This window comes from Cetorhinus maximus, chromosome 7 (genome assembly GCF_964194155.1).
Source record: "Cetorhinus maximus chromosome 7, sCetMax3.hap1.1, whole genome shotgun sequence".
In the NCBI taxonomy this organism is placed as follows: Eukaryota; Metazoa; Chordata; class Chondrichthyes; order Lamniformes; family Cetorhinidae; genus Cetorhinus; species Cetorhinus maximus.
Genome location: NC_135885.1, coordinates 131,982,561 through 132,054,649, shown reverse-complemented (window position 1 = coordinate 132,054,649; position 72,089 = coordinate 131,982,561). Strand labels below are relative to the sequence as shown.

Below are 72,089 nucleotides of genomic sequence, written 5' to 3'. Positions count from 1 at the left end.
GATATCCAGGTTACCATGCAAGGGAGGGGTTTGTGGAGTTAATGACTGCCTCCTGGGGAGTGAACGTGTGAATGGTTGGAGAGAGTGGTGAATGTGAGAAGGGGCAGAGGGAACCGGTAGGGTGGGAGGGTGAGGGTATTTTGGTAACGGTAGAAGGGGCAGCAAAGTGGTTGGTGGGGATTTGGAGGCAGAAACAGACCCTGAGGGTGGGAAGGAGGAGATCGGGGAGATCAACGTGGATCAGGATGGGATTTTCAGGAAGGTAGGGAACCTGCACGTTCACCTGGACATGTTGGAATGACAAAGGCTCAGGTTGGTCGGTGATGGTGGGGAGGTGGAAGGTGATGCTGGGGGTGGGTCCAGAGTGATGGGGTAAGGGACATGGGTGACTGGGGGTTGGGAAAGGATGTGGGAGCTAATCAAAAACTTTACCGTGGCCGTGTTTGTCAAATCGAAAATGGGTGGAGCCTTGTGTTGGACAGGCACAGGTGCTGCATGGAAGCGCAGTCAGTGGATGGGCGGAGATAGGGCTCAGCTCAGATGGACAACTGAAAGAGAACCCCAGCAGGCAGCATTGAAAATGTTTGGGATAGTGAGATGAGTGTGACAGATGAAGGCTCTGCAAGCATGGGAGATGGCTTGCACAAGGCTCTGCAAGGCCCTGCCACAGACACTTCTCCTTCTAGAATCACTCATTGTCCAACTGCATGCAGCTGAACTGCTAGTGGTGGGAGGGGTGGGGGGGAGGTCACGGAGGATGCAGGAGGAGGACTCGCAAAGCCTGTAAATGAAGCTGAAAAACAACTACACATTATTCAGTGAAAGTGAATATATTTTGATATTATAAAGTGACAAAATGTGTTCACATGTGCAACCACTTGTGATCAGAAATTCTTAACTTTTTGAGGCCTACCACTTCTTCTAGGTGCTGCCCTGACATCCGCAGCGGAGACAGCTGTGCAATAGTTGGCCCTGTTGCCTCTGATGACTTTGGCATGTGTTCTGGGAAGCTCATCTGAAGCTGCCTCCTCCTGCTGAGGACTTGTGTCCATGCAGTGACCACCAGATTGTGAACTCGAGCCTGCTCTAGATCTAGGTCCCACCGAGGTGTGTGTCTCTGAGCTGGTGGAGGGTGTGGGTAAGCGCTGTGACGGGTCTTCCAGGCTGCTTATTTCCAGCTCTTCAATGGAGGAGGTGTCCCCTTGGCTGGAGGTGAGGACGTGAATGGAGCTGAGGGACTGGCTGGCTGAGGGCATTGGTCACTTGGCAGAGCTCCCTGTGAACCAAAGTAGAGATAATAATGCATGGCAGCAGAGTCAAAAGCAGGAGAGAGAGCACTCACAGTTGCGTTGAGAAATGGATGATGTGGTGCAGGATCCTCATGTGGGTGTTTGCCACCGACCTCACCGTCACCGCAGGCACGGTTCCCATCCTCACTAGTCAGCGCGATGGTGCGCTCCCCAAAGTGAGTGAGGGGCCTAATGTCAGTCACTCCAGCCCTGGTCTGGGACATCTCCCTGCTGTTGTGAGCCAGCTTCTCCTGCATGAAAACAGATGGAGAGAATGTGTGTCGGATACATGGCACTGCGTGGAATGCTAGTGTGTTGAGTGGAGCCACGGACGGGATGACGACACGAGCTGGAGAGGATATGAGCCTGATGGAGATGTGGGGGTGTGTGTGAGAGTCAGTGGTGTTGTCCCTTGAGGTGTGAGATCGCTGTGGATGTGTGATGGGTTTGGGACTGTGTGAGTTGCGAATGACGAGGTGGTTGACTTACCCTGGTGGAACAGATGAAAGCATTCATCCCCTTTGCACTGGATGGCTGACCTCATCTGTGTTCCAATGGCACTGACGGCTGCTGCCACCGCCTCCCAGGCTGGTTTGGTGACACTGGTGGACCTCCTGCGGCCAGAGCGGGGATAGAGGACATCTCAGTGGCCTTCCACTGCGTCCAGTTGGTGACCCAGAGAGGCATTACTAAATTTGGGGGCTGCCATCACCTTTGCTTTTGGGCCTCATCTGTTGCCTGGAGCAGTCCTGGCCTGTAGACGTGAAGTAGGCTGCACTCTGGCATGCTTTAAATATGGCGGCCCGAGCGAGGGAGCGCTCAGGTCACAGTGTGGTGGGGAAATCCAAGCCCACCCACCAGCGATCCGGGGTGTTTCCCATCAGTGCATTATTAATGAGGCTGGCAAGGGGACAATATGGCGCTAAAATCCGCCATTGTATCCAATGGATAAAACGTCTTTTTTCATGGTACCACGCTTAGTAAAAATCTGGGATGATTCCGCCCAGTGTTTTTTAATTGCTGTTTTGGAACATAAGAGCATAAGAAATATGGTCAGGAGTAGACGTTTCAGCCCTTCGAATCCACCCTGCCATTCAATGGGATCATGGATGATCTTCTATGTCAACACCATTTTCCTGCACTTACCCCATGTCCCTTCATGTTTTGAATGTGTAGAAATCTATTGATCTCCGTCTTGTGTCTTTAACACCATAATCAATGGTGGGAGAGAAAAGGTACACGAAAGAAGCCATTAAAAGGTTTTGAATTGTAAAGCAATCAATTATTACAGAAAAGTCGGCAAAAATAGAGTGGTATCATAGCGGAATGGTGTAACAGATCATCTCAGCCAAGAAATGGATAAAAGCATTAAAGCATTGAAGAAACAAAGTGTGTGTAAACAGTATAAGGCAGTGATGGACGATACTTTGCAGAGGTGGAGAAATTGTGGCAAAAGTATAAAATTGAAATAATTTGAAAATGAGAATGTCACTGAATTTTAAGATTGCTGGTTGGAAAAGAGTTGTTGCAAGATGCTTAGCAGCAAGAAGAGATACAGGTGAAAGAGTTGGATAAAGTCCCATAGAGTCTAATTGTTCTGTGTTTAATTACGTGAAACTGTTTACTATTGATGCTTACTGTGTTTGATTGGTTAAGCCTGGATGTATACTCAGAGAAAAGAAAGCAAAGCTGGAGGAAGAACTGGAAGCTAGAGCTAAAAGAATGGCATAGACATTTTAAAGCACGTATAAAACTCTACTAAATAACATTCCTGCAAACATGAAACTAGTGTCATGTCTGCATAGATCTGAGATATAAAATGTACAACAAGCCAGAAGGGAAAGGATCAAAATATGTGATTAACTCTTGCTTGTTCATTGCAATTCAGACAGCACAAAAACATTTTGTTAAATTAAGTGATAATAGCGTGTACTCAGTGCTAAACACACTGCTGACACCTCAGTAAGGGGCTGAAGTTCATGTGAGGTAAGCACCACTTAAAGTGAGCCAGCACTATTGAAGTTAGCATGCACCTCTTAAAGGAGAAGTGCAAGCTTTTTGTTTAATTCTTTCATGGGTGTGGGTGTCACTGGCTAGACCAGCATTTATTATCCATCCCTAATCCCTAAGGTGGTGGTGAGCAGCCTGCTGCCTTCTTGAAGCTGGCTGTAAGTAGCCGGAAAGACTGTCAGACCTGCAAGAAGAATGACATTGGTGATAAAGGCAAATGGCAGGCTCCAAGCTTCTTTGATGCAGCACTGGAGGCTTTTTCCCTGGAGGTGGATAGGAGTACAGTCAGAAGTTACAAAGGAAGTTGAAGGAGATAGTCATTGTAGTGATTTCCAGCAATGTAGCCTCCAGTACCTGAACGCAGTGCCAAAAGAAGTTTAATGACCTCACACGAGTTATCAAGGTCAATGAATACATTTTCAAGTGCCATACCCTTACAAATGTGCTAGTGGTCTCAACTGTTCCGCTCTCCGGCTTACTTCACTCTCCTACCAGCATTACCTATCAATCAGGAATCATACCTAATAATCATAGACCAGCTCACCACCACATATTTAATACTGCTGTAAGCTTCATACCCACACACTCTTCCTATTATCCAACAGTGAGAGACAGAGTACTCAAACACATTGTAACACATTCACTGACAGACTTCCCTCTCTCTTGCAGGACAAGGTGACACATGACAGAAGGCAGCAGCATCTAATCAATGGGACAAGCATGGCTGCATGCCATCACCCACAAAGAGGAGGCGGTAATGGCAATCATGGTGTGACCATTACTAAGGCCATGACATGTAGCATAGCGGAAACCATATGAGACGATAGGTATATTCCTACCTAATCCCCCTTCTTACATCCCACTTGTCCCTCATTCCACAGTGCCTTTTGATATATAAGATACAGGTGATGTAAGCAAGTGCATCTTTTTTTCACACCCCAGTTCCCTCACCTAAACCCTACCCTTGTGCCTTTCTCTGCCCAAGAACTGTTAACTGGTCTAGCACCAGTGCAAGAGCATGAAGTGCAGGAGGAACAGGAGACTGATGTTGAGGGAATACTGTCGCTCAATCTCACACTCGCAACCACCAGTTCAAATGCTGACACTGTGTGTAAATGAGAGGATAGCATAGAGGTCGGATCTGCATGTGACGAGTTACCAGGGCACAAGTAGCCTGCAACCAAGGCAGGAGGAAAAGGTAGTGTAAGTGCCATCTGCCCAGAAGGTGAGGTCTCCTATCACTTCTGCTGCAGGGGACTCAGATGGGAACATCAATAGGTAGCGTACAGAAAAAGGCTGATGGGTCTGCACAATGAAACAAATCCTGCATTGGCAAGCCTGTCAGAAAGCCTGATGCCACCATCAAGGAGAAAGGAGAAGTCAATACATCAACATGGCTGAGGGCTTTGCACTTGGAGCCCTGAATGGAATAAGTGGCCAACTCCATGAGAGCACTTGCAGACCCGATCATGACACAGTGGCTAATGGCCATGTCACAGCTTCCATTGTTGCTCAGACAAGAAGCCACCAAACATCTGAGTACTGCAGTGGAAGCTCAAACTGAGGTAATCACATCTCAACTTGTTGCTTTGCAGGCTCGGAATGATGCCAATCCTCCTCCTACCATTGCCAGACTGCCAGAGCCCTTGTTGCTGCCTGTCAGCCAGCCAGTCCTGACTGCTATCAGCCATACTGAGGTGGTGGAGTCCTGGAGCTGGGACTTCTAGGCCCAGAGCTGCTCAAGGACAATCTGCAGTCTCTCCCATTGCATGGATGGATCCACAATCTGTAACCTCATGACCTGGCATATCCCCCATCCTACCATTGCCATCAAGCCAGGGGATCAGCCCTGATTCAATGAAGAGTGAAGGAGGACATACCAGGAACAGTACCAAGCATACCTAAAAATAAGGTGTCAACCTGGCGAAGCTACAACTCAGGGCTACTTTTGTGCCTAACAGTGTAAGCAGCATGAAAGACACAGAGCTAAGCGATCCTACAGCCAACGGATCAGATCTAAGCTCTGAAGTCCTGCCACATCCAGTTGTGAATGGTGGTGGACAATTAAACAACTGACTGGAGGGGGAAGCTCCAAAAATATCCCCATCCTCAATGATGGGGAAGCCCAGCACATCAGTGCAAAAGATAAGGCTGAAGCATTAGCAACAATCTTCAACCAGAAGTGCCAAGTGGATGATCCATCTCGGCCTCCTCCTCCAGAGGTCACCAGCATCACAGTTGCCAGTTGTCAGCCAATTTGATTCACTCCATCTGATATCAAGAAATGGCCAAAGGCACTGGATACTGCAAAGGCTATGGGCCCTGACAATATTCCGGCAATAGTACTGAAGACTTGTGCTCCAGAACTTGCCACACCCTTAGCCAAGCTGTTCTAGTACAGCTACAACACTGGCCTCTAACTGGCAATGTGAGAAATTGCCCAGGCATATCCCATCCACAAAAACCAGGACAAATCAAACCCGGCCAATTACCCATCGGTCTACTCTCAATCATCAGTAAAATGATGGAAGGGGTCATCAATAGTGCTATCAAGCAGCACTTGCATAGCAATAGCCTGCTCACTGACACTGAGTTTGGGTTCCGCCAGGGTCACTAAGCTCCTAACCTCATTCCAGCCTTGGTTCAAAGCTGGACAAAAGAGCTGAACACTGGAGGTGAGGTGAGAGTGACTGCCCTTGACATCAAGGCAGCATTTGACCGAGTGTGGCATCAAGGAGCCCTAGCAAAACTGGAGTCAATGGGAATTAGGGCGAAAACTCTCTACCGGTCGGAGTCATACCTAGCACAAAGGAAGATGGTTGTGGTTGTTGGAGGTCAATCATTTTAGTTCCAGGACATCACTGCAAGAGTTCCTCAGGTCAGTGTCCTCGGCCCAACCATCTTCAGCTACTTCATCAATTACTTTCCTTCCATCATAAGGCCAGAAGTGGGGATGTTCGCTGATGAGTACAGAATGTTCAGCACCATTTGTGACTCCTCGGGTACAGAAGCAGTCCATGTCAGAATGCAGCAAAACCTGGACAATATCCAGGCTTGGACTGACAAGTGGTAAGTAACATTCATGCCACACAAGTGCCAGGACATGACAATCTCCAACAAGAGAGAATCTAACCATCACCATTTGACATTCAATGGCATCACCATTGCTGAACCACCCACTATCTACCATTGACCAGAAACTGAACTGGACTAGCCATATAAATACTGTAGCTACAAGAGCAGGTCAGAGGCTAGGAATCCTGTGATAAGTAACTCACCTCCTGACTCCCCAAAACCTGTCCACAATCTACAAGGCACAAGTCAGGAGTGTGATGGAATACGCTCCGCTTGCCTGGATGAGTGCAGCTCCAACAACACTCAAGAAGCTCAACGCCATCCAGGACAAAGCAGCCCTCTTGATTTGAACCCCACCTACAAATATTCACTCCCTCCAGCACTGAAGCACAGTGATAGCAGTGTGTACCGACAAGATGCACTGCAGGAACTCACCAAGGCACCCTAGGCAGCACCTTCCAAACCGACGACCGTTACCATCTAGAAGGACAAGGGCAGCAGATGCATGGGAACACCACCACCTGCATGTTCCCCTCCAAGCCACTCATCATCCTGACTTGGAAATATATCACTATTCCTTCACTGTCGCTGCGCCAACATCCTGGCACTCCCTCCCTAACGGCACTGTGGATGCACCTGCACCACAGGGACTGCAGCGGTTCAAGAAGGCAGCTCACCACTTGTCAAGGGCAATTAGGGATGGGCAATAAATGCTGGCCCAGCAAGTGATGCCCATGAATGAATGAAAAGAATGCTTTGTTGGATAACGTTGATTTGGAATGGCTGTTTTGTGGTGGCCTTTTCTTTTACCATTGTGGTCAAGATATGGTCAGTGACAGAGGGAGATGACAACTGCTGCAGCATGGAGGGACTCGGGTACAAGGAAATTCAGGGCCACATTATCTTCACAGCCGCTTGCAGCACCATCTTTACCCTGCTCTGAGACTACAGGTCTGCCTGCAATAGATGGTAGATTGCCATCATAAAACAGAGACAGTGCACCAACTGCCCCTGGCCTAGGCTGTGGTAGGAGAAGTGTTCTTGGAATACACTGAGTGAATAAGGCCTCCTGCTGAAAAGCCTCCCCCCACCACCCCCCACCCCCCTCCTACCTCTGCAAGCAACTTGTCCTTTCCCGTGCCGCCTCTACGCCATCGTCTTCTATTGCTGCAGCCCCAGGGGGCAATTGCATCTATAATATTTCTGACTGAAAACAATCAGAACCCTTGAAGTCAAAGCCAAGGCCTTCTCCACGTCGAGGGATGAAAGCCATGGAGAGATTTGAAAACAAGCATGAGCATTTTTAAAACATCGGAGAATTGCCGCACTAGGAGACAATGTGGGTCAGTGATCGCAGGGGTGATGGGTGACTGGGACTTGGGTTAAGGATGCAGGCAGCAGAGTTTTGAATGGTCACACCTTTTTCCGGAGTGGAAACCTAACCATAAACCAAACTATCAAACACTTAAACTGCTCAGAGTGAGTTTAAGTCAATCCCAGCCCCTTCGAGTACCCCATTCTCACCCAACCACTTTCAGAAGAGATTTGAAACCATTAAACAATGAAGATGAACAGTGTTGCCTGGTATACATCCCTAGTCAAGGAAATAGCCCTTTCCATTTCTGTGAAACAGAGATGATATCCAGCAATTCCTGTTTGTTAAATGATTGTTTTCAAAAGCTTTACCGTGCAATGTTAAGGCTGCATTGCCTCACAGATGTGTTTCATGCTTTTCTCATGAGTGCGCGACTCGCCAAGAACTTTTCAAAAAAAACGCAGTGCAATCCATTTTGGAGAGCTTTGTATTTTTCACATGTGGCAGATTGAAATCTTGAGAGTTGCGTTTTGTTTTGAATTGGTGCCGGCATTTGCCCCACTTCACAGTCGATGGTGCTGGTATCAAGACGTTGCGCTCTAAAAAATCGCTGAAGTAAGTCATGTTTCAAAAACAATTTTTGGTACACAACCAGCTTTTGCGATAAACTTTAAAAATCATAACATTTATTTCCAGCTTTTAGAACAATGTAGGTCTGTTTGTACCATTAGGTTTCAAAATGGGACATATCAGCCTTGTATTTATTTCTAGACGTGGCGACTTCAGACATGTTACTGAAGGGCTCACAAGGATAATAGTCCTTTATATCTACAGAGATTTTCATGCTGTTATGCGTATGCTGAGGCACTAAGGCTTCTTTCTTTGGAATTATTCTTTTTTTTGCTGGCATTAACTCTGGAGAACAAATTTTATCCTTTTTTAATCACAGTCACAGTGATGCGCCTGATGCAGTGAAGCATCTTACTGACGCCTACTTGACCTTGTTTAGTCTGCTGCAAGAGGCAGGGTTGGATGGTACTGGCTTGAGTGTACACAAATGCACAGGAAATAACTGAACAGTACAACTTCTGTATACAGTGAGAGCTATTTTACATACCATTTGTCAGGATAGACAAAGTACTGTTTATTGTCAAATTTGCATAGATCATGAAATGACTCTACAAATACTGCAAATACTTGTCAGAAAGACATTCTGACTTTACTCTTGTTCATCAGGAATATGTGCATCTAGCTGTGCTTTTAAAAAATTGTCAGGAAATTTGTTTTCTTTCCATTCCATGTATGCATGTTTAACTTAACTCTTAACTGAAATGTTCTTAATTTGTTCATATTCCTCCTATTCTATTTCTGTCGTGTTCTGATAGAGTTCAAATTTCTATCCTTGGGTCTCTCCTATTTCTCATCTACACGTTGTCCTTCAGTAACATCATGCGAAAACATTTGCACAGATACATTGATGTTACCCAGCTCTGCCACACCACCAGCTCTCTCTATGGCCCCAAATTTTCAGGCTCCTTGTCCAACATCCGGTACTGGATGAGTAGAAATTTCCTCCAACAAAATGTTGAGAGCACTAAAGCCGTTGTCTTTGTGCCCCCACTACAAAGTTCGTTCCCCCACCACTGACTTCAACCCTCTCAGCGGCAACTGTCTGAAGCTGAACAAGACTGCTTGCAACTTTGGCAGCATATTTGAACCAAGGTGAGCTTCCGAACACACTTTCTATAGCATCGCTTATTTCCAGCTCTGTAACATAGTCAATTCTGCCCCCCATTCCAACTCTTCTGCTGCTGAAAATCTCATACGTATGCAGCCCAGTCCTGTCCAGCCTTCCATGTTCTACCCTCTTAAGGTAAACTTAAGGTCATCCAAAACTCTGCTGCCTGTGTCCGAACACACACCAAGTCCCATCCACCCATCGCCCCTCTGCTAACTGACCTCTGACCTATATTGACTCTGGGTTAAGCAATGGCTTGATTTTAAAATTACCACCCTTGTTTTCAAATCCCTCCATGGCCTCACCCCTCCAAATCTCTGTAATGTCCTCCAGCCCCTCAACCCTCCCTGATAACTGCATTCCTCTAATTCTGGCCTCTTGAAAATCCCTGATTTTGTATGCCCCACTGTTGGTATCTGTGCCTTCAGCAGGCCAAACCCTAAGCTCTGGAATTCCCTCCCTAAACTTCCCCATCTTTCTACCTCGCTTTCCTCCTTTAAGTCTACCTTTTTAGCCAAGCTTTTGGTCATCTGCCCTAACATCTCCTTCTGTGGCTCAGTGTCAGATTTTGTTTTGCAATGCCTTGTGAAGCACCTTGGAGCCTTTTATCAATTTAAAGGTGCTACAAAAATGCAAGTTTTTGTTGGTTTGAAGACAACACATTTTCCTACCTTAAGCCTGTTCTACTTATTATAAGCATTTTTAACATTTAACCCCATCTCTATGTTTTGTTGCCTACCACAGGTGTTCACCTTAGCTATGGTATTATGACACACACAACCAATGATAAAGGCTGAGTTGTTCAAATCCCAGAGGGAAAATTGAAACAACTGTCATAAACCATTTTTGCAATTTGTATGTTTCAAGATGCAGGCTTTGAATTCAGTGGTAATAAGACCACTGAGTCTCAAGAGGTTTTCTAAAACTAAATTAAACATTTATTAATACAAGAAAGATTGTAAACACATGCATACATCGACAAAATTACTACTATAATAGCTACAAAAATCCCCTAATTAATCTGATTCTCAGTTACACCCCTTTTAAGGCAACAATAGAACCCATAGCTTTAACAGACCTCTGGCAAAGCACACCCTGGCAGCCACATTCAAAATGAGTTTCTTTCAGTTCTGGGTGCTTGCAGTCAGACTTGAGGCATACAGGCTGGAGGCTTCTCACACTTGTTGGATCTTAAAATGCCTGTACCTTACAGACAATCTCCTTTCTCCTTTATACATATCTTTCTCTTTGAATGTAAATTTTCCATCGTATCACTCGGCTTTTAACTTTACCTCTTCTAACAATAACATCCTTTCATCTCACCAATTATTTTGCTGAAAAAAATGCATTGCCTGGTGTCTTCTAGCTAGGTGTAAGATTTCACCCACAATCTTGCATGGTTTCTTTTAACAAATGCAAATTTACACTTTACCTTCTACCCTCCTTACATTTATCTAATTAACATCTCAAAACTACTATACACCAAAGCACCCAGACTAGCTGGCTTTAATCCAATCAAGACACACACAAGCATACACATAAGCACAGACCCCACTAGAATTCTATTTTAAAATAATTTCCAATTAACATTATTATATCTTCTTGACAATGGAGCAAATAAATTATGAACCAAATCTTTATATTATTAAAAAAAGTACTGGCTGGGAACCAAATTTAAAGGGCTGTCTTCCATTCAAATGCAATTTCATATTCTGAGTAGGTACATGGTCACATCTATCAACGATTGATGAACTAACTGCATGTAAATGAGGATCTGCTGCTGACAAATAACAAACTGAGCAACAGTCGCTGTAGTCCAACAACATCCTATTATATGTAAATTAATTTGCTGCATTCAAAGCATTAGTAATGTGCTGCTTTGCTTTGAAGTTTTGCATTTTCTTCAGTGTGCTGGTATGTGATGTGGCATGGTAGACTGAAAGCTCTCATCAAAGCAGGGACAGTTTGAAATTAATTGTTAACAGTTGCTTTACTCTAATATCTTAGTACCACCCAATCATATAGCTACAATTAATTGGTTGCAAATCAAATTAAAGTTTATTCAGAAAGCACCATTATACTGTACAAAACATTACATATTCCATTTATGAAAGAGAACAGGTTTAGCCCTTGAGTGATGTGATTATTGGTCACATAACACAGTGAAATGTATGAAAGTCAGTTGAAAAGCACCGATCAGCACCTGCAGATTGGGACAATTGCTAGCAGCCTCAAGTCTCAATCAAAACCTTGGGGCTCCAAGCCCCACAGCTAGAGTTGGGTTGTGTGGGACACATTGCTCTCTGAAAGAGATGTAGAAACATAGAAAATAGGAGCAGGGGTAGGTGATTCGACACTTCGAGCCTGCTCCACCATTCAATATTATCATGGCTGATCCTTTATCTCAATGACCTATTCCTGCTCTCTCCCCATATCCCTTGATGCCTTTAGAGTCTGGAAATCTATCTATTTCCTTCTTAAATATATTCAGTGACTTGGCCTCCACAGCCTTCTGTGGTAGAGAATTCCATAGGTTCACCACCCTCTGAGTGAAGATCCCCTCTCATTCTTCTAAACCCCAGTGAATACAGGCCTAGTTGACCCAATCTCTCCTCACGTGACAATCCTGCCATCCCAGGAATCAGTCTGGTGAACCTTCGCTGCACTCCTTCTATGGCAAGTATCTCCTTTCTTAGGTAAGGAGACCAAAACTGTACACAATACTCCAGGTGTGGCATCACCAAGGCTCTGTACAGTTGCAGTAAGACATCCTTGCACCTGTAATCAAATCCTCTTGTAATGAAGACCAACATACACCTGCCTTCTTAACTGCTTGCTGCACCTGCATGTTTGCTTTCAGTGATTGGTGTACAAGAACACCCAGGCCCCTTTATACATCAACATTTCACAATCTATCATAATTTAAATAATACTCTGCCATTCTGTTTTTCCTACTGAAGTGGATAACTCCACACTCATCTATATTATACTGCATCTACCATGTATTTGCCCACTCACTCAACTTGTCCAAATTGCCTTGAAGCCTCTCATCAGTGACTTGGCCTCCACAGCCTTCTGTGGTAGAGAATTCTTCATCGCTCACATTCCCACCTAGTTTTCAATCATCAGCAAACTTGGAAATATTACATTTGGTTCTCTCATCCAAATCATTGATATATATTGTGAATATTTGGGGCCCGCGCACTGATCCCTGCAGTACTCCACTAGTCACCGCCTGCCACTCCAAAAAAAGACCCCTTTATTCCTGCTCTCTGTTTCCTGTCTGCTAACCAATTCCCAATCCATGTCAATATATTACCCCCAATCCCATGTGCTTTAATTTTACACACTAACCTCTTATGAGGGACTTTATCAAAAGCTTTCTGAAAATCTAAATACACCACACCCACTGGTTCTCCCTTACCTATTCTGCTAGTTACACCCTCAAAATACGACAGCAGGTTTGTCAAACATGATTTTCCTTTCACAAATCAATGTTGAATTTGTCTAATCCCATCAATATTTTCTATATTTCCTGTCATCACATCCTATATAATAGACTCTAGCATTTTCCCTACTATTGATGTTAGGCTAACAGGTCTGTAATTCTGTTTTCTCCCTCCCTCCTTTTTTAAGTAGTGGAGTTACATTTGCCACCCACCAATCTACCGGGACTGTTCCAGACTCTATAGAATTTTGGTGACAACCCATCCGCTATTTCCATGGCCACCCCCTTTAGTACCCTGGGATGTAGATTATCAAGCCCTGGGGATTTATCAGCTTTCAGTCTCATTAATTTTTCCAGCACTATTTTTTTAGTAATACTAATTTCCTTGAGTTCCTCCTTCTCATTAGACCCTTGGTTCTCTAGCATTTCTGGGAAGTTATTTGTGTCTTCCTCTGTGAAGACAGAACCAAAGAAGCTGTTTAATTGCTCTGCCATTTCCTTGTTCTCTATTATAAATTCTCCCATTTCAGTATATAAGATGCTAAATTAAGAAAATAATTTAAATTTACACAGTGCCTTTATCATCTTTTGGATGTTCCAAAGTGCTTCACAGCCAACATAATCTGAGCATTATATATTACTGAAATCATTTTTAATATTTTCTTTAATTGCCTAGTATAAGCCTGCATCCCAAGAAAAAAAATGGGTTATTTATTTTCAAATAAGAAAATGAACTATTCTTCCCGATCTTTCTTGACCTGTTTGTGGCCTTTGACACGGTTTACCACATCATCCCCTTCCAATGCTTCACCATTTCTTCCAGATAAGTGGGGCTACTCACATCTGGGGCTGGATTTTACAGCCCCCCACAGCAGTGGATTTGCAGGTGGGGTTGTAAAATACCGTGTGTGTCCTGCCCACCCCTGCACCTGCCGCAATTTTACCAGTCAAGTATTTTGCAATTCACGCGCTTGTTTTCAAAGCCCCCTATAGCCTCGCTGCTCCCTTTCTCCGTAATCTCCATCAGCCTCACAACCCTCCGAGATACCTCCTCTCATCAAATTCTGGCCTCTTGTTCTACTATTGGTGGCCTTACCTTCAGTTACCTGGGCTCTAAGCTCTGGGATTCCCTCCCCACACCTCTCCCCCTCTCTAACTCACTTTCCTCCTTCAAAGCACTCTTAAAACCAATGACTTTGACCAAGCTTTTGGTCATCTGCCCTAATACCTCCTCCTGTGGCTCAGTATCATATTTTATTTTATAATGAAGCACCTTAGGATATTTTATTATGATGAAGGTGCTGTATAAATCCAAATATAAGTTGTTGTTGTTAGAACTTCTACCCTATTGTTCGAAAGTACTTCCAAGCATTGTGATTCCAATTGTTGCTGGTGTCATTTAGTAATCAAAAGTGTTTACGGTTACAAAACTGAAACCATACTGACACTTTTTAAAAACTTTATTACTTTGAAAAGTGACTTCTTTCAATACAATTTTTTTCTAGTAACTGAATATTCCCTGAAGATTTATTTTTGATATTGCAAATGCACTCTACGTCTCAAGAGCAAAACTGCTTCACTCTGTGGAGCTTTGGTTTAGAGAAAAAGCAATTTCAATGGCCTGAATCTTCCCAGCAGCGGCAATGGCGAGCGGGTGGCGCTGCATTCAAAAATTCCCCCAATTTGATGCTGCTGCGCATTTCGTCCTGGGTCTTCCAGTCCCAGCTTCCACAGAAATGTTCCCTGGGGAACTCAATCAGAGCGGAGTAGAGTCAGAGGAAGACAGAATATGGCACCTCGCTGTCATATGGTAAGATTAAAGGCCAAACCTTTGAATGTTAGTGAATGGGTGAGTAAATGGGTGAGTGGGTGAAGAGGTGAGTGAGTGAATGGGTAGGTGGGAGGTGAGTGAGTGGTTGATGGTTACGTATGCAAGCGGGTAGGTTTGGAAGGTGGGTGGGTGGGTGAGTGGGTAGGTTGTGTAGGTGGGCAGTGGGGGTAAAGTGGGTAGGGGGGTAAGTGAGTAGGTGGGGATGTTCTTAGGGTAGGTAGGTGGGTAGTAGGAATGTGGTAGGGTGGGTTGGTGGATGAGGTGGGTAGGTGGGTAAGTAGATAGTTGGGTCAAGTAGGGCTGGTGGTTTCGGGGTAGGGTCGGGAGGGTAATTGGTTGGTTGAAGGGGATATTCGGGTCTGGGCGGGAGGGTAGTCAGTTGGTCGGGAGTGTAGTCATTTGATTGGGAGCGGTAGTCAGCTCGGGGGTGTAGTTGAGTGGTTGAGGGGTAGACAGGTGGTCGGGGGTAATCAGGGTGGCTTGGGTCAAGTTGGTGAAGTAGTTGGTTTGGATTGTGGGGGGTATCTGGGTGGTCAGGGTTAGTGGGTGGCTGGGAGGTAGTTGGTTGGGCGGGGGAGTGGTCAGGGGGTTAAGGGGTAGTGGGGTTGGGTTGGGGGATAGTTGGATGATAGTCGGGTTGGGTTGGGTGGGGTGTTGTCAGGTATTCAGAGAGGGGGGGATCAGGGGGCATTTGAAATGTCAGGGGTTGTGACTGGGGAGTTGGTTATGGAGTTACGGAAGTGGTAGACCAGGTTTTAATCTGTCTAACATACCCTGGGTAATTACCCAGGTATGTTCCACAAAACTGTCCGAAGTCTCTGACTCTAGCTCAGAGTCAGGCACATTTGTGCAGGCTACTGGGCAGCAAGGAATTGCCCATCGGAGGTTTAAACTTCCCGGGAAATTCATTCAAGCAATTTCAATGGGCCAACTTACTGTTTTATTTCTTACATTTAACGGTTAAAGTAATTTTCGTGGAACCTTTTTTACAGAAGAATAAACCTTGAAATAAAGATTAACCTGCAGTGTGATTGGTCAGCATGTAAGAACATAAAAATGTAACAAATGAAAGATATACCTGAAGTACATGTTGCTCTGTGTTTTTCTTCTCTAGTTTTGTTTCCTCAACTACAAACAAACATATCTAAATGTCTCCACTGGCACCGGCGTCGTTCCCTCTTGCAAGTTATTTCCTTTGGCAACCCTTTCAATGTCCGTCACATAGCCACTCGCTCAACCTAGCGTGAAATGTCAGCCTGTAATCCATTTGGACCATTGTAAGAGAATCTCAGCCTGAAGCGTGTGGAAAGATCTAAAATAAAGCTGAGAGGTGATGATTTAAAATGCTGACTGGTGTCTTTCTTTACAGATAAGGGGACCACATTACCTAGAAAAGGAAGGCCTTGTGTAAATGAGACCCTTGACGCATTACTTTGAGGTCTAGAAATTCCTCTTAAAATAGGATTTCAGTCTTGGCCTTTTTATAACGAATCTGCAAGAAAGACCAATCTTGTACCTGTGATTTTTGGAACATTACATTAATTTGCACTCACTCCACCAAATGGTCTGAACGTGCCAACGAGAATTCTGTTGAAGCACCATTTGATGGGATAAAGACAAAACTATTAACTGTGGATCCAACCGTAAAGAAAGGAAATTCCTACAGAATAGGGGAGGGAGGATTTGGATGCAAAGCTTGCCTTGCACAGGAAGCCCTGCAGGCTTTTTTTTAATGGCGTGAGGAAGCACTAAATTGGACTTAATGAAATTGAAGGGAAGCACACCAATAATCAAATAGTATGCCTACCGTGGAAAGAAGCCGCAGAGATTATAAATACACTCTCACCTGCCAGCTGCAATCAGAAATAAGGGAGGAAGGAGCTGTATGAACTTAAATAAAGTGTAAAAGTACTTGATGAATACTGGTGTGAATGTCCTAAGCAGCCCGCATAGAGCCGTCAGGGAACTTTGCCGTTCCACTCTGCTACTGTGCAGGAGCAACATGAGTGGAATGTTCCAATAACAGGATGTTGCAAGCCAAATAGATGTTCTGTCTATCACACAAATGGTATATGAATTTCAGTGCCCAAACAATGCCAGGTACATAGGTTGTACATCCCAATGACTGCTGGATCGTATCAAACAGCACGATCCTTCAGCTGTTCGCAACAGGAGTACTGACCGTACTCAATCAGCCTGTGCTCGTAAACCTCAGAACATAATGCCTAACATTAGATGTGATTCTGTGATTTGACAGCACTTGCTGAACAAACCTAAATGCACTAAGAATTACACCAACAACCAAATTAAGATTATCGACCGGGCTCGCAATGTGGCTCACTTATGCTTGCTAGAAGCTACATATATTTATTTGCAGGGACCTGTCTTTCTAAGACCGAGATAGATAAGTTCTTGATTGGTAAGGGGATCAAAGGTTAAGCGAAAGTGTGGGGGATAATAGTTCCCCGGCGCACTCTCCATGGCAATACCTTGACCAATCAGAGTCGACTTGCCAACCAATCAGCACCCTTTTCTCATGCTGTATAAATTGCTGCTCCTTTCGAAAGTTGGCGTTCTTGCATCTGTCCTGTTGAGTGCAAGGCAAAAAGCTTCAACAGTGTGTCGCTTTTTTCAACAATTCTCAAGTTCTGTACTACCAAGTGGCTAAATGTTTTTTATTTCTGCTGTTGTTGTTCTTTTTATTTGTCATGTGATGTATTATCTTGCTGCTAAAGTGGAGCTGTGTTTAATTTGTGATGTTCCTTATCACAGAGACTAATTGTTGTAAATAGCCCAATAAAAGATTGGTGAGATGCTAATCGCTATTGATGATGTACATTTGTGGGTTGGTAGGTACTTATAAATGTAAGCTCCAGGTTAAAGAAACCAGTCTGAAATAGCTGCCTAATTCTTTTTACTCTACCGACAACAATTTCACATGTGGCATATGAATTGTGTTTTTTTATGATTTATAAACCTGCCTCTTTCACTGAAGTCAGTTTTCTTTTGTTTTAATTTAGATTGATTTCAGTCAACAGCTGACTCATTGATAAATGCAGGTGTTTTCTCTAGTGTGGTTAAGAAGTCAAGTCATACGAAGTTAAACTTTTAAAAATACATAAGGTGTGTAAGCACCGCCTGGCGCCATGAATTGCTGTACTTTTAACACTGTGATTTGAAGTTTGAATGCAGCCCCGCTAATCAGATGAAAATTTCTTTTCTGAAGTGTCTCTGAAGGGTGCACACAATAGGTTTGAGCATTTTGAATTAAATGGCCATATATCCACTGAACAATATTGCTCAGAGCCTGGCACAAATCGGCACAAAATGGAAAAGTCACATTGGCTACATAGGGGTCATGGGCAGGATTATCCTTGGAGCGTCTGGACACGGATGTCGGGACCGTTTCTGGGCCCCGATCCCCATCCGAACTGTGCCCCACCCCACTCGCACTGCCCCCCGCCCACTCACACACAAACAAACACCCTGGGAAAGAAGAGCCACAGCCCCTGAATTTCATGGAAGTGGACTGCTAATCGGCTGGGGGGGGCAGGTAGGGTGGCAAATGAGCAGGTGGGGGGTTGGGAGCGGAGGGGGGACTGAAAGGGGGCTGACCCAATTAAAAAACCCCACAGCAGCCATCACATGGCTGACATTTCAATGCATTACCTGCTGGTGGAAAGGTGTTTTTGTGGGTATATTGCATTTGCTAACTTCTCTATTGGGGAGGTGTAAATATAGTTGAATAATGGCTGTCTGCTGCGAACCCACATGTTAATCTTTTCTCGGTGCAATACACAGCAGCCTGAGGAGAGGTAGAACCAGGAACACGGGACACTAGGATTTGGAGGTCGATGAAGGACTGAGGGAAAGGAGGGAGTTCATCTTCGCAGAGGATGGCAGGAGAGGGACAACCACCCAAACCAAGTATACCTGGATGGAGGCCGCAGAGACAGTGAGAAGACAGAGTGTGGTGCGTAGAAACTGGGCTCATTGTGGGAGGGGGTTAAATGACCATATTTTCTCTGGTAAGGTGAGTGCAGCAGCAAAATCTCAGGACAGGCCCCTGAGTGTTCACCCTCCATCAGTTACTCCAACTGAGGGCAAATGTTGCTCCTGAATGTGGGAGGAGTGTGTGCCCTGGGCACTTACTGATCCCACAGAAGGATTCAGAGCCATGGTGCTGCTGAGGACCTGCCAGCACTGAGGCATGCAGCTTCTAATGAATAGGAGCAGCTGACACTGGCCATAGCAGTGCCTTATCGCTCTCTCTCTCTCTCCTTTGTCATCGCAGGGGAAACAGTTTCATAACGTCCTAGGGTCCAGATAGGAGGAGGGGTTCCATAGCTATGTGTCATGGCTGCCGTGGAGGAGGGAGTCACGGACATCACCAGGGTCGCTGACCACGTGGATGTTGAACAAGGCATGATGGGCATTTGTTGGAGATGGTGATTAGAGAGTGCCATGTGTTCATTAAGGGGGTGCATTGCACTCCACCCCATTTAACAGCATGCTGAAGGCTGAGCTGCATTGCAAATCGTCAGCGCTGCAGAGGGCCTTGGCTTTCCAAGGCTGGCTCTCATAATCTCTTCTTGTGTCTTCCCCAGGTGCAGGCGTCGAGACAATAACACCGACTCCCTCACCATCACTGGGCCAAGCTCAGCCAAAGCAGTGCTCACACTAAACGCCATCGTATCTTACAAACACAGCCTGCAGCCAGTGCAGATACAATCACCTCGGTGGGCATTTGTGCGCGATTCGATAGGGCGACACTGGGGGGGGGTGGTGAGCAAGTCATGAGTGAGCAGGAAGAGGTGACAGAAGCAGAGGGAGCTGTGAGCAGTCCCCCTCGGAAGATCAAGGACAGACACAGCCCTTCTCAGCTGGGCACAGGTGCAGGGCCTCAGGAGTCCCAGGAAATGAGGCTGTACATACAGCAGCAACAGATCTGCTCCCACATGTCAGAGCTCCCTGAGGCAGTGCTGGGTCATGGGCAGAGAATGGAGGAGTCCATCCAGTTCATGACTGCCACCATGGCTCAGGTACACCAACCTTATGGAAAGCCATATAAGGGCGCACTCGGAGTACATGCAGGAACTGCACACTGACTTTCACAGAATGCAGTCCACACTATGTAGCCTGGGTTGGTCAGTGGCATTATATGATGCAGGGATATTTGGAGGGTGTTCCAATTTTGCCCCAGCTGGTACTTCCCTCCAGCTATCTGAAACACCAATCTAAGGCTGAGGCAGTTACCAAGGAGGGTGCCAACTCTCATGGGCACCATCGTCACCATCTTCAACCTCTTTGGCCTCCCTGACTGAAGAAGCATCTGTGCATCAGGGCCCAGGGATGGAGTCTGCCCCTGCAATGATGCCAGTACAGCAGCCTCTGAAGGCATCCACATCAGCACCTCCATGATGAGGATGACCACCATGTGCATTTTAGCTGCAAGCAGGCTACCTCCACCTTCTACCAGGCCAAAAGGGGAGCACCACATAGAAGTGGCTGAGATCAGAGGCTACCGTGTTGGGCTGAGCACTGAGTGGGTCTCTGGGATATCTAAAACGTGTAGATGTGCACTTTATGTCTTTTGGAGTACTGTGCAAACCTTGATATCTGAAACCAGGCATGTGAGCCTCCTTTAGTTAATGGTTGCACAAGTGAAGTGGTAAAGGGAAGCAAGGGTCTATGAATGGTGCCTGTGAAACTTCTAGACAGATATGCATCGTACATTGGTGAGATGAATGGATCCATTCCAGGCTATGTCTTCAATGGAAGTGTTCTCACAAGTAGCTGAAAGTGAGTTGCAGAGCATGCTGTTCCTCCTGGGTTAGAGGGGTTCAGTTGAACCCAGCCTGAATCAGGTATTGCCTCACGGTAATTGTATTCTGACGACAACCATGAGTTCCACGCCAGCCCCCGACACTTCCCTATACAGCTGGGGAACATCTGTGTTCTCTATCTTCTCTCTCCTCTTCCATGTCCTGCATGCACCTCCTCTTCCTCTGCTGAGCTGTATTCATTCAGCACTTCACCGTGTTCAAGGTCCTCAGCTCTCTGAAGAGCCACGTTATGGAGAATGTAACAGACCATTGGCATGTGAGAGACCTTTGCAAGAATACACTGCAGGGCATCACCTGTTTGGCTAAGGCACTGGAACCACATCTTCAGAAGCCCGATGGCCTGCTCAATGATTGCCCTGGCGAGCAGAGAATGTGGTTGCGGTGCATCTGTACCTCTGTCTTGGGGTCATGTAAAAGTGTGAATAGCCATCTCTTCGAGGCATATCTCTGGTCCCCTAGAACCTAGCCATGGGGCAGAATTTTCAGGTCGGCAGGCAGACGTGATTGGTGGGTCCAGGAACGGCCGGGGAACAGATCGCCGACCGTGATTGGCCCCCGACCATGATTTCACGCTGGTTGGCCAATTAACAGCCAGCCAGCGTGATGCATGCACTTAAATGCTCAGCGCTGCAGGGGTGGGGATGGGAGGATGGCGGCGCTGACATAAGCGCAGGCACGGGCGAGCGCAGAATGTACAGAGCTGCCTTAGGGATCTGAAGACTTCAAGAGTATTAAATAAATTTTAAAATCAGAACAAAAATGTCCAAGCATCACAAACAGTCACCTGAACACATACATTATAAAAATTCTGTCCATAGATTATTGTTTCTTTTTAATTTAATGATGGAATCCTCATCCCGCCCTTGGATGAGGTTTCATGAAAAATGCAAAGGCTGCCTGGCCGATTCACCCGTCTGCCAACCTTGAGGTTGGACAGACCACGAAAATCTGGGGACAATTACAACTTTAATGGGCTTAATTGGCCCCTTAATTGTCGGCAGGCGAGCTACCAACTTTTATGTGTGCCCGCCAGCCGAAATATCACGTGAGCGGGGGATGACGTCGGGACGCTCACCGATGTCATCGCGCGTTATTTTATACTCAAGTGGGTTGGGAGCGCAGCGGCACACCAACCTGATAATTCTGCCCATATCGTTTGGGCTGAGTGTGGAATGGAGAACCACAGAATCCTGGACAGGTGGAGGACGAAGGAATCACGGCAGCTCCGGGAAAGTGAATGCACATACTCAGAAAGGCCCTGTTGTGGTTGCAGGCCAGTTGAAACTTGAGGGACTGTTATGACACAGCAGTTGGTAAAGGCTGAGCTATTTAAAATCCCAGAGGGGAACTTTAAACAACTGTCATAACCTCTATTTTCAATTGGTATGTTTGAGATGCAACTCTGAGTTCAGAAATGAAACCACCAAGCCTCCAGAGGTATTTTTTTTTACATAAATTAAATTAAAAATTTATTCATTTAATGAGGAATTAAATACATACACATGACTACAAATTACTACCATAATAACTTTTAAACAAATCCCCAAATTAATCACTCCTAGGTACATCTTCACCAACGCAACAATATCCCACAACAGACTTAAACAGACAGCAGGCAAAGCACAGTTTATCTTACAAATTCAAAAATAGGTCCCTTTCAATTTGGTTCCTCCACACAATTGTAGGCTTACAGGTGGCATTCCTCTATACACATAAAACTCTTTTCTGTACATACCTAGCTTTCCCTTTGAATGTAAATTCTCAATGTATCACCAGGCCCTTTGACATAGCATCAATTTTATTAGTAATGTAAACATATTGCTTGGTGTCTCCTAGCTAGGCGCAAGATTTCACCCCCAGTTTTTGAATGGTTTATTCAACAAAATGCGAATGTACCCTCTACCTTACTGTTCAACATCTCAAAACTATTATACAGCAAAGCACCCAGACTAGCTGGCTTTAATCCAATTAAGACACACACACTCACACCCACAGACACAGACACTACTACATGTCCAATTTAAAATAATTTCCAAAGCATTATATACATTAATATCTTCATGACAGGTAGAAGCCCTTTCTGTTGATGGATCTCACTGGCTGGTCACTGGGTGCCTTGATGGCTTCATGGGTACAACTGGTGCCCTGCACCTGGGGGAATCCAGCAATAGAGGTGAAACTAATTGCTCTCTGTGCCTGTAAGGCCCCATCTGTCAGGATTTGCATGTACAGCTCAGCTTTCATAAAGAGAATATCAGTAACCTGTGATACGCATTGGTGTACAGTCACTTGTGAGATGCCACCAAGGTCCACAGCTGATCCTTGGAAGGAGGCAGAGGGAAAGAAGTTCACATGAATGACAATGAAGTCACAATCACTTGGCTTGCTACTGGCAGGGCTTTGCGTTGTGATGTCTTCTGCTACAAGGGCACAAATTTCTATGGCAATCTGCTTGGATAGATGTAGTCTCCTGTGGCACTGTTTCTTGGTGAGCTCAAGGTAGCTCTATCTTTGGATGTAGATTTAATGCTGAGGGTGTGGCTTCCATTTCCTCCCTAACCCCTCGATCCCCTCCTCTGCCCCCCTGATGCCTGGGGCTCTTCCCCTCCAGCTAAGGATGTTGCACCTCAGCATCACTGGACCTGCAATCTGAGAGTCACACTCCCATTGCCAGGAACTGCCTTACTTATGCTTGAATGAAGTCCTAATTGTGCCTGGAAGCCTTGCCACCTTCTCTTATGTCCCCTGGTGCCAGGAGGCTAACAACCCACTGCGCATGTACTTACTGACCACTCTCCCTGAAACCTGTGCTGATCCAAAGGCATCTGTGTGCCAGTGGCTGAATCACCCTCTGTGGCATTATCCCTTTCATGGGGACCACCTTATTTCCTCGGGCAGCCATGACTGACTCTCCACTCTGTTGCTGTCTCCATGTACCTGATCTGCACTAGACAGCACATGCTGCCTGTACACTCCTGCCAAATTCTGAACATGGCCCTGAATGAGCTCGCAATGAACTCTTTGGGTGGAATTTTACAGCCCTTCCTGTCGGTGGGATTTTCCGGTCCCACAGAAGTCAATGGACTTTTGAATGGCTTGCTGCATTTTACTGCCTCACCCCTGCCACAATGTTCCCATAAAATGATTCCCTTTAAGTACTTTAGTTGGCATCGTTGCCAGAATGGGCAGGTTGCCAGAACCACCCTCCCCCTGCCATGGTGAATGGCACCAGAGCCGGGGATGGCAATGGGAAACCGGCATGCCAGTTGCCATTGATATTTTCATCCCCTGCCTGGCTCCATTCACACCCCTGGCAGGACCTCAAAATTCAGCCCTATTTTTCTGAAGCTGTGGTTAAGGCCAGAATTTTCCCATCGGTGAGTTGGGGGCAGGGCCCACTCGGGAAAATGACGTGGGATGACGTTGGGAGGAACCCCCGACGTCATCCTGCCCCATTTAAATATTCAGGAAGGCGGGCGGACAGCGCAATCAGCTGAGCTGTCAATGGCCAGTTGAGGCCATTGACAGGATAATTAACCCAATTAAAGGCTCCAGATTATTCATGAAACTTCATCCATTGGCGGGATGAGGTTTCATGTCTGTTTTGAAAATCTTTAATAAACTTTATGTCATATTTATTAACATGTCCCATCTTGTCTGACATTGTCACATGAAGGGGAGACATTAATAATTTTTTTATTTTTCTATTTTTGAGGTTTTTTAAACTGTCAACAATCTCCCTGAGACAGCACTTAGTCTCAGGGAGCAATGCGCACTTTGACAGTTGGGGAATCCCTTCCCCCACCGCACAGGAAGCTCATAGCGCTTCCCGTCGGGCAGCCCGCCCACTCAAAATGGCGGCGGGGACCGTTTCGGCGGCAGAGTTCGGCTGCCCGCTCACTCCCGAGCCGGTGGGGCCAGCCGCATCTGCCCATTGAGGGCTAAATTCTGCCCTAAGATTGGGGTTAAGTTGGATGGAGGAAACTTTAATATTACATAAAGTCAAATTTTCCAATTGGACAATTCTCTCCAGAACATAACGGAGCTGTGTAATGGGGAGAGGGGGACCAAAACAATGAATAAAAACTGCAGAAAATGTCTGAAAACACTTAGAAAGGTATCACTGAACCCTTTAATTAACTTTTGCACCCTCGCAATGCCTTGGAAACTGTTGACTCCCAATATACGTAAGTACAAATATTATTGAGCATCCTGAATGCAAGCACGATGAGAAATTACATGTAGAGCACTTATAGTTCAACTTACATATGCTAATGAAGCTCCTGCACGTCCTTACCTCCGTTGTAATATGCCTTTAAGGCATTGCAGCATGACATCACTAGAAAGGAAGTGTGTCATGCAATCTAGTTTAGTTTTGCTTTTCAGCAGAGCACACACACATAGCTCTGCAAATCTGATGTCTTCAAGCTTTATACCTCCGCATAAATGTTCTCATGTGCCTACTCTCAGTAAGTGAACCCAAGACATGTTTGCACAATCCCTTGTGATTGATTGGTACCTTTATATCATGTAACAAAGCATGACACTCCCCATCTCAAAGGTAGAAATACATGTAATGCAAAAAAGGGGAATGTGATTTAGAGTGACCAGTCTCTGATTACTCCTGTGCTCTGGTTCACACAATTTAAACAAGAGTGGAAAATTTCCCCTTCATTTGCTACTCAGGGCTGACACTAAAATTCAGTATTAAGGTCACAAAAAGTGGCAGAATCCCCATCCCACCATCCTCCTGCCTGATTAAATGGCACCCCCACCACCAAACTTGCCATGACGCAGGGCACTCTGCCCCAGGAAATCTCCAGTTTGGCTCGTGGTCTTTACTGAGTTAGCTGATCCAACCAAGGCAGCAAAAGGAAGCAGTGCAATGAGCTTCATGCCTATCGGTTAGGGAAGGGAAAAATAGACAGGGCTCCTGATTGCTATTCAGCAAGGCCCCGCAGGTTTGTGCGAGCAGGGTGCTGCCGATGTAACGATGCCCAGTGTATGGACGTCAAGTGAATGCCGGATTAGGCTCTGCTGTGATTCCAGTATCATTGAATAAGTTGCCAATGCTGACCATTAATGCTCACTTATTCATATTGGCCAGTATGGATAATGGGCAAGGCAGCTGAGGGCAACCCAGCCCCCCAGGAATTGTGACCACCAAAGGATACCTTCAATTTTTTGGGGCTGGAAATAGCTTGAAAGGAAAAGTTCAGATTTCTTGGAGATTAGCACCAGTTCAGTAAAGGGAGTGGTTTGGAAAGCCTTCAGCTGAACTGAAACCAGTGTCCTTGCTGGGAGAATATCTGGCGCTGCAGGGCAAGGTTTAAACTAATATGGCAGGTGAGAGGCAAGACATAGGCATGAATTTCATTCTTAGCGTGCGTGTCTGATAGGCAGGCCTGCACGCAGCGCGAACTGCGCTTCCGCCCCCGTGATCGGCCCCCGAACGCAATTTCACACTAGCTGACCAACTTATGGCCAGCCAGCGTGAAATGCGAGCTGAGAAAGTCTCAACATTGCCAAGGGGGTCGGGCAGGAAGAGGGTGGGTGTCGACTAAAGTGAGAGTGCGGATGGGCGCTTCTAGTGAGCTCCCTGGAAGCAGACAGCTGCTGCGGAGCTGCCTCAGGGAGCTGCAGACCTGGGCAGATTAAGAAAAAAATGCACCAAACTGTGTCTGTGCAACGCATTCAAGCACCTGACAGCAGTACTCAAAAAAACATCAGTCCCCAGGACATTTCATCCCACTCTTGGATGAGGTTTCGTTAAAAACGAGCTGCCCACCTGCCCTTTTGCCTGTGCGACGAGCATGAAACCGCATGAACAATGTAGAATTTGTTGACATTTAATGGCCTTGATTGGCCCTTTAATTGTTGACGGGCGCGGCTCCAAATCCCACGTGCATACGCCGACCTCAATATTGTGCAATTTCACGTGCGTTTGGGTCGGGCACGCGCCAGCCCCATTAACGCAAGGTTCTGTCCATAAGATTAGTTGAGCAGAAAGAAAAGCAAAAGGTGCAAAGGGTTTGGCAAAAGGGAGAAAAGCAAATGAAGTTTTGTGAAACACAGTTCCGAAAGTGGAATAAACAGGAAGATGACCAAAAGCTGGTTCCAGGATTGAATGGCGTATTTGTGAGCGTGCAAAACATTCAAAACAAAATTGGAGAATCAAAATTATTTCTGCGGAGGGGTATAATATAGTATTTATAACAGAGACATGCTTTAATTTGGGCTGGACTGGGAGATTGATGTTTCTGGTTATAATGTTTTCAGGAGAGGTTGCAAGGGGAAAAGTGGAATATTGACAAAGTAATAATTAAAGATCCTATCATAGCGTTATAATATAACATTGCAGGTGTAACAAATCCATATGGATAAAGTTAAGGAATAGGACAGAGTAATGAATAATTCTTCGAGTGCATTATGATGAAAATGAGGTAAAGGGGAAGATTTGCATACAGTTTAGAAAAAAATGTAAGAGGAACAGGTCAACCATGTTGGGCCATGTAAAGCATCCAAAAAGAGTGATTGAGGCGATGCATGAGAGTGGGGTTGAGGCGATGCATGTGGTCAAAATGTAGAATACACTTTTGAATGCCCTGCTAGGAATATTTCTAGCTCAACAAAGGGCACAATTTTGCTCGTTTTTATTTCTGGAAAGGTAAATAGGATAAATGATTGATTGGAAGAACAATTGGGAAAAACAAGCACTGAGCAGTTGGAATTCAGTGTGGAAATAATAAGGGATAACAATGGATCAAGAAATAAGGTAATGGACTGGCAAAAACACAGCTCAGTGAGATAAGGGATCAGTTCAACATTAGAAAGGAAAATTTGCAAACAACACAATGGATAGGGAGTGGAATCTTCAAATAAAGCCTAGAAAATAAACTATCTATATTTCTAGGTATTCTGTGAGTGCAGAGGTTGCATTGTTTTCATTTCTCATGTGTAAAACTGGCCATTTTAGCAATGGAGCAACTTGTATTCCAATCTGCATAGGGACTGGACCTCCCTGCTAAAATCAGCCCATTTTTATGCATCCCAAGTAGACACCGAAAGGTGTTGGGATCCTTGATTACATAAATTAGGGGCCTAATACCTATTAAAGGGCCCCTTTGACAAATTGCTTATCAAAGGTCGGTGATCACCAACCAAAGGTAAACTTCTGCAATTAAAAACCATCCCTCCTTTGTAGTAGGAGTGCTCCTTGGTATCCACAGGAATTGCAATCGCCTTCTCTCTCCCCGATAGGAGACTGGCGGTGGGGAAGTCAGGTCAAAATTGATGTCTCCCACGAGGCAAGTTGATCAGGAGCTGGCCTAATTATTTAGATGAGGTCTAAGGACCAATTTCTATCCTTGGACCCTCTTTTTCAGGCTTGTGCTGACACCGTAGCATCAAGCCTAGACCCTAAACCAGCCCAAGTTAATCTCTACTCCAGTGAGATTGACTGAAAACTTAAAATGGAGGTGCAGGATGAAACTAGGGATAGCAACCTTTAAAAAAAGCCATAATGGATATTGAACATGTACCAGGGAGTGATGAAGGAGATTCCATTGAATCCCACTATTTAAATACAAATTCTTTCTTTAAAGGGGATATGATAAAAGGGCTTGCAGATATAAAAAAGAAAATAGTACAGATTTAAAAAAAAATAAAAGGTTAGAGGTGTTACAGCCATTCAAGTTTGAAGAGAAATTTCGTGGAGTAAGGTGTTTTAGTGGGGATAAATTACATATTTTGTGTCAGTTTTTACAAATGCTAATGAAATTGAAAGCATAATATATTAGAAAAGTATGTGGAACAATCATTAGAGATAATTGGAGAAAGGAATTGTTTCTGAAAAAGCTAACACAACCCAAGGTGGGGCAGTCACACCCTGATGGTTTCCACCACTGCCTTACAAACCCATGAACTCTACCACCTAGAAGGACAAGGGCAGCAGATGCATAGGAACGCCACCACCTACAAGTTCCCCTCCAAACCACACACCATCCTGACTTGGAAGACCGTTCCTTCACTGTCACTGGGTCAAAAATCCTGGAACTCGCTCCCTAACAGCACAGTACCTACACCACAGGGACTGCGGCGGTTCAAGGAGGCAGCTCACCACCACCTTCTCGAGGGCAATTAGGGATGAGCAATAAATGCTGGCCCAGCCAGCAATGCCTACATCCCATGAATGAATTTAAAAAAATTGTTGAAGTAAGCCCAGGAGGAATAGCAGAAGCCATTATCACATTTTTCCAATCCTCTTTAGATATGGAAATTGTGTTGACAGAGCTGATTCATACTATCTATTTACATATGCTAATGAACCTACCAGAAGTTTTTATTTTTGTTTCTTAAACTATTAATGATTGTTCATTACCCATCATGTTACCAGTTGGACATGTTTTTATAATTTAGATTAATTCCTGTAGCAGGTTGCAGTGGTAAAAAGTAAAATGGAAATGGATTGGGTTAATGGCTGACTCTCCTCAGTGAAGAAAGAAGGTTCCGATATAAGGCAAAAATAACTAATAAATTGTAATTTATTCTGTATGAAACATTCACATTTGTACTGGTTAAAGGCATTAGAAAGAAAAAACACACAATGCTTTACAATAAAATTACTGAAGTGATTATGAGAAATATACAGAAGAGAATAATAAGCATAAATCATCAGTTTGAAAATGAAAACATTGTCACATTCTCGGACATGAAGCAACCATTTGTTTCAATACGTTTCTGGCATTTAGCAATAACAGAAATAGTTGCTGGAATATGCAAACTATGGCCAGAACAATTTATATTCAGTAATGTACTATAGCTAATTTAATTGAAAATGTAGGTGTCATATAAACAATATATACAAGAAATTCAGGAAGTACTTAGTTCTCCTCAATGATATAACACTACGAATCAACTATGTGCCAAGTAAATGTTAAATAAGTGTATTTCAAAATGATTTTTAAAAAATATACATTTAATATCTTAACAAAATAATACTGCAAAATGTTGTGGTTAAATGCATCTTTTTAAAATAGACAGGCAAGTTATGATTTAATTTGCTGACAATCTGGTCTGCTCAAAGATGAAGAAGCCTTTCTCGCCTCTGGTTAGAACCAGGGTGTTGAAAGATAGGTCATGATTGTTGTAACTACTAACATAACCTGGTAACTCCTGCTGTATGGTATTGATAAAAGGCAGTAGGGTGGGGGTGGGGGGTGGCGGTAGAGGGTTGCGGGGGGGGAGAATTTCCTTTTTGCTATTCGTGGTCAAATCTTTGCAACTTTGCTACAATCGCATTCACAATTTCTCTCCAAATAGGAAAACAGAGGGAATTTCCATCCCACCCTTAATAGTTCTTCACTAAGTGAGCAATGGGCAAGCAGAGAGAGAGAGCGTGTTCTTCCAGGAACAGCAATTCACTGTCTAAGTAGGTCAATGCATCAAAACCTTTATTATAGAATGTTGCCAAAGATTAATATGTATTCATTATGGGTGTAGAATCACATGTGAATATACACAGCCCAATTGTTTTTATATTTTGGATAATGGGAATTAAATGTTATTACTTATTCAAATAATTGCTGTGTCTTCTAGCATCACAAGGCCTTATGATGTTGATGCAACTCCCATGATGGTGTAATAAAATTCTCTTTACCATGTATGCCAGGTATATGAGTAAGATGTAAATAAAGTATAAAAGCCAATGGGTCCAGCCCAAAGTCCATTTTATGAATAAAATATTGCTCAGAAAGTTTGAGAAAATTGTTTTCTAGACAATATGACCTATTCAGCTTACTGAAACCCATTTCTCAGCATATAATACATGCTAGTTGAAACCTCGTCATCCAATCTTGTGGCTCAGGCTCATTAGTCAGTAATATATTTTGCAACAGATCAGCTTAGAAGTCAGAAACATTCTGGTGACCCCAAAGTGCAGAGTCAGACCATTCAAGTGCCTTAACAATGGGTTTCCCTGTCCGTTGGTCTGTCCTCAGTTTCTTCCATAATTATGTACTCTTTATAGGCTGCAGTGAATGCTTAAAGACTGTGTGAGCTTTTCTAGATGGTGTTTCCTTGCATGATGTATGCATCTGGAATACATTGCCGCATCGGCCCTTTCTTTGGGAGAGGAGTATGATTTGCAATTTGGGCTTTTGTCTTTCACTATGGTAGCAATGCAATTTTTTGTACAGTTTTAGGCAGTGCCAGCATTCTTCCTTGAGATGGATGTGTGGAACACTGCCTCACTTTTATGATGAACTGTATTTATTACTGGAACGTGAATTACTGTGGTCCAGTCCATGATCGATGCCATTTGACTTCCACTTGATGCAGGACTGCTTCTCATCCAGGGGCAACACGTGCATCATAGTCTTCCTCGGGAACCAGCAGCAAAGGCAGGACTGTGTATAACAAAGAAAATTTTATAATTCCCATCATAGCAAATAGGTGAGAAAACCTAGAACAGTTTAGTTAACAGCCCGTTGACTAGTGTTCTTCAAGAATGGAAAAGATCCATAACCTATGAACAACTTTATTTACAATAACTTTGACACATTTGGAACGATAACGCACATTCACAATGTTAATAAGATGTAAATAAAGCAAAAAGGGCAATGAGGCACATATTGTTTTGTGTATCTTTTCATTTATCTTGCTTTTTTTATCTCCCCCTGTTCTTTTTATTGTTTTGCTGTGCAGGTCATAGGCTACACCTGAAGTTGTGAATGAAGGCTGGGAACTGTCCATGTGGCTTTTTCTCATGCCAATCTCCAATATGTAAATATGAGAGCTTGCCAGTGTGATTCGCCCTCTTATTTCCACCTGCAAATTATTGGTAAGGTCCTGCCTTACACTCTGTGTCTCTTCCCTCCCAACCGAGCCTCCCACTAACTCCAATTAACCCACTATGCATGAAACTTTATGCGTTAATTTATGCGTTTTGTAGGAGAGAATAACAGTTGCCAACTCAGATCAGCAATTAATACCTAGAATATTGGAAATGGCTGTCAACTTTCAAATAATAACTCACATCCAACACAGAGGGAAGCTATTTAGTCCATTGTGCCTGTGTTAGTTCTTTGAAAGAGCAATCCAACTCATTCCACTCCCATGCTTTTCCCCCAGTAGCCCTGCAAGAATTATTATCTTTCCATTCATCAAAGGTCAATTGTAATTTATTCCCAAAGTACAGACACTAGAGGTTGTGAAGTTTAAATAACATCTCATTGCTATAATGCTATTCAAGTCCTCAGGCAGAGGCCATCAGTATTGACACAACCGGTTAACATGTAATTAATTGACTGTTGGATTAGATGCAAAAATACCTATTTAAGTCTCCATAACTTTCACTGTATCCTATTCTTGATGCTAAATATAAATGCTAATAAAATCATTTACTGTTGTCGCACCATAATTATGACACACAATTTGCATGGTTTTATACAGATGCATTTTATTCTCATTTTGTTATAATTATCTTTATTTTGTAGAAATGAGTTACAAATCTGTTTCAGTCATAATATTGCAATATGATGCATGCAGATTAAGCAAATTGGTAGGGTCACCCCTACAGATATTTCATCAGTGGTGTTTTAGAGAGTATGGACTACTTGCAATATATAACTAATAACTTGCATGCAAGGTTAAGTTTTTTTAAACCAAAAATGATTTCAAGTATATTGAACTTCAAAGGCTAGGGTTTGACATTTTAAACACTTTAAATTACTTAAAATCTGCTGTGGATGTAAGCACAACATCAATGATGCAACAGTGGCAATAAAAAAATGGACTCAAATATCAATATTTATACAAAAGTCTATGTGATGGTTGCCTGGAAATAGGAGACTGCTTCACATGGGAAGAAAATAAGATACTGTCAAGTCTTCGTATACTTTGAAGGACTAGTATTGTCCTCCACAAATGTTTGCAGGCTATTTATCCATTTTAGGGCCACTGATATTGCGACCAAGTTCAGTCCTGGGCCATAACTTCCGAGCTCCGGATCAGTGTAACTAGGGTTACCCCAAAGATGTGGTGGGGAACACCAACACCCACCACAACCCCCCCCACCTCCAACACAGTAAGTTCCCAGGTAAGGTTTGCATGGCAGTTGCCCAGAAGCACAAGCTTCCCTTGGGCAATTACCCTGCACTGGGAACCATCCCAAAATGCCCTCCCACAGATTCTTCTCACACCAAGGACTCTTCCCACCTCAACCCCTCTCCCACACCCCCCCACCATTGGGATTCTTCTGCCCTGCTTGGGACTCCACCACTGAAAGGCCTGACTCTTCCCCCCACCGAGGTCTGACCTGACCACCCTCCCTCCAACCCTGGATGCCCCCACACCCCGAGTCCCAACCGGAAACCCCCCCCGCCCCTGACCCAACATCCCGCCCCACACCCCCCGCCCCCAAGGCCCTCTCCCACCCCTCCCCAAAGCCTGGCCTGACTCCACCCCACCCGACCCCATCTCACCTCCACCGATCCATCCCGACCGCTCCCTACCCAACTGCCCTCCAACCCGACCCACCCCCCACCCCCACCCCACTCTCGACCCGACCATCTCCAACCCAACACCCCACCAAGACCCCTCTGACTCAACCCCTCCTGACGTGACACCCCTTCAACCTGACCACCCCTCCCACCAGCGCCAAATCCTGCCTACTTATCTTATACACTTAACTTGTCTGGACTTTTAATCTTACTTGGTTTACTGCAACTAACTATAAAAAAGGGTGCGGGTTTACTTATCTTCAACTTTACAGCCCTTCAACGCTAGGCCCCAGGAATGCGCTGCATTACTCAGATCTCACCCGGCCTGACTTGGAAGCTTGGGTGAGAAAGGGTCACCTGGATTTGCGGGTAAGAACTTTCGAGCAGAGTGGCAATCTGACTCAATTGCCGCTCCATCGGAAGTTACGGTGCATTATCTAGTGAAGCGGGGTCAGACAGAACGCCTTTGTTGGGGGAAATGGCACAACTCCTCTCATCTTTCTGGCCAGTAACTGAAGAATAATCACCATTAGACCATGTGATTTTTGAGTATAATCCCTAAACTGGGTACATTAAAATTAAAATAAATGCTCGCAATGGGTTATAACAATAGGTGCCAGTAAATTACAGCAAAACATTTGGTGGTAAAACAATAAGAAATGCTTTGCTAACCCTCCAGTAACACAGAACGTAGGCCATCGTTGGCAAGACAAAACATATACATGAGGTTGAGGTCCCTGGGATGAGGGGGTTGTCCTATGATGAGAGGCTGAGTAAATTGGGCTTATATTCTCTAGAGTTTAGAAGAATGAGAGGCGATCTCACTGATGGCCAGAGAATCTAAAACAGTGGGACATAGCCTTAGGATAAGGAATGATTCATTTAGGACTGAGATGAGGAGAAATTACATCACTCAAAGGATTGTGAATCTTTGGAATTCTCTACCCCAGAGGGTTGTGGCTGCCCCATCATTGAACACATGTAAGGCTGGGATAGACGGACTTTTGGTCTCTTAGGGAATCAAGGGATGTGGGTAGTGGGCAGGAAAGTGGAGTTCAAGCCCAAGATCAGCCATGATCATATTGGATAGCAGAGCAGGCTTGAAGGGCCATACAGTCTACTGCTCCTATTTCTTGTGTTCTTAGCCTTCAGTTGTTTAATTCCACAGTGCTAGAACAAGAATTACTTGTGAACTAGCTAAAGGTTGCACAGTGTATTATTCTGCCTGGGCACAGAGCTGTCAATAAACCCCTTCTTTCTTCACCAATCTCCATAGTATCCTCTTTGGGACATCCTTTGCCACAAAAGCCAAGTTACTGAAGTTGATGTTTTACAGGCATTTGAAATTGTAACTCATTGCTGAAAAGATACAATAACATTCGACTGCTGTTTTTTTTTGCAGAATAAATACAGGTCTGATAGTTCAACCATTAGAAATGACAGTAGAATCCAGACTTAAAGTTTCACCATAGCCATGAATAAACAATATAGTTGCAATCATTGTTTACAGACACCAGATCTAATGAAGAGAAAATTCCACATTACGTTTCCAGCTACAAATAAATGGATCCCTTTCTAACACAGAGAAACTAAGTCTACAATCGTCAATTTAAATTAACATCCTCAAAAACCTTAATGTCAAACAGGACACACTGGAGAAAATGTTAGCTTCTCGTATGAAATGGGTATAGACAGATTGTACTTAAAAGTCAAGTCAAGTGGCGATCAAGAATGCTGAATTGTTACTTAAATTTATCCCTTTGCAATCTCCAGCCAGGCATCCAGGTCCTTGGAAGGTCCCATCCAAATTAAATTCAGCTTTAGTAGGAGAGGCAAAAGGGGGCAGGAAAAAGTGCTCTTCCATTTGGCATGTGATGGGCATACTGAATGCCATGTACCTTAGGAAAACTCTCAAGTTTCCATGCTTTGGCAGCAATAATTTTAGCTAATTAGTTATGCCTCAGTTTTGTAATTCTCATCACTGTGTTCAATTCCTGCATATATCTGTAGCCTCCTCCATCCCTACAACCCTCCATGCTCATTTAATTCTGGCCTCTTGCTGATTTCCAATGCTTCTATATTTGGTGTCCTGACTTAAGCTGCCTAGGCCCTAAGCTTTGTAATTTCTCCCCAAAACCTCTCTGCCTCAGACTGCTCATTAAAACCTACTTCTTTGATCAAACTCTAGGTCACCTGCAACGACTCATCTAATTTTTTTTAATTGTGCATGACCTATTAATTTAAGTGCATAGGCCTTTTAAATACATGCATGGTAAAGGGTAGACTTGTGTTTGGCCTGTGCAACCAGGCAGCTTATAGAGAGAACGTTGGTCACTTATCCTAATATCCCTTTATGTTGCCCGGTGTCATAATTTGTTTGACATCACGTTGAGAGATTTTACTACATTAAAGGCACCAGATAAATGCAAGTTGTTGGTGAAGGATCCTCTTCCCAGAGGAAGCTATGCCAATTGAACTCTAGTGACTTCATTGCAATCTTTGAATGACTAACACCAACCACCCTGCTGAACCAAATTTTAGCATGTAATGCTTTCTGTGATGCTGCATGGAAGGCATACTGAGGTGATTAAGAGGGAGTGTTGCCTGTTTGACTGCAGTCAATGAGATCCTACTAACCATGTGTTCAGACCCTGTCATACCTTGCTGCCAATGACCACAGAATTATCACTTCTCAAGGCTTTAGGCCAGGACACACACAGATGCTGACCCACACCATTTTCCGTAAGCACACTTGCGGCTGTAATGCAGTTGACAGCCCACGCATGCAGTGATGGTAAGAGTCAGATGTGGCCTAAAACTTAGCTGAACCTCTTTGCAGCCCTGCTGCAATACTGGCCTGTGAGTGTTGCATCATGAAGAGGCAAACTTCCTCACATGCATTCGGTTTGCCACCACCTCGCTTTCAAGAGACCAGCAAATGGAGGCTTTTCTTGTTGCTTGTCCACAGATGTATGTTTGCACTTAAGCTCCTTTCCCCTTCACTATTGCCTGCCGCGTCTTAATCGCCTGCATTTGCAGCCTTGAGAAAGGCTGATGATGGTTTGCAGTCAAATGGCTCTCGGAAAGCTTGCTGAAATTATATCCCCTTCCCATCTAGTGACACTGCCCTATTGTATTGTCCCGTCACCTTACATGTCACTTACACAATGTCCCTCTATCACCATTCCCTCGAATCTGTGTTCGGTATTGTGAATAAATTATGAAACTGAGATTAACTCAGCACATTGAGCACTGTTTGCATTTGGTGTTTCAGGTGGGATTTGCGCCACTCTACACCAAGATTTGGAGATCGCTATCGACTGTTTGATGGATTTAGAGTCACAGAGCCATAATGGCACAGAAGAAGGCCATTCAGCCCATTGTTAGCTCTCTGTAGATTTGTCACAACTGCTACAAAAAGTCCAAACGCCCTTACATGATTTATAATTTATTCTTTGAATTTTTAATTTCAAAATTTAAGGATACTAAAAAGTATGAATAATAAGCTGATGAACATGAGTTTGATTAAATGATTGTCAGCTAAACCTTAAATTGATTAATACTTTAAGCTCTATCATTAAATTTAAACTTTAGTCATTAAGCTTCAACTTTAGCAGCAGCTCTGAATCAAACAGTAAGTGATTTAGGATGAAGATCTTCAAAACAATTATGCTGCTACCTGAAAGCAGTTCTTGAATCTCTTGCTGACAAAGTAGAGTGCAATTGGATTGATGCAGGAATTGAGGGAAGCCATATTGATGCCAATGTAGTTCATCACCAGGAGGAAACTGGATAACAAAACAGAAACGTTAGAAGTGGTCACTTAGAGAATTGAAATATTTTATTATGTATGCAAGTGTATATTAAAACATTTCAGGTGCTAATCTCTCCATTTGCCAGGATGAGTGTGGCTCCGACAACATTCAAGAAGCTTGACACCATCCAGGGCAAAGCAGTCTACCATCCACCACTTAAACATTCACTCCCTCCACCACCGAAGCACAGTAGCAGCAGTGCATGCCCTATACAAGGTGCGCTGCAGCAACTTTCCAAGCCTCCTTCGACACCTCTTTGCAAACCTGTGACCTCTATCACCTAGAAGGACAAGGGCAGCAGTATCATGGGAACATCACCACCTGCAAGTTCTCCTCTAAGCCACATGGCATCCTATCACTGTCCCTTCACTGTCACAAGGTCAAAATCCTGGAACTCCCTTCCTAACGGCTCTGTGGTTGTACCTACACCAGATGAACTGCAGTGTTTCAAGAAGGCAGCTCACCATCACCTTAATTTCATGGACAATTAGGAATGGGCAACAAATTCTGCCCTTACCAGCTACACTTACATCCCTTGAAAGAATAAATAAAAACGTGTTTTAGGTGCTAATTAACCATGTATCTATTGTACACATATCTTAATCTCTCAATTGTAACTCGAATGTATGTCCGAAATAAAGAATGAACTTCAATTTGTCGAGCATCTCATTATGTTCTCATGACGTTCCAAGGTGCTTTACAATCAATCAATTACTTTTCATATGTAGTCACTTCACAGTGCAGAGGCCAATTTCCTCATAGCAAAGTCCTACCAACAGCAAATGAACAGCCATATAATCTGTTTTAATAATGGTGGTTAAAATTGGAGCATTGTCCAAACCTCTGCTCCTCTTCAAAGAGGGCCAAGGGATCTTTTATATACACATGAGCAGTCTGTGTAACATATCATCCTTCAGACGTTGTAGCATTCTATCAGATCTGTGCAAGAATGTCTGCCTATAATATTTGATTAAATTTATATACTTAAATATCAAATGTATGTAATGAATCAAAATGAGTGAATCATTCATTTGGATCAATATCCCCCTTTTAGCTGATGGAGTTTCCTCAAGAATTGGGGAATTGTCATTATTCTGGTTCATTTTGACGACAGCTCTGTGATTGCTTTGGATCAAGAAACAATGGGTTTGCAATCCTGACAGACTCTCAAGGGTCAGGGAAGGTTTCTTATTCAACGTTTCACGGGAAGGTCCCATGGACATATCTAGGCTGTCCACCACAGTGAACCGAAGAACCAAAATGTCATATCAGCCGACCTTTTCGGGTTCAGGCCATAACCCATGATTTAACCTTCAAACAGCCCCACATCTGCTGGTTGGGAGCTGATATACCTCCTTTCACCTTATATATTAGTCAATTGGTGAACTGTAGGCCATGGCCTATGGAACTCACAGACTCTTTGCCCTGGACATGCCTTTTGATGTAGGGTACAATATTGGACTGGATGGAGTTTGCCCCAGTAGTGCCCGGCTGTTACATTCATCTAAAGTTCTGCTATCTGTCTCTTAATTCGCACCAAGTCCCGTTCACCTATCCCTCCTGCACTTCCTGCCATATTGACTTCTTAATCTTCCATGAACTCAGTGTGGGCGATACGACTATGTACATGTGTACATTCATATTGGGTATGGGCATAGTATAGCCTTGTGACATTAAGTTATAATAGTGATCTATTCTAATGTGATAGATACTTTCAATCAATTAAGATTTAAGACAATCATACATTGGATAAATGTTAAGAACTAACCGGAAAATAGAATTATTTGAAATTACAAAACCTTACATGTAGCCTGAAAATCCGTGGCAATAAAGTAAAATACTTCACAGCAAGCCTTAAGAGCTACTCTTTAGAGAATTTGAAACTAGACACAGCATAGTCATGTAAAAGCAAAATACTGTGGATGCTGGAGATCTGAAATAAAAACAGAAAGAACTGGAAAATCTCAGTGGGTTAGCAGCATCGGTGGAGAAAGGAACAGTTAATGCTTCGCGTCCAATATGACTTCTTCGAAGAAGAGTCATACTAGGATCGAAACATTGACCTGGATTTTCCATGCCCGCTGGCATCAGGCGTGTTTGGTGGCATGAGTGGAAAACATGGCGTGATCGGTTTCACAACGGCGCTAAACCAGTTTGCAATTGTCCGCTCAACCCACTGATGGTGGGCAACATTTCCCACTGATGGTGGGCCATTTTTCCCGCCATCAGACGTGGGAATCTCTTTGCAATAAATCAGCATATCACTGTATGGACAGCCTGCCAGACTCATCCCCCCTCCCAGCTAGATCGTCCACCTATGTTGATGGGAAAACCTGCCGATGTGTTTCACAACAGCACATAAGTGACATGCACCTGGCTCTTTGCTCAGGATTTGAAGGTTTGTTCGCCTATCTTGCTTCAGGCAGCACTCGCAGTCATCAGCGCCAGGCTTCGCAGACAGCACCGCATTGCTTTTAGGGGGGATCACGGATAGGTCTCTACCTACCAGATCAGCCATATGTGGGTGGCTTTTCAACAGCTGCAGGGCAAGGGCTTGCTTGGTGAAGCGGGAGAACTGGCTTCAGGCAAGGGAAGGGGCTGCAGGATGAGAGCTGTACTGGGGAAGGAAGGTATCCCAGGGTGTGTGTGTGAGGGCACATGTTGATCTGTGCAAGTGGCCTCAAGATGATGAGGGCTGAGGAGGCAGTATCCAGAGGAGATGAGGCCAGATGGACATGTGTGGGTATGTGTGCAAGATGGGTGGTGATGTCCCTTGAGCTGGTAGTGAGTGAGATGTCAGTGAATGTGTGATGGGCTTGAGTGTGTGAGTTTAGAGATGAGATGGTTGCCATACCCTGGCTGCACGGATGAGATCATTCATCCTCTATCTGCATTGGATGGCCAACCTCTTCTGTGCAACATTGGCACTGATCACCACTGCCATCGCCTACCAAGCTGGAGTGGTAATGTAGTTGCCCCTCCTGTGGCCAGAGCAGGGGTAGAGAACATCACAGCGGGGCCTCAATGGCACCCAAACCGCGCTCGAGGGCTGCAGTCTTCTTGCCTTTCGAGGCCATGTCTCCTTTGCTGCAATCCTGGGCTGGAAGCACTGAGCGTGGCTGTATTTTAAATGTGGTGCCTGGCGTGATGAAGTGGTGAGGTGATGGCGTGGCGGGCGAATGAGACCCCGCCCACCGTGGAGATGGCGTGTTTCCCGGAACGCATAATTAATGCGGTGGGTTTCGGACGATATGGCGGGAAAAGCCGCCATCGCGGCCAGCAGGTGAAACATCATTTTACCTGCACTGAGTGCAAATCTGGGACGATTCCGCTCATTAACTTGTTTCTCTCTCCATAGATGCTGGGATTTTCCAGCACTTTCTGTTTTTATTATAACATAGTCATGCCTTTTTTTGCATACTACTTTTGATGAGTTTTAATCTAGCATATGCAAATGAAATGGAGGCTGAAATACAATGTTTTTATATTGTACAAGTATATACAATCCCACATTATGGTCGGAATTTTCCCTGAATTACACTGTGTGGTGGCGCGTGTTAAAAAAGATGTTTTCCCCACCAGCCGCCAGGTTTTGTGCCATGTCGTCCGCTTCCTGCCTCATTAATTATGCAGCCACAGGAAACATGCCATCTCACTGGCGGGCAGCCTCTGAATTGCCCACCATACCATTACCTCACCATTTCCTCACTCCAGGTGCCTTATCTAAACTGCAGCCGTGCACACAGTTCCCAATGCTTGCAGCCCAGGACCACTCCAGCGCAGACATGGCCCCGAAAGCCAAGAAGAGTTCAGTGACCCATTGCTGGAATGCCTTTTTGGAGGCCCGACCTGATATCCTCTATCCCCAGTCTGGCCACAGAAGATCCATCAATCTCACCACTATGGTTTGGGTGGAGGTGGCAGTGGTGGTCAGTGCCAATGATGCATAGAAGACGGCATCTATCCAGTGCTGCCAGGGTAAGGCAACCATCTCATCACACAAAACTCATACACTCAGTAAAGTAATGGAAGGGGTCATCGACAGTGCTATCAAGTGGCACTTGCTTAACAATAACCTACTCACTGATGTCAGCTTGTGTTCTGCCAGGGCCACTCAGCTCCTGACCTCGTTACAGCCTTGGTTCAAACATGGACAAAAGAGCTGAACTCCAGAGGTGAGGTGAGAGCGACTGCCCTTCATATCATGGCATCATTTGACCAAGTATGGCACCAAGGAGGCCTAGCGAAACTGGAGTCAATGGGAATCAGGGGTAAAACACTCCACTGGTTGGTGTCATACCTAGCAGAAAGTAAGATGGCATGTTGTAAGATTGCGGTTGTTGGAGGACAGCCATCTCAGTTCCAGGACATCACTGCAGGAGTTCCTCAGCGCAGTGTCCTAGGACCAATCATCTTCAGCTCTTACATCAATGGCCTTCCATCATAAGGTTGGAAATGGGGATGTTCGGTGATGATTGCGCAATGTTCAGCACCTTTCGTGACTTCTCAGATACTGAAGCAGTCCATGTCCAAATGCAGCAAGACCTGGATAATATCCAGGCTTGAGCTGACAAGTGACAAATAACATTCGTGCTGCAAAAGTGCCAGGCAATGACTATCTCTAACAAAAGACAATCTAACCATCGCCCTTTGACATTCAATGACATTACCATTGCTGAATCCCCCACTATCAACATCCTGGGGGTTACCATTGAACAGAAACTGAACTGGACTAGACATATAAACACTGTGGCTACAAGAGCAGGTCAGAGGCTAGGAATCCTGTGGCGAGTAACTCATCTCCTGACTCTCCAAAGCCTGTCCACCATCTACAAGGCACAACTCAGGAGTGTGATGGAATACTCTCCACTTGCCTGGGTGAATGCAGCTACAACACTCAAGAAGCTTGACACAATCCAGGACAAAGATTGGCACCCCATCCACAAACATTCACTCCTTCCACCACTGACGCACAGTGGCAGCAGTGTGTACTATCTACAAGATGCACTGCAGGAACTCACCAAGGCTCCCTGGACAGCACCTTCCAAAACCATGACCACTACCATCTGAAGGATAAGGGCAGCAGACACATGGGAACACCATCACCTGGAAGTTCCCTTCCAAGCCACTCACCATCCTGACTTGGAAATGTATCGTCGTTCCTTCACTGTTGCTGGGTCAATATCCTGGAGCTCCCTCTCTAACACCGCTGTGGGTGTACCTACGCCACATGGACTGCAGCGGTTCAAGAAGGCAGCTCACCACCACCTTCTCAAGGGCAATTAGGGATTGGCAATAAATTCTGGCCTAGCCAGCAATGCCCACATCTAGTGAATGAATAAAAATCAAAACTCACAAGGCCATCACACATTTACTGGCATCTCACTCACTGCCAGCTCAAAGGTCATCACCACTCAATCTCTCACACGCACGCCCTCACATCTTCATATGGCCTCATCTCAAGACTGCCTCCTCAACCCTCATCATCTTGAGGCTACTTGCACAGATCAACATGTTCCCCCACCACACGCACCCTGGGATAGACTTCCTTCCCCAAGCAAACCCTAGCCCTGCAGCCACTGAAAAGCCACGCCCGCCTTACTGGTAGGTAGAGGCCGGCAACCTGAGCCTCCCTAAAAGCGATGCGGTGCGACATGCGGAGCCTGGTGCTGATGGCCATGAGTGAAGCCCGAAGCAAGGTAGGCAAATGAACTTTGAAGTCCCGAGCGAAGTGCAGGTTGCTAGTAGGTACGTCGCTTATGCGCCGTTGTGAAACACGTCGGCGTGCAATCACACTGACGTGAGCTCACGATCCAGTGTGGGGGGGATGATTCCGGTGAGGAGGGCTTATAATGAGATGCTAAAGTATTGAAATTCGGTTCCTGACCTGCGGCAGCGGGAAACGCGGCCTGCCACTGAGAGGTGGAATGTTTGATCGTAAACTGGTTTTACTACGGCGCGGGACCGATTTTCGCGATCTCCCGATATTTTCTGCTCCCGCCCATTATAACGCCTGCCGCAAACAGGAACGGAAAATCTCGGCCCATGAGTCCTAATTCTCCATCAGAAAGCAAGCTTTAACAGGTGTCGATAGTTATTTCTCTGCATGCGTTACACATACTGCCATCTTATGTTAATCTGACAGTCTCACGTTCCGTTAAGTCTTACCTCAGTAGTTCACATCTGTTGGGATCATGTTCATTGTAGAATATCTTCATTAAAATTCCACTAAGATGAAGTGGAAGCCAACAGAGGGCAAAAACGAGCACTAAGCAGAACACAGTCTTTGCTACCTCACGACGCTGCAAGTGAATGGTCAAAATGTTACTTATACCATTGAACCCTTTGTTTGAAAGAGCTTCATGATTAGCACCCAAAAACACAATGAGGACACAGTACTATTACAGTGGTAAACCCTGCATGAATGCAGTTCAATAAACCATTTTCACTGCATGAATTTAGCGACATACTCAACATTTTAGCATATCGCTCCCCTGCATACCTTGATTGATGCATATAATTCAATACAAACCAGGTGCTAACCATGGATTCCTCCCACGGTATTGATTTGACTGATCTGTTGCTTTGGCATGTTCATGTAAATATAGTTCTTCGCTAATTCTGTCAATGAATTTGTGGGGGTGGCAAGGGGGGAGGGGCATCTTCATAATTTTTTTCTACAGCTTCAGAGTTAGTGGAGTGGGCAGATGGACAGCGGGTGCAGCTTAATGCATTGATAAGCAAAATATTATAGTTTGGGAAAAAAGAACAGTGAAAGGACTACACCTTAAATGGTAAAATTCTAATCCAAGTGGGTGAGCAGAGAAATCTTTAAAGTTGGAAATGCGGTATAAAAAAGCCATAAGGTGAGTAGGATCCTGGGATAAATGGTTATGGACCATGAATACAGGGAAGTGATGATTTCGGGCAAATCATTCTCACTCTTTGAGTATTCTATATAGTTCTTGGAACCCGGTTAATGGAAGGTTAGTACAGCCACAAAAATGATGCAGTGCGAATTCACGAGAATATGACAAGAAATAAGAGGTTACAAGTTTGAAGAAAGGTGCAAAATGTTGCAGCAGTTTTCACTGTGACAGAGAAGGTTAAAGGGAGATAAAATGGAAATTTTCAAAATTATGAAGGATTTTTGAGATGGTGAATAGGGAAAGATCGTGGCCATGGGTTGGTGCATCAGTAATGATAGGGCATTAACATAAGACTGGAAGATCAAAGAGGAAAGCTTGAAGATTTGTTTTCACAAGAGAATTATAAGAACGTGGAATGTTTTACTGCCCTTGAGTCATTTAAAGGGGAAGTATATAAATGATTGCAAAGAAAGAACAAAAAAGGGTATGGAGAAAGAACAGGGAAATGGAATTGCAATAGATAATTCCAGTTGAAGATTTAGTGCTGGAATGATGAGACAAACTGTCCTTCTGCAAGTTCTGAGATTCTGCAAGATCAAGAATGGCACGTGTAGGTTTGTAATGCACTCATATTTTAAAGCAGTCAGTTTTATTCCACTTGGTCCAAACAGCATATGCACATTGTTGGACGATGATCAACTAAGCCATGGCTTGGAGATTAATTTGGCAATTTTTAACTAATCTTAATTCAAGTGAAACATTTCTTGGCGAAGAAGTTGCATGTTCATCAACATCTTGCAGTATTGAGATATTCACCTCCTTAGGCTAAAAAGAGCAAATTTACATTTGTACCATATTTTTTTAATGAACAATGTGCTTTCAGTTGTACCGTGAAGCAGTATCGGAGAACAATGCACTGCACTGGCGAGCCCTCCATGAATGATGCAATCCAATTAGAACTACTATGTTAAGTGAAATCTAAAATCTAACCTTTTGAGGTAATAGCAAATAATTGATTAATACTAATTAAATATTCATTATTGCATTGTTGCAAGTGTTGCAATATGTACACTAGATGGTCAGTATACTGGTACAATGTCTCAAATTCAGCTGTCCAAAAACTGGAGTTGCCCAAAAACTGAACACTTTTATAATGTTCCATGCATCAATTTGAATTGAGTAAAATTAGAAAAAAAAAATTACATGGAATATTCGGTTAGACACTGAGTTGGCATGGTGTGGCTCCAGACTAGCTATTGGTTTCGCTGCTTCACGTACCACGCTATCCTGTGCTCCAAGCGACCCTTGACCCCACCCGACCCAGCTTAACCTGAGCTGCCCACGGCCTGAACTGCATGAACTGTATCCAGCAATATCCGAAACCCTCATGGCTTCGGCCCTGAGGTTGCCAGATTGGAGGGACTGTAACTGTAGCAGGTTCTTTATGAAAACAATTTCACTTTAACACAAGAGTAAATAGTTTCCATTTTTTTCAAGAATGAATTAATGGGCTAGATTTTCCCAGGGGCTTTGGGACCTCAACTTTGGGACCAAATAGGGATGCCAAGCATGCATTTTCTGGCATGGCATCCGAAAGTGCAATTTTCCTGGAGGCAGCCTTCTATTTGGCTTCCTCCATATTCAGCACCCTATTAAATATGCTTAGTAGGCTCTCAGACAGAGAGCCAATCAGATGGCCAACTGGGAGAGGCGGGTGCTGCTAAGGCAGGTCGGAAACCATTAGGGCATGTGAACATGGTGACGCCCTCGGAGAAGTGGGTACAAGTAAAAAATTATGAAGGCTGAAGCTGTTGGGCTTCTCAAAGTGCTTGTTACCAACAGCTTTAAGTTCTTCATCTTTAACTTGCATTCATTTGATATTGGCTCACAGACAACAGGAGATAAATGCAAATTAACCAATTAATTCCCTAGACTATGCGTGTTTTTTTTTGATAAATGTAACAACGCTCTTCAAAAGAGAACCCTTGACTGTAGCCAGGTTTAGGTTTTGGAGGTTGGGTGCATTTTACCTGCAAGCAAACTGATGCTAAATTTGGGGCATTTTTAAGCTCAGAGGTTTCCTGCCCTAACCTGTCGAGAGAACGAAATATTCTGTCCCTCGGATCTTGGCAAAAGGTCAAAACAGAAAAAAATAGTGGCAGATAAAGAGCTGTGAGAAAGGTTGAAAATGACGTTGAAATGAATAGCGACAGATTCCTAGTAAAAGTTGGAAAAATCGTAAATATGCAATGATAGAAACTTAATGCATTTGCATCTCATTCCTTTGCTGACAGGTTCTAATAATGCCATGAATAACAGGGGCATTTTGTTTAATACGCTAGGTGTTCTTACGATAATGCAGCATGGCATAACTTTCAGGTAGAGGGACTAAACATTCCCTTCACATGGAAACTTGGGGGGAATTAAAAGCAAAAACTTATGGACCGGGATTTTCCGGCCCTGTCGCGGGTAGGGCCCGCCGCGGGCCCAGCCAGGAGTCCACTGACTTGCGGCGGCACAGGAAGATCCCGGTGGCAGGCGAGCATGGAAAATCCCGCCCATGAGATCAGTGGGAAATATATGTAACCTCCTCATAATAAGACATTTTGTTGGAATATTTTACTTTGTTTTGTTATTACAAGCTTATTTGCTGAATAACTTATCAACTACAGCTAAAATTAATCCTTATGTGATTTAGCATGGGGTTTTAATCATTGCACCTTGGTAAATAATCAAATATTAGACAAAATCTGCAATAAAAAGGAAAAACATTTTGTTTGTGCTGAATTTGTTCATCTCCATCCCTGGGTTGAAGCATTGCGGCAGGGAGAGGGATGAGAATCAAGCGGGTTCGCAATATCCGGTCACCATAGCTGAAAGGTGGACAATGGAGGAGGGCAAGGATCAGGCTTGGCTGTACAGCTCCTATAGTTGAATAGTGGGTTTATGTATGGAATGGCCACAAGCAGGAAGAAGTCATCAACTTTATAAAAGGGAGTGCAGGAAAATAGCAGGGAATTTCTTCTTTGGCTTCCCACATCTAGAGATGCACAAGGCAGATGAAGCATACACTTATGCCTGTGACGGCAGCTTATTCTTCCTGGAAGGAGTTGCTAACCTGAAGCTATAGTTCGAGGGACGCCATTCCACATTCAGCATGGCTGTGTAGGAGTTTCCCCTTCTCCTGGCACCTGCCACAGGCATATTGGGAGGATTCATGGGTTGATAATCAACCTGTTTGGCTACGGTGTGAACACACTTTCAAAGGCCATCAAATCTTGGAGTGGGATTTGAGCTTAAAACTTCTGGCTCAGAGGCAGGGTCGATACCCACAATGCCACAAGGCGCCCCTTAGAGGCGAATTGAAAGAAATAAAGTGGAATGAAATAAAAATAAATGCCAATAGTCAGACTTCCTCTTGAAGACTGAGGCCCAGAAATTCCTTGGGAGCTTTGCTGGAATCTTGTCATAACTCCAGCTCGATCTCCAGAATGAGCGTTTCGCTGGTCACCTGCCAGGGTTATGCTGGAAGATTGGTAGAATTTTTGTGAAATTTCAGACTTGAATTTATTGCTCTAATTTACTGTAATATTCATGTGAACCATAGTGAATTGGGGAAAAGACTTAAATCATTTACAGAACAAAGGGTCACAATATTTAGCAAGAACAAGATATTAAATCGACTAGTGATTTTGTTTAAGCTATTTACATTTGAAAATGTATTGTTCATTGTTGAATCGCAAAAACATTATTTCAAATTAATATTCGGATGCTTACTTGTTTCAGATGGTCATTCAGAGCGATTTGCATCCCACTTTTCTTCCTTAACATCTCACAAGTCATTAAAGAATAAAACAGAGCTGTGCATGCGAGAGGCATACAGAAATAAAAAGCAAACAGCCACCAGTCTTTTGCTGCCTTGTAGAACTGGAAGTGGAATATAAAAACACACATTAGGCTGATGACAGACAATGATGTTGAAAGAATCACTCTTCCACAGTCTGGACTCTGTTCTGCTGACATAAAACACTTTACACACTCAATATTTGAAACATCTGCGATTACGTACAGAATTCTAGATTTATCACCACTTAGGGTTGCCAACTCCGGTTGGATGTATTCCTGGAGGTTTCATCGCATGACCTCCCTCCCACCTTCAACCACATGCAGTGAAAAAGCCTTTACTTTACGATCGCTCATATGTTTATAACCACTAACTGGATAATTCTGCCCAACTCTGGCGCCACACTTTAGGAAGGCATTAGGGAGGATGCTGAAAAGATTTACGAGAATGGTTCCAGGGATGAGGGACTTCAGTTACATGGATAGATTGGAGAAGTTGGGTCTTAGAGAAAAGAAGATTAGGTTTCTAAAATAATGGGGAATCTTAACAGAGTAAATAGGGAGAACTGTTCCCGTTGATGGAAGTGTTGAGAACCAGAGGATAGTGATTTAAGGTGAATGGCAAAACAAGCGACGGCAACATGAGGAAAAACCTTTTTACACAGCAAAGACCTGGAAAGCACTGCCTGAGACTTTGGTGGGGGCAGATTCAAATATGGCTTTCAAAAAAGAATTGGATAATTTTCTGAAGAGAAAATATTTGCAAGGTTACAGGGAAAAGGTGGGGATTGGGACTAGCTGAGTTGCTCTTGCCAAGCGCTGGTATGTACAGGACAACCCCAAATGTCCTCCTTCAATGCTGGAACCATTCTATGACTCTATGGGCAGGATGGCGGGGTTTCCCGCCCTGCCAAGAATCAGTGGGGAACCATCCCTGTCGATACCGGCTGCCCCACATTCCATGCTCAATGGAGCCTTAAATGGCTGGAGACAGGATTCTGCTCCTCATTTGGGAGGGAGTCCTGGCTTAGAGAGCTGCTAGAAAATCTGTACCACCAGTAGTGGAAATATATTGGTTGTAACTTCGCTGGAAATGCTGCAGAAACCTTGTTTACTTTTGCAAAATCACGGCGACAGAGAGGAAGCAAGCCCTGAGGAAAGAGATTATAGAAGATACGTCTGAGTTGGCAAATGTTTACTTTGTGGTTCTCACTGTTAATATGAAACATTCTTGGGTCAAGTATAACATTGAATAAAAGCATATAATTTACTATGCAGAATAGACTTGTGTGTTCTTCATCATCCACTTCTCATTCCTAATCATAGCAGTTGTGTGCAAATCTATCCTAATTTTGGGCAGTTTTAATGTTGTGGACTTACGGCCGTGGTTAACCAGAAAGTTCACTTATAGGATCCTTATGTCTAACGGAGAGAGAGAGATAGAGAGGGAGAGACTCACCAATGTATAAATTGGATCTGCATTTATACTGAAGTAAAGCAAGAGAGTGCTAATCAAACTTACCTAACAGTTCACCTCTGATTATATATTATGATCAACAGGAGAATGCAATTCTACAGAGAATGCATCATCAACTGAGGTGTCAGCTGTGGCTCAGTTCATAGTACCCTCGCCTTTGAATCAGAGGGTTGTGGGTTCATGTCCCACTCCTGGAAAACCAAGAACTGTGATTGTACTCGAAAGAGTTGCAATCTGTGACTGTTGATAACTCGAAAGAGTATCAACTGAGAAATATTTATAAATATTGATAGCACTTTCACTGTGCACAGAAGGAATTAAACTCCAAACAAAATGGAGATGCACACTGGGTGCATCAGCATCTGAAATGATAAAAGACAGATGGATGCTTTGGGTCCTTTACCAGAATGGGTCTCTATCTGAAGCATTGTAATTTCTAACGAAGAGTCTACTCCTGAATCAAGAAACTGTTTTTTGTTTTTCCAGGTGCTGTGTTTTTATTAATAAGTTCAATCTTATGTTCTATTTGGTTAATTTGACATGACCTTACAAAGTAATTTCACTTCACAATGCAGCTGTGAATGAGAACACCTGCAAACGCTGTTCAAATCTGGTCAGAAAAGCATATGACTGGACTTCATCAATAAGCAGAAATGATGGATCCACATACCTGCATAAATTGTGATTTTTGATCGGGATGAAGCAAGCAGACACTGTATCTCTTTCCTCGATAGTCCATAGTTACCAGATCAAAGGCTATAGTCTCTGGAACTGCCAAAATAATCGACACGACCCAGATGAGAATGATTTCGATCATGGTCCACATGGGAACTCTAATCCCTTGAATACGGCTCCAAGATGCCACTGCTCGATACCTGCAATATAAAGAAACCACATCAAATATGAAATACCTTTTGATAATAAGCAGCAAGCAACATAGGACAGAGAAAATATGTTTGATTGATGTGGTGGATTACCTGTCTATACTGAGTGCGCAGAGACTGAGAACAGTAATGCCAACAGATGCTTTCTGCATAAAAGGCATCAGTTTACATATTTCCACTCCAAAAGGCCAGTCTTCAGCATGGAGCTGGAAAGAGAAGGATTAATGACAAATGAATTTCTATGAGATCAGTGGTTTTAATAATGTGACATCAGTACAGTTATGAAATATTGAAAGTGCAATGTCACTAATTTATCAGTGTATGTTCGCAGTGATACATTCACATTTTTTTCTCCTTTTAACCCTTTTTACTTTTCTACTTTTTCTCTTTTTGTAGCACAATGATTAAGTTACTACAGTAGCAATCCATAACTCTGGCCTATGATCATGAGACATGAGTTCAAATCCCACAACAGCTGGGGACTTTAAATTAAGTTAATTAAATAAATCTGGAATAAAATGCTATCAGTAACAGTGACTACGTAACTACTATAAAAACCCATCTGATTCACTAGTTTTATTTAATTCATTCATGGGATGTGGTCATTGCTGGCTAGGCCAGTTTTATAGCTGTCACATGTAGGCCCAACTAGGTAGGGACAGCAGATTTCCTTCCCTAAAGGACATTAGTGAACCAGATGGTTTTTTTTACAACATTTGGCAATGGTTTTGTGATCATCATAAAACTTTTCCAGATTTTTATTAGATTCAAATTTCACCATCTGCCGTGGTGGGATTCAAATCCAGATCCCAGGGGAATTATCATGGGTCTCTAGAATACCAGCCCATTGAAACAAAATCTGCCATCCTTACCTGGTCTGGCCTATGTGTGACTCCAACAATGTGACTATCTCTTAAATGTCCTCTGAAATGGTCTAGCAAGTGACCCAGTTGTTTTTAAGAAGGGGGCTCACCATCACCTTCTCAAGGGCGATTGGGGATGGGCAATAAATGCTGGTCTTATCATGATGCTCACATCCTATTTATAAATAAATTTAAAAATCTTTCCAATTTCCACCCTTTTGGCTCATTTGTCCCAACTGCTGCAACAAATGTATTGCTTTCAGTGATTGCTCTTCAGTCTCTCACTTTAGGAGCTTCTCTTCATGAAAGACCAGGGTGGGGAGGGTCAGCAGACTAAAATGGCTGGAGGCATTGTAACAAAACAATCCAATCCTATTCTTGGACAATGTCCAAACATGGGAATTTTCCAAAAGGTAGTAATTGAGAGCAGAAGTCGAGGTTATTTTTTCACCTTCTCTAGCCCAGTGATGTTATGTTTGTGGCCAGATAGATGTCCTGTCTAGTCCTTTACTTTCCTATGTTCTTCAATGAGATACCAACTTTAGCTGCCTGGCAGCAATGCGTCAGTTCAGCATAGGCCAGCGATCAAAGCTGTCACCAAGGATGAGCTGACCCCCAAAGGCATTCACTGTATCCCACAAGGAGCTGCAAATCAGCACCTTGGATTGTTCCTACTACAACAAACATGAATGGTGGATCTATAATTCTCAGCACTTCACCCTAGTATTGTACAATTCAAAATGCCCTCTTCAGACAACACTCAAGTTTGGATGGCAGTTTAGGTGCAATATCAGTTACAAATATGTATAAAATTTCTTTATCCACAATTTAAGGTCTGTTTTAAATAAGTGCCTTTGATAAAGGGAAATTTCATGGGAATGCATTAATGCCACTGAAAACATACTGTGTGATTCCATCCCCAAGTCTGTCATTGTAGGGCCGGATGTTTTTAATTTTTTCCAGTTCAACTAGGCATAGTATGGCAAATTCAGTAAGGCAATGCACTTGGTGGAGGGTCAGGGAATCAAGCTATAGTCTTCTTCTCTCACCCACCAGCTGCACTCACATCTGGCAAATCTTTGCTCTGGAGGCACCATTTCACAGGATTTGACGCAATATTAATTTTCACATGCGATACCATTTTGCCTCACTGAAATGATCCCTCAACCAGTTTTCATCCACAAGTGACGTAACCTTCCTTAACTCATTTTCCCACTAATAAAGGTTATCTCAATAAAGCAATTCTGCTGGGGGCAACATTTAATTTTTGCAAAGAAAATTCATTAAGAATCAAAGGCGGATGATTTAGTCGTACAGGTATACTCTACCTTTCCTACCTTTAGCAGAATGAGGTATCAGAGCTGGGCCAATGGGTGTGGAGTGGGAGCCTCTTAACAGTAACTATTTTATGAGTAGTAACATGTCATTAAGTGTTGCTGAGGAAGAAATGTGGTTGTAAAGAGGATTAAAAGAGGCTTGCGAGCTAACTTAGATGTCAAATAGCATGCAGCCTGACACGTGCTGCATAGTTGCACACATTGTGCTACTGAAATAATGAGAAATGTGTATTTAATTCCAACTAAGATGTTTGGGTCAAATTGTGGAACATTATTCAGTAAAATTTGCACAATTCAGTGGTGGTTGCCGTTGCTGTTTATGGTTTCTATTTTTTTCAACGATTGGAATGTCAAAGCCAATTAAATTGAACAAAAATAAAAAGAAACAGAAGTTAGCTGAAAAAAAAACAAAGCCATTTAAATGAATCAGTGGAAGGAGAATATCAAGATATAATCAGCATTTGTAGTGTTTTCAACTGCTGTATTCGGTATGATGAAAAAAAACGGTTCAAAGCAATGTCATATTAAATAGGGGCATTAAAATCTGTGCAATAGAAAGATGTTCATTCACATTTTAATGGCTTTACTTTGTCAATTAATCCTATCTGTTACCCACTAACATCCCTATTCTTCAAACCACAAGCTTTCAACCCTCATCTGTCAGTAAGTTGTTTTAGATTGAAAACCTTGAAGATGCAACAAAGATGGGTCCAATTGCCTGAAGATTAATCATGCTAGAAGAAGAAAATAATTTGCATTTATATGGCACCTTAGCATTTCCCAAACTAATAGATAAGCTTTGAATACGGTAATGGCCATACAGACGAATGCACAACAACAACAACAACAACTTATATTAATATAGCGCCTTTAATGTGACAAAACATCCTGAGGTGCTTCACAGGAGCATTACAAAACAAAGTACGGCACAGAGCTACATAAGGAGATATTAGGCCTGAGGACCAAAAACTTGGTCAAAGAGATAGGTTTTAAGGATTGTCTTAAAGGAGCAAAGCAAGGCAGAGAGGCAGGGAGGTGTAGGCAATTTGAGAGCTTGGATCTTTGGCAGCGGAAGGCATGCACACCAATGAAGGTGTGGTTAGGATTGGGAATGCACAAGAGGGCAAAATTTGAGGAGCGCAGCGATCTTGGAGGGGAGTGGGGCAGCAGGAAATTATAGAGGTAGGGAGGAGCAAGGCCATGGAAGGATTTGAAAACCAGGATGAGAATTGTAAAATCAAGAATGTTGCCTGAGCGGAAGCAAGCATAGGGGTGAAAGGGGTATCGGACATGCTGTGAGTTAAGAAATGGGCAGCAGAGTTTGGGATGACCTCGGGTTTATGGAGAGAATGTGGGAGATCAGCTAGAAATGCATTGAAATAGTTGAATGGAGAGGCAACAAAGGCAAGAAAGAGGATTTCAGTAGCAGATGAGCTGAGGCAGTGGTAAAATTGAGTGATGTTCTGGAGGTAGAAATAGGGGGCCTTAGTGATGGCATAAATATGAGGTTGGAAGCTCATCTCAGGATTGAATGTGACACCAAGGTTGAAAACAGACTGGCTTAATCCCAGACTGCTGCGAGGGAGAGGGATGGAGTCTGTACCTAGAGAGCAGGGTTTGGAGTGGAGACCAAAAACAATGGCCTCTGCCTTCCCAATATTTAATTGGAGGACATTTTTGCTTACCCAGTGCTGGATGTTAGAGAAGCAGTCTGATAATTTAGAAACAGTGGAGAAGTTGAGAGAGGCCATGGCGAGGTAGAGCTGGGTGACATCAGTGTACATGTGAAAACTAACGCTGTACGTTCGGATGATGTTGTATCATGGAGATGAGAAATAGGAGGAGGCCAAGGACAGATCCATGGTGGGGGGACACCATGGAGCAGAAAAGGCCATTGCAAGTAATTCTCTGGCCAAGATTAGATAGAAAAAAATGGAGCCACATGAGAGCAGTTCCACCAAGCTGGACGACAGAGGAGAGGCGTTGGAGGAGGACACTGTGGTCAACCGTGTCAAGGGTTGCAGACAGATCTTAAAAGACAAGGAGAGAAAGTTTGCCTTTGTCACAGTCACATAGGATGTCATTTGTGACTTTGATAAAGAGCTGTTTCAGCAGGGGCAGACACTTGGGCCTGAATTTTCAGCTCGGCCGGCGCGATTGACGGGAGTGGTCGGGAAACAGACCGCTGACCGTGATCAGCCCCCCGACCGCGATTTCGCGCTACCTGGCCAATTAGCGGCCAGCCAGCTTGATGCTCAGCGCTGCCGGGGTGGGGGTAGGGGGGGGAAGGCGGGCGATGACATCGACGTGGGCGCGGGCTGACAGAAAGCTCCCTGAAGGCAGAGAGCTGCCTCAGGGAGCTGAAGGCCCGAAACCCAGGAAATTAAGTTTTTAAAATCAGGAAAGAAGTCTCCAAACATTACAATCAGGCACCTGAACATATAGATTATTAAAATGCTGCCCGCAGATTTCTATTTCTATTTTATTTAATAACAGAAACCTCATCCCACCCTTGGATGTAAAGGCTGCCTGGCCGATTCGCCCATCTGCCAACTGTAAGGTTGGGCAATGTAGTATGACAGACAATTGCGTCGTTAGTGGGCTTAATTGCCCTCTTAATTGAGGGCGGGCGCGCTTCCGACTTTTGCGTGCGCCCGCTGACTGAAATATCGCATGAGCGTGGGATGAGGTCGGGACGCTCACCCGATGTCACCTCGCGCGATTTCACGCCCAATCAGGTTTGGCGCGTGCCCGCCTGTCAGCGTCAAATTCAGCCCTTGATCGAAGAGATTCAAACATGGAGTTTTGGGAAACTCCATGGATGGATTTAGAAGATGTCAACATGTTCGGGGAGTTTAGAGAGGGAAGGGAGGTTGCATATGGGATGGTAATTTGAAAGGATAGAGGGGTCAAGTGTTGGCTGTTTGAAGAAAAGGGGTGATGATGGCAGATTTAATGGTCAGCAACACAGCAACCATTTACAATATTGACTATGGGGGCCAGGAAGGGGGAGTTGGGTGATCAGCAGTTTAGTGGGAATAAGATTGAGGGAACGGGAGGTGGGTCACCTGGGCAAGATGACCTCAGAGAGGGCATGAGGGAAGATAGGAGAGAAACTCGAGAAAGATGCAATCTCAGGGCTGGGGCAAGGAAGATTGATGAGGCGGGTTAGTGGAAGGGAGAGACTCACCAGAGGCAGCTGATTTAAATCTCTCAATCTCAGTGTGAAAAAAGTCCATGAGATCCTTGCACTTTTTGTTGGAGGTGAGGGTGGAGGCAATGGGGGAAAGGGGTAGTGACCAGATTGCATGCAGCAAAGCCTCACAGGCAGAGAATGAATGGGCAGGTAACCTGTATTTGATAGTATTATTTGAGGAAGCACTTTTTTCCAGGACAAGGGAGAACTCCTTGCTCAGCAAATAGTACCATAGGATCTTTTATATTCACCTGAGTAGGCAGGTCAGGCTTTGGTTTCACATCTCTTTCCTTTGAATTCACCGAAAAGGAAAAGGGGTGTATAATGGTCTGCAATTGTCAGTGGTAAAAATTCAAATCTATCCTTTTTCTGTCAGATCAGATGTGAAACCAAAGCCTCGCCCAGGCGCATTTGTTACAGACTGCACTCTGTCTTCCAAAACCTTAATAATCAACAGTTGCCAAACATTTCAGCATATTTTCTCAATCTGGATCAGTGAGTTACTGAATGTGATTTCTTGGCTTCTGTTTTTGTTTCATTCCGGAATCATATTAAAAGTGAATAAAAATATCTCATTCGTCTTGCTGAGAATAAAGTAAATTCTTGCACATGTAGCATATGCTGGTGGCATATGCCCAAGTGGCTGGTTAATTGGATGATAGATGGGGAGACAGATTCCAGATGTACATTATCTCTATCATAAAAGAAGCTCGTAACAGCTTTGTCTGTTATAATGAAGCGCAAACTCTGGCTGGTGCCTTGTTCAGCACCATAAAATATGAATTAAAGAGCTAATTTCTGTTAATTTTACAAGACATTAAGAGCCATTTTTTTCTTCACAGATTTTAACAGCCGTGCATCAAAATGGCAGATGGGCAAACATTTGTTTTGTGAAGCTTGATGTAACATGAATGAAGGAAGGATTTAAAAAGAGTCATGTCCCATCTGCAATATATCACACCTCTCGAAGTTAAAAAATGATTTACACACTTTAAGTGGTGAGCATTTTGTGTGAATCCAGCTGTTCGCTTTGGCAGAGATAGCTGCACACAATGGGGATTACCCATCATTGTGAGTGAATCAGCATAGAACCCAACCCAGCCAATCTACAATATTGCAGTCTGTGGGCTCGGAGTAGGTGTAGGATTACCAACCCTCCAGGATCGTCCTGGAGCCTCTCAGAATTAAAGATTAACCTCCTAGAAGCTGCTGTGAGCACGCAAGGATAAAAAGTCAAGGGCTGTTAATTGAAATGGTTTTGTTTTCATTGGCTGGGCACTTGGAGGTGGGAGGTCATGTGAAGAAATCTCCAGGATTAGGAAGAACCAGAAGACTTTAGCAGCATCCAGTTCCTGGGAATGATTACGGTGCAGGGGTTCAGTGAAATCCAATTAGCCTTTAGAAATGGCTTACAAAGGGCATGCAAAGCGTAATAAACCCTGAGACACCCTTCACTGGCTCCCCATGTTACTGGCCTAATCCAGCTGTGTACTGCGCAAATATTGTCTCAGCAGCAGATTTAAAATCTGACTGACCATTGTAGGTTTTGTGCATTGTGTAAGGGAGATACTGTATGACCTTTTCTTTTTAGGTATGTCACATTGATAAGCAAAGGGGACAAAGGGTTGGGAAATATGTTGCAATGCAGATGAACCTATGCTCAAGCACTGTGAAAAAGCTGAATGGAGATTGGGGATGGAAATACATGGTTTCAAAAAGATTATCAAAGAAAGACAAGAATATTATTGTAAAATAGCAGTGAGCAAAGAGATTTCAATATTAAGTTAAACATTATTCATTTCCCTGAATCTACATGACTGCGTTTTAAAGTCAAAGTTAAAGCACTGAGAGAAATGTATTCCTATCCGACCATTAATAAGAACGGTGAAGGTGGAACAGTTTAACCAGATGTCTGACCATTTAATTCATGGAAGATACTCAGTGTGACAGCATAGAAATAATCTAGCCTGTTTAAACTGGCCCACCAGTTACTATAGTGTAAAAGAAAGATAGTGCAGCATTGATGTTCTGCCACTAAATGATATTGTCACATTAAGTAAATAGTAAATCAGATCATACTAGACAGTCAATCTAAAGGCACACATAAATGGTATCATTATTACACCAGCTTTAACTCCATGTTGCTTTCTTGAATCCAATATTGGATTCTAAAAAATTGTGAATGGGAAGCTGCATGGGATAAGCTATTTTAAATACTAAGATGACACAGTAGATCGAATGCACCTCGTCAATTGGGCATATACATCCATTGATAGAGGTGCACAAAATCATGAGGGGTCTGGACAGAGTAGATAGTGAGAAACTGTCCCCACTCGTGAAAGCATCGAGAATGAGAGGGCACAAATATAAGGTAATTTTCAAAAGAAGTAAAAGAGATATGAGAAAAAACATTTTCATGCAGTGATTGGTTAAGATCTGGAATGCATTGCCTGAGTGTATGGTGGAGGCAGGTTCAATTGAAGCAGTCAAAAGGGAATTAGATTGTTATTTGAAAGGGAACAATGTGAAAGGTTATGGCGAGAGATGAGAGAGTGGCATTAAGTACATTGCTCATTTGGGGAGCCAGTGGAGACACAATGGGCTGAATGGCATCCTTCTATACTATAGAAATTCTGTTATTCTGTGATCAATATATCTATCTATATATAACATATATATAGATATATCATATATATAGTTGTGAACAATGTATAATTTTAAGTTGAGTATACATATATAGTGTGTTAAGAAAGGTAAAAAGGTTTCAGTTTCAGTTAGGTTGCTTATGAGTCTTGGTGCCTGGGTGTCTGGACAGACTCTTGACTGAGGGTCAAGTCTTTTGGGTTTGTTTGTATGTATGCATTCTTAATGAGTTTTACAGCACCTGAAATTAAAGGGATGGGTTAAAGGCATTAAAAGTTTAAGGATAGTGCGGAGAAAAATATAAAGTAGAAAAAACTTTACTGTTGCCTAGTGACAGTGGTCTAGGGACAGACAAAAAGGAAAGACAGAGGAGAGAGTTCGGTGCGTGTCAGAAAGTGAAGACAGGGATTTTCAGCTCTCTGAGAAGAAAACATTACAAGGTTATTGGGATAGTGGTTGACTGAATAGTCAGTTATAGAACTCAATAAAATGATCAGTTTAGCAGAGGTGCTACTGGAAGTCTGAGCTTTGATTCCGGTCTTTGGGGGTCTCGGGGAGAGATGCAGATTAGGTGAAAAGCAGTGAGTGAATGTTCACAAATTCAACAGAAGAAAATTGTTTGCAACTGCGCTAATCCCAAGTGAGAAGCCTTTGTGTATCAAGCTATTGGCAACTCTTCACTGGTTTATGTGTCTGCAAAGATATTACTGGCTTAAAGTAATTGTCTGAATTGGAAGCGTCTTCTTGTATTTGTACTGAGATACTTCCAACTTTTTGTCTGGTGTAATATAGTTCATTTTTCTTATTTAATAAATATTTTATCCTTTGTGTTAAATGTTCATCGGCCGACTCCTGTGAATTTTGTTCAGTAACTTTCCTCCATGGTTCCAAAAAAAAATGTTAGGATCTATCAAGCCAGGTTTCACTCTGGGATCTGACTTGTGCAGTATTAACATCAGCTGGGATCGTAACAATATATATTATATATATATGCACACATATTTCTATTCCGTTAAGTATCAAATATAATCTATTAATTTTAGACAGCTTGCATTATGAATACATTATCCTTTAGGTCTGCCATATGATCCATCAACTTTATGACCACCAAAGTTCCAAACAGCTCCCATTACACCCTTCTTTTGTGGTAATAGGAAAAATAGGAAAGTACATGGCAAAGGTGATAAAACAAATTATACTAAAAAAGTACATTATACTCTCAGTAGGAGGAGCTCCTGGTGCCATGGAATAAGTTTAAGACAAAGATTCAACTTTCAATATTGAATGCTGGGACTAAACTGCTCAAGCTTTGTTCTGGAGGTTTACAATTTTATCTCACCTCCTTGATCAAATCATTGGCTTGGAATATTGCTGATGCGAATAAGCATGTTAATCAATTCTACAACATTCATGCTAGCCAGGCTACATGCACCACAGTCAATTCAGTGCTCGGGTTTCCTATTGCTTTTTAAGCACATGCAAACACAACATACATAATGCATATCATATGTACCACCACATGCACAGTGGTACTCCCAAGTTTTGAGAGAAGCAGTGCTCTGTACATATATCTGTGTGTGTGGCTTGTGTACTCTGGCTACATTCATTATCTCTAGTACTGGCTCATAGTCTACTGGCCTGAGGGGTAGTTATAAAATAAATCCAATGCACGCTAAGACAGGGTGAGGTCTTTACATATACTGAATTCTAGGATTTTAGCTTGCAATTGTGGTAGCCTTACTCCGCTCTTAGATCACAACCATGAGTGACTCAGATAAAGCTATGTGATTTGGCTGCTCTCTAGTGTGTTTTCTCTAACGTGACGAATTCATAGCAACAGCCAGCATAAGAAAAACTTAATTCACTGATGAGTGACTCAAATCCAATGCTTCCAAGTTATTTTTTGCTGATTATATACTTATACAGCCAATTTCTATCCTGACTTAAATGAGTATCCGTTCTCTTCGTTGAGGAGAGGAAAGGACTTGGTAAAGTTTCACCGTAGTGAAATTCGGTAACGTTTCTCAATGTCCACTCTGCATGTGAATTATAAAAATAAAATATTACAGAGATTTTCAAAAGCTGAATGGAACTTTAGCAGATTATGTATTAGCTTATTATTTTCTGTATAATATACAAGTTTAAGAAAACATGCTTTTTCATTTAGCTGACAATGGGCTTATTGGATAATTAAAGAACATGACTGATCATGGTTTGTTTGATGTTTTAGTGCAGTAAATTGTCAAATTTTGGAAGTTTGGACAATGACACTAGTCTCATTTTATTCGAAATGCCATGCATATCAGCTGTGGCTCAGTTGGGCCGGGAAAGAGCGCACGGATCTCCCTGGGGAAAAGTGCTGCCTGAAGGAGGTTGGCTCAAGATTCAAAAGTTCATCAAAGGCTGAAAAAAAGATTCTTGACATCCCCTCATGTGACACTGTTACATGAGCTGGGACAGGTCAATTTCTTTTATTTAAATATTTTATATAAATTTTAAAACCCTCATGAAACCTCATCCCGCCCGTGGATGAGGCTTCATGTTTTTCCTGAAGGCCGCCTGGGCTCTTCGCCTGCCCGCCAACCTTAAGGTTGGACGGGCAGCAGCTCAATTGATTGTTTTAATTGCTCATCAACTGGCCTTAATAGCCCTTTGACAGATCGGCGGGCACGCAGCTGATTCAGCTGCACGCCCGCCGAACTGAAAATCTAAATGACGCGGGGCGACGTCAGGACTCACGCCCGACGTAACCCTGTGTCATTTTACGTGTTGGCGCTTACCGACCGGAAAATGCAGCCCCAAGGCTCGAGTAGAAAAACCAAGGCTGACATTCCACTGCAGTACTGAGGGAGTGCCGCAATGTTGGAGGTGCCATCTTTCAGATGAGGTGTTAAACCGAGGCTCTGTCTGCACTCTCAGGTGGGTGCTAAAGGCCCTGTAGGCACTATACTGAAGATGAGAAGGGGGGGGGTTATCCTTGGTGTCCAGGCCAATGTTTATCCTTCAATAAGCATGACAAAAGCAGGCCATCTGTTTGTTATCGCATTGCTGTTTGTGGGAGCTTGCTGTGCACATATTGGCTGCCACACTTCCAACATTACAACAGTGACTACACCCTCAAAACTACTTCATTAGCTGTGAAATGCTTTGGGATGTCAATTGTTATGAAAAGTGCTATATAAAAGCAAGTCTTTTTTATGTTGAAAGCTACATTATCTCCTTACAATCCTCCCATTTATCTGGTTGGTGGCTCCTTCATGCAAGGAAACAAGCAGCCAGCATCTCCGCTTGTACAGCTGCTGGGAGATAGTAAAGATTAAAGTGAGAGGCAACAAACCCAGAAATGCATTCAGAATTTCATAGTTTCAATGCCGTATTTTCAACTGGCTGCTTTTTGTTAAAAAGAGCTTCATAGCGACTGAATAGGAGTCAATTTGAGTAGGCAGTGCTAATGGAATACTTACTGATGTTTCTTTCCTATTTTCTTCCTACCCTTTCCAAAATCATCTCACCATGAGAACCACTTCCAACTCGCTCATTTTCATTAATCTCTTGGCCATCTAGCTTCCCTTCTAGGCATTACACGAGCTGACATTGGAGATAGTTCCCTCTCCTTACATGCTGTCTGCCCCCTTTCAAGCTCATCACCAAACCCACCTCAAAGACATTCACTTTCAACAACTTTGCCCTTAAAAACTATCATCCCACCACCAAATTTCCTTTGCTCTCCAGAGTCTTGAATGAGTTACCGCCAACCCGTGTCCATCTCTCCCGCAGCTCACTGATTAAACTTCTCTATTTAGATTCCTACCCTTGCCACAGCACCAGATTAGTCATAACCAAAGTCACAAACAACATTACCGGTGACTATGGGTGGAATTGTCCCAGGTTTGCACTCAGTGCAGTAGCAGGTGGGTAAAATGGTGTTTTACCCACCGGCCACAATGGAGGGTTTTCACGTCGTATCGTCCCAAACCCGCCCCATTAATTATGCATTCCCAGGAAATACACCGTTTCGATGGCGGATGGGATCTGATTCACTTGTCACGCCGTCACCTCACCGCTTCATCACGCCAGGCACCACATTTAAAGTCCAGCCGCGCTCAGTGCTTCCAGCCCAGGATTGCAGCAAAGAAGACACGGCCCCGAAAGGCAAGAAGACTGCAGCCCTCGTGCGCCTTTTGGATGCCGAGGAGGCCCCGCTGTGATGTTCTCTACCCCTGCTCAGGCTGCAGGAGGGGCACTACCCCTTCACTCCAGCTTGGTAGGCGATGGCAGTGGTGATCAGTGCCAATGCTGCATAGAACGGGTTGACCATCCAATGATGACGAGGATGAATGATCTCATCTGTGCAGCCAGGGTATGGCAACCATCTCATCACTCTAAACTCACACACTCAAGCCCGTCACACATTCACTGGCATCTCACTCACTGCCAGCTCAAGGGACATCACCATCCATTCTCACACACACACCCTCACATGTCCATCTGGCCTCATCTCCTCTGGAGACTGCCTCCTCAGCCCTCACCATCTTGTGCCACTTGCACAGATTAATATGTGCCGCCACACACACCCTGGGATACCCCCCTTCCCCAGTACAGCCCTCAACCTGCAGCCTCTTCCCTTGCCTGTGGCCACTTCTCCCCTTTCCCCAAGCAAGCCCTAGCCCTGCAGCCGTTGAAAAGCCACCCACATATGGCTGAGCTGGTAGGTAGAGATCTGCCCGTGAGCCCCCCCTAAAAGTGATGTGGTGCTGTCTGTGAAGCCTGGCGCTGATGACTGTGAGTGCTGCCTGATGTAAGGTCGGCAAACAAACCTTGAAGTCCTGAGCAAAATGCAGCTCGCCAAATGCATGCCTTATATATGCTGTTGTGAAACACTTCGGTGAAGTGTGCAGATGATGGGCGGGGAGGCTGGAATGAATCCGGTGGGCTGGCCTTATAAAGGTATGCAGAAGCATTACAATGAGGTTCCCGGTGGCGGGGAACACAGCCTGCCTTTGGCAGGTGGGGCAGACAGTCACAAACTGGTTTCACAACGTCGTAAGACTCATGCCACCGAGCACGCCTGATGCCAGCAGGCACGGAAAATCCTGGCCTAAGTCTATGATGTTATGAAATATTAATCCTCCTTGTCCTCTTTGAGCTCACTACAGTCTTTGCCATGGTAAAGCCCACCACTTTTCTCCGAACATCTCCTTTGCTGTCCAACTCAGAAGACTGATTAAGTCCCTCTCCCTGAGCCAGACTCCCCACAAGCTCAGCATCCATTTAATCTCAATCTGAGTTTTCAACACAAGACCACATACTTCTACCTCCCTAATATCATCAACTTCCACCCCTACCTCAGCCTATCTACTGCAGAAATCCTTTTCCTTGCATTAGTCATCTCCAGCCTTGACTTTTGCCTTCATAGACCTCAGTGTATCCAAAACTCTGTTGCCTGTATCGCATTCTTCATCAAGTTCATTCACCCAGCATCTCTGCCCTCACTGACCTACATTGACTCCTGAGCCCCCAGCAACTTAAACTTAAAATTCTCATTCTTAAGTTTAAACCCCATCATAGTCTTGGTCCTTCCTGCCTCTCTAACCTCCTGCTTTGCTACAACCTTCCCCAATAAACTGCCCTTTATTCTGACTATGCACTATTCTCTGAAATTTCCTTCATTTACCTGTCCACCTCTTCACCTTTCTCTTCTCCTTTAAGATCTCACTAAAACCCAAGTAATTGACTCAGCTGGTGTTCCTCTCTTCTAACCTCTCCTTCTTAGGCTTAGCATCCTTTATAAGTGCAACTGTGAAGTGCCTCGAGTGTTTCTCTACATTAAATGCGCAGATCAATAAATATTGACTGGGATGATGAATGTTTCTGCCTTCAGGAGTTTCTATCCAAAACTGACCAACGACGTTGTTGATACATAAAGCAGTATTTTGCTTGTTAAAAGCTTCTAAGTAGCAATCATTAACAAATTATGTGTTGGTGGGGAAAGAGAGATAATTGAAAGCAAACACTAATCTTGATGCCCTACTTGCTAATAGTCTACTAAATGACCATGAAGATTACAAAGTATAATTACAGCAATGAAGCCCATACAGTAGGAATGTAGGGTTTGAGAGATGCTTCTAAATTAAATGCACCTTGTGTAGCAAAAGGGGAGGCATTGAACAGCTCAACATTTTAAGTTGATTCCACATTATGGAACTTGGAAGTTCTATTCTGCTCACTGCCAGCTTTGTGAGTGTGTTCAGGTTGTGCTGGCAAGGATTGTACACCTACATCCATTGAAACAGTTTGAAAACAGCCTGCAGGACTCTTATGCTCGATTAGTAATTGCTGTAATTCTTGTTTACTAGGGAGAGGGAGTAAAAGTAACAGAAGAGACAAGAAATACAAATCTATACTGATATCATAAAGGAATAGTTACAAGAATTATAACTGGTCAGCACAAGCATTATTATATGTAAGTTCAGGTACAACTACCTAACCCAGTGGTTATTGGTAAGTTTGATGCTTTTATTCATGTTCATGTTCACATTACTACCTCAGTTTGGAGGTTTACTTCTGGTTAAGATGTGTTACAAAACAGTTATCCTACTACAATCTTCAGTTCCATTTTCAGATTCTAGGTAATGCCATGTTGTGACTCCATTTCACTCGCTGATGCAGAGGCAGATAAGGTCTTGGCATGAACTGCTGCACATCTGTAGTTGACTCATGACTGAAATTATCACATCTAGGGTGTGTCCAGTGATGATGGCCCCATCGGTCCAAGAATATTGAATGGTGTGGTTGCATGGGATGGGGTTAGTGGAAGAATAGAGTTCAGAAAAAGGACAAACCATACAAATTTAAAACATAGGTGAAGGACCAAGACCAGTGGTGCATGACAGCACCAAGAATGAAAAGAATAGGATATTAGATGTACTTATTGAGATAATTTAAGAGGCAGTAGTTAAGTGATACCACACTTGTGTTTTAAATGTCGGTGATTATATTTATTTTAAGCTATGAGGGGGGAGAAAATATGAAAAAGAAAAAAGACAAAAGCAAATGTGAATTCAGAAAGGAGTCATATTTTGAGGAACAGTAGTTGATGTACTATTTAAATTATACACTGGTGTTTTTTCATGGTCTTCCTACTGCAGAAGTGTAGGTATATATTATAATTCCCTACCATCTACAAACCTGAACAAGCATTTTGTAACAAGAGCAAATATTAACTTTTGTATCAGAACAAAGCCAGAATTTCCTGTTAAACCTCAGAATACTGTTACAAAAATACAATAATTTTCATAATATTTTTCTGGTTTGTTGTAAGGTAGATTTATGAGTGTGAGTGTAGATGGTTCTGTCTGTGTGATTTAATTACACTTGGAGTCAGGTTGACTGCAAGCTTGAAATTATCAAAAGAAGCTAGGTTTAGAAATGTACTTGAAATGCTAATGAGTAAACATGGAAGCTGTCTTAGCATGTAAGGTGTGAAGGGAATTTGCATTTTTGGATAAGTGAAGGGGATTGTTTGGGTTTCAAAGGGATGTTAGTCTGTTTACAACTAAATAGATAAGCTAGGCTAAGGAGTGTGTTTATTTTTCCCAAAGGTTACTGACAACATTGGCAACATGACAGTTTTTTTATTATGGGAAAGGAACAGTTCAAAATACATATGGAACAATGGAATATACATATTAAAGAGAGAGGAACATATAAAGGAGAATTAAAGGCTCTGTGGTGGGGGGCCATATAAGATCTAACAGGAGTGTGTGAAACAGCCTTGAAGAAGCCTCCTGCCATTTGTGCATAAGTCTGTTATGCCCAGTAATTGAAGTTGGAGAAAGCCATTTTGAATTCCACTGTCAAGTGGGTACTGTGTTAACTTGCTGGTTTGGCTTTAAAATCTAAAATCTATTTTGGACTGTTGCCTTAAAGGGGGAGGGGGGGGGGGGCTGCAATTGGGAGTTAGGTTAATTAGAAATTTTAGGAGTTGTTATAGTATTAAGTAATTGTAGTCTTATGTATGTGCTTGAAATGTTTTATTTTGTTAATAAATATTTTAATTTAATTTTTTAAATCTCTAAAGGTCTTGGTGGACTCATTACTTCTGAATTCAGTGCACACACCTTCTTGTAATAAATACATATTACAAAACTGTTGTGATAACATGACCAAGTTTCCCATGTGGATTTGGTCTGCCTGGCACACATCATCTGCTGCATCATAACAATACCATCATTGCCTAGATATGCTAACTGGATATATTAACATTCATAATAGTTAACATGTTCATAGTGCAAACTATTAATGTGTTGTCATGTTAAACAGTGCATAATATTTAAGAGAAACCACCTTCACACCCACATGAAAAGTGCACGTATAGTACATGTACATAGCTTATTGGAAGAGCCAGTAGAATGGAAATGTGGAAGCATCTCTAATAATAGTTTGTGGCAACTAAATTCTGATAATACTTAATAAACCTTACTTTGTGCAGTTTAAAATTAAAATAGAAATGCTTTGCATAGTAATTGGGTTTCGAGGCTCTATGTGAAGTGCATTATTCATTGATAAAGAATAGTGTGCATTCCCTTCTGACTCCTTTTACAATATAGTGACCACGCACTTGGAAAAGTGCTAACTGGATCAACTTGGATTTTCACAATTTCTACGAAGCTGTTTCAAATAAAAATTTGCACATGTAACAGGTAGGCATTGATACAAGTTAAGCACCTGTAGTTAAGTAGCATTAATAATGATTTTTTAAAACATTTTTCATTCACCAAGAATCATTATTAATGCTACTTTTTGGCATTAGCACACATTATGCTAGATTGTCTGATTAAAAGTTACACGTATCTACAATCTCCTTTGCTGCTTGTCATTAACAGAGAGCGATTGCCCTATTTTCAAACAAAGAAAAATCCAGAATGCAAACGAGGGTTGTATGCACAAATCAGTGTTTTAGGATGAAATTATACAAGCACATTAATATGATATGTTTAGCAATAGAATACAAAATGCAGTTGACAACACCTGAGATATAATGGACTGTGGTGGAATGCAACTTACACTTCATCGATTGTGGAAGAACTCTGCAAGTACATATCACAGAATTACAGAATTTTTACAGTGCAGAAGAAGGTCATTCAGTCCACCATCCCTGTACTGGTTCTCCAAAAGAGCATTCACCACATTGACCCAGGTTTTCCAGTGCCAGGTCATCTAACGGCATCTGCCACTAGTTCGACATGTTAAACTAGCTAGGTTTTATTTTGCATGGCAAGTTGCTGAAAGCATGGGCTGAAAACAATGCAGCGAGCGAAACAGGAGGCTATCTGGGAAAAGAATGAACAGGGGCAAATGAGTGTGTATCTCCTTTACCAATCAGGTCGAAGGGTTGTGAAATAAACAGCAGAAGAACTAGAAAGAGGTGCAAATTAAACTGGGCCAACTCAATGTCAAATCAGGTGCCAGAGCAAAAATAGAAAGAGTGAAAGAAGATTGGATTGAGAGAGAGAAAAAGACAGAAAGGGAACGTAGAATAAAAATAATTTGTACGTTTCTTAAAATCTCAGACAATTAAAACCTGAAGGGATAAGGCTCAGGACCTCTAATAGTTAATTTTAACTGCCAGAGAGGTTGACTGGCAATAATTAACACTTATCAGAATAAAAGGGTACCTTAGAGTGGAATAGACACCGCAGCTTTCTGTGGCTAATTTAATCTCTATCTACTGTACAAATACAGAAATTTGATACTGTTCAATGCATTACAATGGTAAAACAGACAGCGAGATGCCACTTTTGCGAAGCTAACAGCGGAACCGCACATCTTGGACAGCAACGTTCAATGTCCTCATTTAAATACCCATCTGGCTTCGAATAAAGTTGCTGTAACATTTACTCATAAGTAAGAGCAAGTGCCATTAATCTCGCCATTAGTTCGATGGCAAAATCTGATGCATTTTTTGGCATTTTTTTCCCCCCCCGCCTAATGAGAGGAGGCAATGGTCATCGAAAGGATTCTGCATGCAGTGGCCAGCAGAGCCAACAGAGGGGAATCGGGCTTTTTTTTTCGTGCCCCCCGACAGGAGTTATAATCCGTCTGGTTGCAAACCCCAAGAAGGTGAGATCGTTTTCCGGGGAAGTCTCAGTTTTAATTTGCTGAGAGTCATGTTACACCCCAGAGTTAACACTTCTATCCCAAATTGGTTTGCAAGATAGAATCAAGAGGCAGCTTAACTGCACCTTAAATCTATCTGAATCGATGGTGTTTGTATTCAGTATCTACAGATGCGTTGCCCTACAGTGACAGGCACAAAACTTCAGTAGCGGGGGAAAAAAAATGGAAATATATTGAAAATGCAAAGAAAACTTTCCACTGTCCCTCATGGCTACATTCTCCCCAAAGCGATAAAAATAATCGTTCAGATTTTTGCAAAGTTCAACATTAAAACAGAAATGCTTTGCTTAGCAATTGAGTTTAGAAGCTCTAAGTAAAGTGCATTCTTCACTGGTAAAGAACTTTTTACTTCAATACCATTGGAGCTGTTTCCATGCCCCACCTCCTGTCTCTATCTCTTGCCCCGTGTGCCTTACCTTGTACACAGTGATGGGGATGTCGATGATAATGTGCAGCAAGTCTCCCAGAGCCAGACTGGCGATGAGGATGTTCGGTCCATTCCTCATGTACTTGTTTTTGTAAATGATTCTCAGCAGGGTAGAGTTGCCGATGATGCCCACCACGAACACCAGGCAAGAGACGATGGTGTTGATGTATTTGAAGGTGCCCTTAATCTCCGTTCGCTGTTTGCACATGGGGCGGTTCATGTCCTGGCTCCCGTTCTGGCTGGCGGGGCTGGAGTTGAAGATACCCTGGGGAGTGGGTGCGATCGGTGCTGCATGGGTCGGTTGCATCTGAGCGGCATGTTGAGATTCGCTCTGCCCCTGGACGCCGGGGACAGAAGTCTCCCCCAGGGCGAGGAGGACGAGGAAGAGCAGGGCACCAGAACCGAGCATGCTGAATATCCCCGGCACTTGTCCTTCAGCACCAGGACAGTCACTGGGAGCCGAGAGAGTTTTCCACTTGGAAAACAGAGGGAGGAGGAGCTGGAATGGGGTGGGGGCGTCCAAGAAAGCAAAGGGACGAGAGAACGCAGGAGATAATTCAGCCAATTCCACTTACTCACTCGGTGCGGTTAGAGGAGCGGTGGGGACGGACTCCGATCTGTCATATGGTGAAATATTAGCATCGAGTCTCTCAGGCAAAGTTCAGTCAATCTCCGATAAGATCGACTGCGTTTTACTGGGGGTTTAGTTATCTCCTGGGCGCATTAACTCTATTGGCAACAGAAATAACGAAGGAGACTCCCTATTAATGGACTCATGATGTGCGATGCCTTATGACAAAGTTTTTTTTTTGTTAATGTTTGACAAATGAACTTAATTATTTGTTTGCCCTCCCGCCCCCTCCCTAGATCCTTCCGTGCAGTAAACAATTTGCGCCTTATAACTGCTCAATGTTGAATATCTCCACTTCACTGTTTACAAATCCGTCCCTATCTCTCTGCCCTAAATCTATTCACCACCTCCTTCATGGTTATTCTGGCTTTTACAGGTATTTTGAGGATTTTAGAGTGTGCCTGTGTCATCAGCCTTTACTGTACCGTTCTAACAGACCCCCAGATCACACTCACACACACACACACTGGATGGAGATGGGGCGGTCAGGAAACTTTTATCTCTCTCTCCCAACCCCCAAGTAAATGATCAGGACCAAGCAGCAGAAGTTTTCACCGGGCTATCTAGCCCGCAGTTTCCCGGGCGGACCACAGAAACTGCTTTTTCAATCTCTCCCTGACTTTCTTCACGGATCAGCCCAGACCCCGCCAGCAGCCTCAGGCTCTGCATCATTGGCTCCCGGATCCCAGGCAGAGAGCGGGACCTTCTCCCCCCACCCCTCCTGTCTGAAGGGTTTTATTTAAAAAGAAGGGGACGTGGGCTTTGCGAGGCTCATGGACCAAGTAAGGCAGCTTTCCATCATTGCCGCCTCCCCCTGCTAATAATTCACAACCTAGGAGCCCAGAAGCCTTAGTTAGTTGTTCAGTTCAGAAGTTGGGGCTGTTTCCCTTGGAGGAAAGTAGGAGGAGAGGAGATTCGATAGAGGTGTTCAAAATCATGAGGGGTCTGGACAGGGAGAAACTGTTTCTCTAAGTGAAAGGACCGAGAAGGAGAGGGCACAGATTTAAAGTAATTGGCAAAAAGAAGCACAGGCGATGTGAGAAAAAGCTTTTTGACCTAGCCAGGGGTTAAGGTCTGGAGTGTACTGCCTGGAGTGTGTGTGGAGGCAGGTTCAACTGAGGCATTCAAGAGGGGCTTAGGTGATTATTTGAAAAGAAACAACCTGCAGGGTTACAGGGAGAAGGCTGGGGGATGGCACTGGGTGAAGTGGTCTTGCGGAGAGCTGGTGCAGACAGGATGGGCCGAATGGCCTCCTCCTGCACGGTAACAATCCTGTGATGTTGATTCTGAATTCAGCCATCAGAAGGTATTTTGGAGTTCGCCCAGGATTTCATGTCATATTTTCTCCATTTATGTCTGGAGAGTCGTATCCCATGCGAAACTTGATTTCCCGTCCTTGAATTGTTCAAATTAATGTAAAGCAGCAAAAGCAACCTGAACCTGAGGAAATCAGTAAGCTTAAAATCTTTCTCTCAAATCCATGCTTGAGTTCCTTGAATCAGCTTGCCACCCCGAACTCTAATCAAAGGCCCACCTTGTCCACGACCAGGGTGAACTATCCTTGCTGGTCCTTCTCAATTTGTCTGGCGTGTTTGACATGCTAAACCTTACCATCCTCCTCCAGCTCCTTTCCTTCATTGTCCAGCTAAATGTGACAACCCTTGCTGAGTTCCATGGTGACCCATCCAATCATAGTCAAAAATCCTCCTGTAATGGCTTTTCCTTCAGCCCCACATTGTTATCTATGGAGCCTACTTGAGGCTCTATCCTTGCCGCCTCATATTCCCCATCTACATGATGCCAGCTTCTATAAGAACACTCACAACATCTTGGATAAGCCGTAATTTTCTTCAGTTAAACATTGGGTAGATGGAAATGATTGTCTTTGGCCTTAACCTCCATGACGAGGGAGTCGAAGGGGATGAGGGTGATGAGGTCCTGGAAGGCGAGGGTGCAGGTGATGAGGCCACTGCACTGGCCAGACGAGGCGGGCATACTCATGAGGCCCTCATTGCCACAAGATTCCAGGAGGATGATGACGAGATGCAGTGAGGACACTCCTGAGACCTTCACATTGCATCTGGGAATATCTAACACCTGTCTGGCTGAGGGCAGCGTGTGAATGCTCTGTGAAGAGGCTCATATCATGGAGATGCTGCTGAGATACAGCGGCCACATGGACTTTAAGGCAACTTGGAATCCATTAGCAGGCTTCATCACCTGTTCCCTTCAGCACCGCACCTTCACCTGTCAGGAATGGTGTCGAGATGAGGGGGCAGCCCCACCTCTAAGATGCTGAGAGCACAGAGAACATCATGGAACCCAGTGACGCTTGGGTATGAGAATCTTGTAGCGAACACAAACCACATGGAGGTGCTCACATCACTGACCTGGTGAGTGGCTTTAAAGCCAGACAATCACTGTGCTCAAAAGGTTACATTCTGCACAGGGGAGAGGCCCTGGACTGCGACACTAGCTTTCATTTTGCATAGGAAGCAAGGTTTTACAACCGAGTGACATGAACATTGCTCATCATAACAGGGAATCATAGACAAAGAGACATTCTTGAAAATGTATGTACAATGGTCAACATTAAGTACAAGTGATTAACACCCATGCCCACATTATGCAACTACATCTTTTTGACCTTTCTAACCCTGCTGCTACACCTTGGTGCTCCCCCACATCCGCAGCGGAGGTGGAGGTGGTCTACTGATTGCTATGCCCTGTTGTCTACTCTAAAGCTAGGTCCCACTGAGGTGTGTGTCTCTGCGTTGGTGGAGGGTGTGGGTGAGCGCTGTGACGGGTCATCAATTTCAGTGTCTGCAGATTCCTCTTCTGTCGTGTCCTCGGGGCTGGAATCGAGATCCTGG

General features: G+C 43.7%; 1 protein-coding gene across 1 annotated transcript; it reads right to left on the bottom strand.

Annotated features, from left to right (window-relative positions):
* Positions 1–29,077: 29,077 nt before the first annotated feature.
* LOC144683004 (endothelin receptor type B-like) lies at positions 29,078–69,091 on the bottom strand. The gene is made up of 7 exons (XM_078545950.1): positions 68,575–69,091; positions 50,034–50,146; positions 49,727–49,931; positions 47,514–47,663; positions 43,036–43,169; positions 36,732–36,840; positions 29,078–30,958 (listed from the first exon to the last, which is right to left on the bottom strand). Exons 1-7 carry the CDS (start codon positions 68,992–68,994, stop codon positions 30,806–30,808), a joined length of 1,284 nt encoding a protein of 427 aa, XP_078402076.1. The 5' UTR covers positions 68,995–69,091; the 3' UTR covers positions 29,078–30,805.
* Positions 69,092–72,089: the final 2,998 nt, after the last annotated feature.

Excerpts from the sequence above, each read along its gene's own strand:
- LOC144683004 (XM_078545950.1), bottom strand. The coding sequence starts at position 68,994 with ATGCTCGGTTCTGGTGCCCTGCTCTTCCTCGTCCTCCTCGCCCTGGGG. Across the intron at positions 50,147-68,574 it reads TCCCCATCACTGTGTACAAG|CTCCATGCTGAAGACTGGCC; the intron begins GTAAGGCACACG and ends TTCTCTTTCCAG. Across the intron at positions 36,841-43,035 it reads AACAGATGTGAACTACTGAG|TTTCCTCCTGGTGATGAACT; the intron begins GTAAGACTTAAC and ends TTTGTTATCCAG.